The following is a 72,089-nucleotide window of genomic DNA, read 5'->3' on the forward strand; positions in this document are numbered from 1 at the left end:
AATGGACTATAGGCAGTAGAGGTGAACAAATAATGTGTAGCAAATCCGAATCCAGAATTTCAAGAGTGCAGATATGCTACTCACACGACCTCACAGCCACAGCCTACCATCTATCTCGAACATCTCCCGTATTTATTTGTTATTATTGGGAAATGTTCGGAATGCACGGTGGGATGTATCTGTGAGGTCGATGTGAGGTGCGCTACGTAAGCAGCAGATCCCAATTGTAATTTCAATAGTACCATTCCATATATATTGGTTTCCCCCTAGTACACGGGGGTCTTTCGTGATTTGCCGGGACTACTACGTCTGTCCAGCACAGCGGCGTCCGGCAACCAGTTCTCTCTCTCTCACACAAAGACATGCAGACGCAATGAGATTCATTCAACAGCGAGAAGGGTTTCGCCCCAAATAATACCGAATCCATTTGCAGCTTTGGGCGCTCAACAAAGAAAAAGACAACCATCAACGCGGTTACATTGGAGAGAGGTACCATTCCATTCCTTTCTTTCGGTTCCCTTCTTCCCTTACTCTGCACCCCTGTAAGGCTGTAACATCTTGAAAGTTTGCCCTTTGAATTTTTAATTCTTGCTTTTGATTCACCAATTGAGAAAAAAAAAACATTGTCTTTGATTCATGGCTGTATCACTAAAAATGATCTGCTTTACCCAAAAAAGGGTTTGAAGTGCTTTGCTCAAAACTAGAAATGAAAATAAGTTTCAAATTGAAACTCACGGTTCAGTTTAAAGGTTAAAGGTCTCATATATCTTTTTTCTTTTACCTGATCTCTTACCAAAAAAAAGTCTGAATATGATAATTGTACTAGTTCTAAATAAAACACCACCAAATTGATTTGGCTTTGGTGTTCTTGGAATTTTACTTAACCTGGAAAACAAGTCTGAATTCGGGTCCCTGGTGGGGGAACCCGTCTCCATTGGGGTCGGGGATGGAGGATCTGTTTTCTCATCGGCCGACGGGGATTGGGGATGGGGATGGGAGTATAGTCCTCGCCCTGTTGTTGCTATTTCTAGATCTTGTAGATGCTTGTTGGGTAAAATTATGATCCAATTTTAATGGATCTTTCACTAGAAATAGGAAAAGGGAGAATCTCAAATTTGAAAGATAAAAAAAAAGGAGAATTTGAATGAACATAACTTCCGGGTCTTTTTTTCTATTCTCTCTTAAAATCTAAATGCTAGTTTGTCTCATGCTTCTACCGATAGTGATTATAACCATGTGATCATGATCGTTAATTTCAATAGGCAGGAAAAACTTGTAATTTGATGTTTAGAATCATCTGAATGACGGGACACTTTTGCTTGTGCCCAATCCAAGATAGGGCATGACATTTTGGACGATATGGATTGATGACCACATATAGTCTATCACATGTATGTTATTCACATTGAAGAACAAGTTTATGCCTTTTCTTTGGTTTATGGTAGTTGGGACTTGGAAATTTGTTCAGTGTTTTAGGGTTCCTTGTCTGTGGACTTTTCCTCTGTTATAAATTATTTACTTTTATCTTTATGGAGTTGTCATTAGATTCTGCTAACTCTCTGTCCTGGTAAATGTCTGTCAGTGCCATCAGATATCATGGACGAAGTTGTACAGGCTGTTGAGAAGGTTAAAAAAGAGTGGGACGAGACATTTGAACGAGCCCAAAAGCATGTTAAAGCAGTTGAGGAATATGGTAAATCAGGAACTGGTAGTAACAAAGGGAATTCTCTTCCAAGACTAAATGGCCTTGCACAGGATGAGTTGGCTTTACTTAGATCTTTTCAGTTTAGACTTGATCTTCTTGCCCCACAGCTGCCCACTGAAGAAGAAATACTATCTGCTCAATCAACATTAGAATATTGGAAGATTCAATATCAGAGGTCCGTATCTTCCTCTTCTTCTGTCTTTCATGCAAGGCTCAATCTCAAGTATTGGACCTTTGAGCTGCCTGGATTTTATATTTTCAATATTCTGTTTTTTTTCTCCACCTGTTTCCAAATATTTATCTGGGAATATTTTATTATGGGTCTCTTGTGTTGAAGCTTGTTAAAGACTTGGTTTCCTTTCTCATGATGCTTGTTTTCCTGTGTGATCAGTTTGCATTTGGGCCTAAGGAATGCCAATTTGAAAGCACAGGCCAATGTAAGGAAAGCTGCTCAGGCAGAGGTAATATACTTCCTTTATCTGAATTTTTGATAGATTTGTCTATGTAGAAATGCAAGTTTATTCTTTAGGAGATTTAATTGGGTACTTCTTTACCTCATGATTTTGGGTGTTCTTTTTTCCTCTCAGCAACTTTATGCAGTGTTGATAACTTAAATTTGCCCAGAGGAAAAACCTTTCCTTTTCCTGGTTTGGGCAGATGAGTTTTCTGAGAAATAGAACTTGGCTAGGTTGTTGAAATTTAGTTTTAGGATTCCTGTAACAGATGATTTGGTGTCTTTTGTAATTTCATAACATAGATCCATGGTGCTTAGAAACCAAGTCTGTGGGTTTCTGGGTTGTAATTAGATTTTTGATGATGTTGGGCATTTCTTTCTTTTACTGTTTACCTTCTTGACTATTCCCAGTCCTGACATTTGATTTGGATGATGACAGAGGGAACTTCTTTTAGGAGGTGGAGGAGAGTCCACAATTCGCCGGCGAAATTTGCAGTATGTATTATGATCTGTTTGTGTGAGGAGATCTTTCCATAAAGATGAAATATTGGAGAACTTGAGCATGCTATACTTATACTAGGGACTTACATAGCTGATGTTTATCTCTAGTCTGATGCATATGTTCTTGTAAGAAACTTTATTGAGTGTACTATTGTACCTGTGCTGTTAAACAGAATATGTTTTTTTTTCTTCTTTTATTTATCTGCATTATACTTGTTGTATGACCCTTTCTTGCTGGATCTCTTTTAACTGGCAGGCACAGATATTAAACATCAATGATGTGGCCCATGTGGGACAAGTAGACTGATCTATGAAGAACTTATGATGTATGCCAATACTGATCCAGAAACCATATCCTGCATGGCTAGATTAGGTCAACACACCACTTGGTGACTAAATTTAATGTATGACAATCCTACATATAGACTGTAATCATTCATGGAGAGTGGGAGACGAGAGAGAGAGAAAGAGAAGGAGAGGAAGATACGATTGAGAGGAAAAGAAAAAACTATCTCTGGCTGCCGTCAGTTCATTATTTATATTAACTTAATAAAAAGAATAGAAATTACAAGTATGCCCCTGACGGCACACCCTAGAAACAAACTAATAAAAAAGAAGGAAAAATAACTAATTGACAGTATCTTAAGAGGACAACATACTAACAACAACTATAAAGTAACAATTAAATAAGCCTTACAACACTCCCCCTCAAGTTGGGCTGAATATGTCTATCATGCCCAGCTTGTCACATAACTCATTGTGCCGCGAGTATGGAAGCCCTTTTGTGAGGACATCAGCGAGTTGTTCCTTGGAATTGACATAAGGGATGCAAATTTCTCTTTTTCCAATTTTTCCCTTATGAAGTGTTTGTCCACCTCAATGTGCTTGGTCCTCTCATGTAGGACAGGGTTGCTGGCGATGTTTATGGCTGCCTTGTTGTCACAGTAAAGAGACATAGGATTATGAACAACAATTCCAAGCTCTCCTAGAAGATTTTTTAGCCAAAGGACTTAAGCCACCCCATGTGCCATAGCTCTATATTCAGCTTCAGCACTTGACCTTGCTACCACACTTTGTTTCTTGCTTTTCCAGGTCACTAGGTTTCCTCCCACAAATGTGCAATACTCACTCGTGGACTTTCTGTCATCCAAAGCACCTGCCCAATCAGCATCTGTAAAGACTTCTACATTTAGGTGATTATGTTTACTGAATAGTAGACCTGTTCTAGGATATTTTTTCAAGTATCTAAGAACTCTCTCTGTTGCCTTCATGTGGTTTCTTAGGAGAGTGCATGAATTGGCTTAGAACCCCAACTGAATAGGCAATGTCTGGACGGGTCATGGACAAATAAATCAGCTTTCCCACTAACCTTTGGAACTGTTTCACATCTTTCAGAGGTTCACCATCATAGTCACCCAACTTGTGGTCAACATCCATGGGAGTATCTGCTGGCCTTGCACCTAATTTGCCTGTGTCCTGTAATAGATCAAGGGTGTATTTCCTTTGAGAGATAAAGATACCCTTTTCTGAGCGGGCGACTTCAATTCCAAAGAAATACTTTAGGGGACCTAGATCTTTCACTTCAAATTTAGATGCAAGGAATTGTTTCAATTTTTGTATTTCTGAACTCCAACTTCCTATAATGATGATATCATCCACATACACTATCAATACAACAACCTATTCCTGACATCTCTTCACAAAGAGTGTATGATCAGACTGACATTGTTTGAAGCCCATATGCTGAACTGCCATGTGAAACTTACTGAACCAAGCTTTGGAAGATTGTTTTAAACCATAAAGAGACTTTCGCAGCTTGTACACCTTATTTTCACTTCCCTTGGCACAGAATCCAGGGGGTTGAACCATGTATACTTCCTCCTCTAAGTCACCATTCAGAAAATCATTCTTTATGTCCAGTTAATGCAATTCCCAGTCAAGATTAACAGCTAATGACAGGAGAACCCTAATTGAGTTCATCTTAGCTACTGGAGCAAAAGTCTTAACATATTCAACCCTGTACAGTTGAGTGTACCCTTTGGCTACTAATTTTGCTTTGTACCTTTCAACTGTTCCGTCTACCTTGTGTTTAACAGTAAACACCCACTTACACCCCACGGGGTCTTTCCCCTTTGGAAGATCCACCAATTCCCAAGTTTGATTTTTGTGAAGAGCATTAATCTCTTCCTTCATGGCATCTGTCCATTCGGGGCATTTTAAGGCTTCTACAACGTTTCTGGAAACAGGGATGCAATCAACTACAGATAGAAAGGCTTGGTATGAGGGGGAAATGTGATCATAGGAGACAAAATGGGTAATGGGGTGTCTGGTAGTGCATGACCTGACTCCCTTTTGTTGAGCAATAGGAATGTCAAGGTCATCCACAGTAGGAGTAGGGGTATCAATAGGTGCAACAGGGATTGGACTTGCCTCCTGGAAGTCTAATGGTGTCGGTTGCTCAATGTTTGGCTGCTCCACATCTCTATCACATTGCTGATCTCTACGATGTGAACGTTGGAAGACACGAAAGGGAGCAAGGTCCGGAATAGAAGGAAGAGAGACTTTGCGGATTTGAACCTGCTTCTCCTCTTCCACACTACTACTCTCCCCCTGAGGAGAAGTAGTGAAGAATGGCTCAGACTCAAAGAAGGACAGATCCATGACACAAAAAACTTATGACTAATGGGATCAAAGCACCGATACCCTTTTTGAGAGGAGGGATACCCCAGAAAGATACAAGGAATGGACCGAGGGTCTAACTTACCTCGAGACGGAGACAAATCATGGACAAAGGCACGACAACCAAAAACTCTCATGAGAATGGAAAATAAAGGGGACTGAGGGAACAACAACTTATGAGAGGCCATGTAGTTCAGCACTTTGGAGGGCATGCAATTGATGATATAAGCAGCTGCAAGTATAGCATTCATCCAAAACCTTTTTGGAACATTCATGTGTAACATCATCCCGCGAGCTACCTCAAGGAGGTGTCTGTTTTTTCTTTCTGCAACACCATTTTGTTGTGGTGTTCTGGCGCATGAGCTCCTATGAATAGATCCGTGGGAGACAAAGAACTCATTGAGCTCACCATGGAAGTATTCTTTTGCATTGTCGGATTGGAAGATCTGTATTTCAACATGAAACTGCGTAAATACCATCCTCTGGAAGTATTTCACAATCTTTGGAAATTCGTCTCTACTATGCATAGGGAATAACCCATGTATAGCGAGAGTAGTCATTGATCAATGTGATAAAGTACTTATATCCGCCCTCAGAGATTACATTAGTAGGCCCCCATACATCAGAATACACAACATGAAAAAGAACACTTGATCTTTTATTATTTGAGTGAAAAGTTCTACATTGTTTGCTCAATTGACACGTTTGACACTGGAACTCTGACACTGAACATGACTTAAATAAAACCGGAAACAAAGACTTTACTATTTCAAAAGAAACATGACCTAATCGACTATGCCACAAAAAAATTTGACTTATTTAACTGACTATGTGACTCTGAGGATGACACCGAGAGACCAACTTTGTTGTCGAGAATGTAGAGACCATCCACTAGGCTCCCTCTACCAATCGTCCTCCCAGAAGTTAGGTCCTGAAAAACACATGAGCTAGGAAAAAAAGGTTACACTACAGTTTAAAGAGCTTGTGATACTACTAATTGAAAGCAAATTTATAGGAAGTTGAGGGACATGCAATACACAATTCAGGTTAAGGCCATGGGGAAGAGATATTGATCCTTGGCCTGCAATGGAGGAAAATGAGCCATCTGCAAGTCTCACTTTATCCCTTCTTGACAAAAGGCTATAAGTCTATAGCCTGAAATAAGTTCGGCTTACCGGTCATGTGGTTAGAGGCCCCTGAGTCAATGATCCAAGGGGAACCTGTGGGAGTGACATGGAATGCAGAAGCCGTATTACCTGATGTAGATGCAAATGAAGTAGAGGGAGTACCAGTGACTGAGCTATCCATTTGTTGCAAAGCCCTACCATAAGACTCCAGGTGTTCTCTGAAGGAATTCATTATATCTTCCTTGGGGTCAGAATTATTAAGGTGGTCCCGGGTAGTACCGACAACCTGAGTATCTTGGGTTGCCACATGTGCTACATTCTGTGCTGTGTTCATCTTCTTCTGACCTTGACCTTTACCCTATTCTTGGTTCTTTACTGCCCACTTGGGTTTCCCGTGAATGTCCCAACATGTGTCACGTGTATGCCGTGAACGCCGACAGTGGGTACAAAACAACTTGTCTTTATTATCCACCTTCTTAGTGTCACTTTTCTTCCCCGTGGAGTTATTATTCATTGCAGCCAAAGCATCTTGTTGCTCCCCCTCAGCTATAACCATCACACTCCGCCTACTTTCTTCCGATTGAACAAGGGAGTATTCCTCGTGAACCGATGGTAACTCTTTGTTTCCTAGGATCTAAATTCTCAAAGGTTCATAGGCAGGGTTCAGTCTCAACAAGAAGGCAAACACACGCTGCTGAGAAACCAACTTCCTGTAGGCCTTAGCATCGTCATCATGCTTCCACTCTATAGCCTGATAATGATCTAATTCTTTCCATATGGAAGTAAGGGCTGAATAATAGGAAGACAAACTACAATTTCCTTGTTTACAGGTTGAAGATTCAGCTTGTAACTGGTAAACTTTGGCATAATGCCTTTGCTCAGAATAGGTAGTTTTGGCCTGTTCCCAGATCTCACTAGCGGTGTCTGCCCACATAAAGTTCTTCTTCACATCAGGTTCCATGGCTGCAAGGAGTCAAGACATCACCATACTGTTTTCTTGGTCCCACCTATCATGTTCAGCTGTCTCACTCTTGGGTTCTTTCACCCTTCCATTTATGTAACTAGCTTTTCCCCTTAACATTACATAAAGTTTTACACTTTTAGCCCACTTCAGGTAGTTTAGACCATTTAAAGGGGTAATGGGCATGAGAAACATCATGTTTTCACCTCCCATACCAGCTATGTTGCGGGTCGGTGTAACCCCCGATGAAGTTGATTTATAATAGATGCAAATCAGTCCTCAAATTTTAGGTGTAAATTTGAAGATTAGAAGAAAGGAAGAAGAGAAGTAAGAGCAGCAAGAGAAGAAGATGGCGAAAAGAGAAGGAAAGAGAAGAAGAAGTCGAAATCAGTTCTCCCTTCTCCTCTAACCCTTTTTATTAAGTATTAAAATAGAGTGATGACAAGTATGCCCTTAAGTGGGCGGCCAGCTAGGCAGTAACATAAAGAGATTAAACAAAGGGAAATAACAGGCCCATTAAGAGAGGCCCATTAGCCAACAATAAAATAAAAGATATTACAAGAGAAGATGCTAGGGTCCATTCGGCCCAGTCTCTTTACACTCCCCTTCAAGCTGAGTATAGATGTCAATCATGCCCAGCTTGCTTAAATAGTGTGTCATTTTCCCTCTTGGAACTCCCTTGGTCAATATATCAGCCAGTTGCTCTTCTGATGTGATGAATGGCAAACAAACTTCCCCTGAGGAAACTCTTTCCCTTATAAAATGTCTATCAACCTCAATGTGCTTTGTTCTGTCATGTTGAACAGGATTATGTGCAATGTTGATAGCAGCTTGGTTGTTACAATAGAGCATCATTGGCTTCTTGTAGTCCACCCCCAATTCTTCTAGAAGGGATCGTAGCCACAATAATTCTGACACACCATGTGCCATTGCCCTGTATTCTGCTTCAGCTGAGGATCTAGCAACTATAGACTGTTTCTTACTCCTCCATGACACAATGTTCCCAACAACCAGAGCACAATAACCCGAGGTGGATCTCCTATCATCAATACATCTTGCCTAATCAGCATCAGTGAAAGCTTCCAGCTTCATGTGTCCATGTTTAGCAAATAGAATACCTTTCCCTGGAGTACCTTTGAAGTAACACAGAACCCTTTCTGTAGCATCTAAATGAGTATCTCTGGGAGAATGAATAAATTGACTAATAACACTTACTGCATAGGAAATATCTGGCTGAGTCATGCAAAGGTATAACAACTTCCCAAGCGGTCTCTGAAACACCCCCTTATCAGATAAAAGCTCACCATCTGTAGCAGAAAGCTTATGATTAGGATCAATAGGAGTGGAGATTGGTTTAGCTCCAAGTTTACCAGTCTCAGCAAGGAGATCAAAGACATATTTACGCTGAGAAATGAAGATACCATCCTTAGATCTAACAACTTCAATGCCCAAAAAATATCGTAGATCTCTCAAATCCTTGATTTCAAATTCAGAGTTGAGAAATCCTTTCAGTTTACTGACCTCTTCAGTGTCATTACCCGTGACCACAATATCATCAACATAAACAATCAAGAAGGTCACCAGAGAGCCATTTCTCTTCAAAAACAAAGTATGATCAGATTGAGTTTGAGTGTAGCCAAATGAGACAAGAACAGCCCGAAACCTTTCAAACCAAGCCCGAGGAGACTGTTTAAGACCATAAATAGATTTCTGCAGTTTACACACCTTGCCTTGCATTTCCTTCCCATACACCCCTGGAGGTAGAGACATATGGACCTCTTCATGCAGGTTTCCATTCAAGAAGGCATTTTTAACATCAAACTGGTGTAGGGGCTAGTCAAAAGTAGCAGCTAGAGATAACAGAACCCTGACTGAGGTCATCTTAGCTACAGGAGCAAATGTCTCAAGATAGTCAATACCATACATTTGAGTGTAGCCCTTAGCAACCAACCGAGCCTTAAACCTCTCAATAGAGCCATCAGAGTGATATTTAATGGTAAACACCCATTTACAATCCATTGGTTCCTTCCCTTCAGGCAAGTCAATAATATCCCAGGTATGGTTCTTATGCAAAACATCCAGTTCGGCCATCATAGCATCCCTCCATTCAGCTTGAGATAAGGCTTCTGGTACAGGCCTGGGTATCACATGGGAAGAAACAGATGCAAGAAAGGAGTAGTAGGAAGGGGAGAGAAGGCTATAAGACAGGTGTTTTGAGATACAATGGGCTGTACACTTCCGCTTGCCCTTGCGGAGAGCAATAGGAAGGTCAAGGTCTAGGAAAGCCGGAGATGGGTCAATAGAAGGCTGACATGTTACCTCAGGGATGATGGGAGAAGCAAGAGGCTCTTTTGAAGGAGTGGAAACAACCTGCCCATGTTTGAATCTCTGCCTTTGGTACCACCTTTGGAGAACAGAAGGAGAAGGTATAGTAGGAGAATGAGGTGGAAGAGGAGGAGAAATATCAGAGGTAGGTCCAGTGGGAGAAGTGGACACCTTATGATAGGACTCACACGGAATGGGAATAGGAACCGTTAGAGACATAGCAAAGGGCTCTTTAGATTTCTCCCCCTCAGGAGGAATGCTAAAGAAAGGAGTCGACTCAGCAAAGGTGACATCCCGAGCTACAAAGTGAGTGCCACGAACTGGATCAAAGCAGCAATATCCCTTCTGTGTGGAAGCATATCCCAGAAAAACACATTTATGAGCCTTAGGTTCAAACTTGTGCCTTTGATGACTCTGAATATGCACATAGCAAGTGCACCCAAAAACATGGAGAGGAAGAGAAAAAGTATCCTCATCTAGGAAGAGAAGACTAAAGGGGGTTTTAAAGCCAAGGACCCGGGAGGGCATACGGTTGATAAAAAAAGTAGCAGTAAGAACAACATCTCCCCAAAATTTTATAGGAACATGGGATGCAAACAAGAGGGATTTGGCAACTTCAACCACATGTTTGTTCCTCCTTTTCGCCACCCCATTTTGTTATGGAGTGTAGGAACAAGAACTTTGATGAATAACCCCAAAAGTTTCAAAATAGGTGGAGAGGGTTCTCTCAAAATACTCATTAGCATTATCAGAACGGAATATTTTGATACGGGTGTTAAACTGAGTGATGATGAGTTCATGAAATTTTTGCACAATAGCTGGTACTTCATCCCTGGATTTCATGAGATAAATCCAAGTGTAATGCGAATAGTCATCAATAAAAAGGATAAAGAACCTATAACCCCCCTAGTTGGCATATGATATGGCCCCCACACGTCAGAGTGAACAATATGGAAAGCAGAAAGAGATCTTTTATTGCTTACTGAATAGGAATGTCTACAATGCTTTGCCAGTTCACACGATTCACAATGAAGACTCGATAAAGACACTCTCTTAAACATATTTGGATACAAATGGCTCAAATAAGAAAATGACAAATGACCAAATCGAAGGTGACAACAAAATTTTGTTAACAGACTCTGACAAAACTGACTCTAAGGCAACTCCATGAGGTGGTTCCAAAGCTCGATCCGGTGTGTCTAGCAAGTATATTCCGTTTGCCTCATGGCCACTCCTAATCATCCTCTGAAACTGCAGGTCCTGAAAAACACAATGAGTGGGAAAGAAGGTTATATTGCAATTCATGGATTTAGTTAAGCTGCTAACAGATAAAAGATTTGTGTTATGTTTAGGGACATGAAGGACAGAGGATAAATAAAGGGTGTCAGAGGGCTTTACATCTCCTTTACCAGAGATGGGAGCAAGAGACCCATCAGCAAGGGATATTTTCTCTTTTCCAGAGAGAAGGTGGTATGAGCAGAAGAGATTAGATAGGCTGGTCATATGGTTTGATGCACCGGAATCAATAATCCATGGGACTTTATGATTACTTGAAACTGAAGCAAGATTTGCAGAAGCATGAATACTTGAGTGAGCAAATGCTGATGAAGATGATGTGTTGTTGGAAGGGTGAGTTGAAGAAACCATAGCTTCCAAGTGATTTAGGAGCCTCCCATACTTTTCAAAATCCGCCTTCATTGCTGCCAACTGCTCAATGGTGGATTTCTCCTCACTCTCCTTATTTCCCTCTTCAGGTACTATAGCAGCATTAGCTGTCTTAGATTTTCCTGCCTGACTACCCTTCTTAGAGCTGTTGTTATTCTTAAACCTTTCAGGGAGAAGTCCAAGATGAAGCTTCCAGCAAGTGTCCTTTGTGTGCCTCGGTTTCTTGCAATATTCACATATCTGCTCATTTTTCTCAGTAGGGCCCTTTGGCTTTATTCCAGCATGTGCAAAATGTTTTGTAGGTGGACCCTACAACTGAACCTGTTGCCTACTCTCCTCACTAATTATCATAGCATATGCCTGTGAAAGAGTAACCTCATCTCTGGCCAAGATATTTTGCCTAATGATCTCAAACTCAAGGTCCAATGAGAAATTCAAACACCCTATTTCTCTCCACCAACTTTCTATACATTTCAACATCATTCTTACTCTCCCATACAACTGTCTCCATAACATCAATTTCCTGCCATAGGGATTTCAGTATAGAGTAGTAGATTGCTACACTCTTCTCCCCCTGTCTTAGGTTCTTCACATCACTTTTCAACTTATATACTCTGGCTACATTCAATTTCTGTGAATAGTTCTCAGTAACATTGTCCCATATCTCCTTAGCCGAAGACATTCAGAGATAGTGCTGATTTATATGAGGTTGCATAGAATTGATCAGCCATCATATAACAGTATAGTTCTCTTGCATCCATTTTTCAAATTTAGGGTTAGTCTCCTCGGGTTTCACTTTGCAACCATAAATTCTTATAGACTGTGCCCAAGCAAGATAATTTGTTCCATCTAGCTTGATTGTGGTTACACCAGTCAAAACGGAATCTACCGAGCCAAGGCCTGAAATCGGCACTTGCTTGAACTCACTTCCGTATGTCTCCATCAATCAAACGGAAATCAAAGAACCAGAAATTTTATCTGTATAAACTTACTTGAAGTCAAACCAGAACTCAGTTGCTTGAAAACTAGGGTTTTGCTCCGTCCAGCTGTTGGGGAGGAAGAGAGAAGATGCAGCCGCTCCTACTAGACCTTCCCAAACTCTTCCAAACCTAAACCGCCCTCCTTTAGAAGTCACAAGACACCTCCCAAGCACAGAGCGCCACACCTAAGCATCACCTTTACCTGGTACCTTCGAAAATCTCTAGTCGGCTAGGGTTTTGGGTAGCAATAGAACAACACTGCTTCTTGGCAATATCCAGCCAGATTTAAACTCTCCAAACCCTCTACCAACTAGGCCAGAGATCCTCTGTATTATAGAGAACCTATCTCTCCATACACCTGTCGGCTAAGGTTTTGGGTGTATGGGAAAAGAAGAAAGAAAAAAGAAAGAAATCGACCTGCTCTGATACCAAGATGCAAATCAGTCCTCAAATCTTAGGTGTAAATTTGAAGATTAGAAGAAAGGAAGAAGAGAAGTAAGAGCAGCAAGAGAAGAAGATGGCGAAAAGAGAAGGAAAGAGAAGAAGAAGTCGAAATCAGTTCTCCTTCTCCTCTAACCTTTTTTATTAAGTATTAAAATAGAGTGATGACAAGTATGCCCTTAAGTGGGCGGCCAGCTAGGCAGTAACATAAAGAGATTAAACAAAGAGAAATAACAGGCCCATTAAGAGAGGCTCATTAGCCAACAATAAAATAAAAGACATTACAAGAGAAGATGCTAGGGCCCATTCGGCCCAGTCTCTTTACAATAATTTGCCATAGAATACTACTGAAAACAATCCAAATCCCACACAACTACACAACAGCCACAAACAGAATGCCAACCCTCAAGAAATTTACTTCTAGGATGTGGAAAAGAAAACAAGAAACTGCTGAAATCAACTCTGTGATGGTTCAGTCATTAAACCAGCTCGGTAATCAGTCCAACACAACCAAGGCAGACATTACTATCAGTCCGACTACAGCCCATACAGTCTAACAATCCAACATTCAAACGAATGTATAGAACCAAGGGATAAGGCCTTCACACCATTGGCCAAAAAACAAAAACAAGAACACATACCCTGTCCAGCACCTGTACGAAGGTGCCAACCAGAAATTGACTTCACAGCATTGAATAGAGAAGAAAGGGAGTCTCTATCTGCATCACCCTTCTTCGACTAGAGTTTCCTTGATATTAACTCTGTGATGGTTCAGTCATCAAACCAGCTCGGTAATCAGTCCAACACAACCAAGGCAGACATTACTATCAGTCCGATTACAGCCTATACAGTCTAACAATCCAACATCCAAACGAATGTATAGAACCAAGGGATAAGGCCTTCACACCATTGGCCAAAAAACAAAAACAAGAACACATACCCTGTCCAGCACCTGTACGAAGGTGCCAACCAGAAATTGACTTCACAACATCGAACAGAGAAGAAAGGGAGTCTCTATCTGCATCGCCCTTCTTCGACTAGGGTTTCCTTGATATTACGACCAAGGAAGAACCCAAAGGAGGTGCCGCCAGTAGTCTGCTAGGGTTTCTCTGTCTTCCACGTCCAAGAATTTAAAGGAGGAAAGGAGGAGGAAGCAGGTTCAAAATAGGAAAGACCGAAATTCTTTTACAACTCAAAACCTTGTTCTGATACCATGTAATCATTCATGGAGAGTGGGAGACGAGAGAGAGAAAGAGGAGAGGAAGATACGATTGAGAGGAAAAGAAAAAACTATCTCTGGCTGCCACCAGTTCATTATTTATATTAACTTAATAAAAAGAATAGAAATTACAAGTATGCCCCTGGCGGCACACCCTAGAAACAAACTAATAAAAAAGAAGGAAAAATAACTAACTGACAGTATCTTAAGATGGCAACCTACTAACAACAACTATAAAGTAACAATTAAATAAGCCTTACAACATAGACTTTTCACATGCTGAATTTGCAGACTTAAATCTTTAAGAAAGCTCAAGATAAAAACCAGAGATCTTCAATTTGGTTGCTAGGTTATGAGATTCAATGACAGTGGTTCTAATAGCTTAAAACTTATAAGGAAAATGTTAACATTGGCTTGCTGGTATTAGAATCAGAAAAGGAGAACAGAGAGAAAAGAAAAGAGGCCAAATGGAAGAAAAGATTACTCTCTCAGTTGGCCAGATCTCTATTTATACGAAATCACTTAACTCTGAATCAAATTATAATAATATCCCCCCTTTAGTTATAAAGTAAAGACAAACCCACTCCTGTCTACTAAAAGAACAAGAATCAAACTAAAAAGAAAATATAAGGGTAAAATACTTGAAGTACCCCTAGGTTTTGTGAAATTGACTAACTGTACTACGGTTTGCAAAATGACTTAAAGTACCCTCAAGTTTTTTGACAGTAGGAAAGTTTGAAATGCCTATTTATCCTTTATTATCATTCAAATTTTCAATCACCACTAACTGATTGAGAACAATCGATTGTTTGCCATGAATGAGCCAAAATCCTCCTAATACATAGAACAGAACACACATAAATGATAAAACATGTTACAGAACAGATCTGTACTGGTTTCAGCCCTAGATTAGCAGAGAATACTAGCAGAAGAGAGAGAGAGAGAGAGAGAGAAGAGGAGAGAGAACTGGTTTGAACTAGAGAAGATGATTTCTCTAGTCGGCCAAATATTATTTATATGTTTCTGATTAAATACATAAAGACTCTTATGCCCCTAATTAAGTATGGGATGTAGTACTTAAACCTGAATATAATGGACATTACATCACACTATTAATATAAATTGAAATGATAAAATTACCCCTATGTAGCTGACTCTAACACTACCCCTAAAGCTGGTGAGTATATATCATATAGTCTCAGTTTGTCACAAATGTAATCCACTCTTCCTCGACTCAATCCCTTGGTGAACAAGTTTGCACGTTGGTTTCTTGTGTTTACATATGTAGTACTTATTACTCCACTGAGCACCCTCTCTCTCATGGAAAATTGGATTGGATGAAATGTGCATTGCAGCTTGGTTGTTACAAGAAATCTTTATGGGGCTATCAATTGTATATCCCATCTCTTGTAAAAGGTTCTTCAGTCATACTAGTTCACATGTAATGTGTGCCATGGCTCTATATTCAGCTTCTGCACTACTCCTTGTTACTACAGTCTACTTTTTACTCTTCCATGTCACCAAATTGCCTCCAAAAAAGGTACAATACCCTGTAGCGGACCTCCCGTCAAATATTGAACCAGCCCAATTACCATCTTTGTAGCTCTCTATTTCAAGATTTCCTCCTCCACTCTTATATAACAAACCATGACCTGGAGCTCCCTTCAAGTACCGAACAATCTTTAAAACTACATGAACCGACTTACTACACTGACCGCAAAAGATATATTTGGCCGAGTAATAGTTAGATAATTCAGCTTTCCTACTAGCCTCCAATACCTTCCTGGGTCCTTAAACCTCTCACCTACATCACTATGCAATTTGACATTTGGTTCCATGGGTGTTTCAGCTGGTTTGGCACCTAACAAATTTGTCTCCAACAAATCAAGGACATTCTTTTGTTGGCACAAATTAATACCATGCTTAGATCTCACTAGCTCTATCCCTAAGAAGTATTTTAACTTCCAAAGGTCCTTTGTTTGGAAGTGACCATGCAAAAATGTCTTCTATCTGTCAATTCTCAACCTGTTACTACCTGTAATGATAATGCTAGCTACCTATATCACCAACAAAATCTTCCTAGCAAACGAATCATAACTAAATACTAAATGATCAACCTGACATTGTGCTTGTCAGAAAAAAAAAAAAATAACTGGCACTGCCTCATGTCAAACTCTTTCACCATTTCACTGAATCTACTAAACCATGCACGCACGTAGATAATGTTTAAGTCCATAAATAGCCTTCTTGAGTGTGCACACCCTACCATCCTTCCCCTGAGCAACAAACCCTGGTGGTTGCTCCATATAAACCTCCTCAAGAAGGTCACCATGTAAAAAGGCATTCTTGATGTCAAGTTGAAATAGAGGCCAATCATACATTACAGCTAGCGAAATCAAAACATGGATTGAGCCAATCTTAGTAACAAGAGTAGTGTTTTAAAAGCGCAAGGCACAAAAAAAGCGCAAGAGCCAATTTGCGCCTGAGGCGCAAGGCAAAGCGTGTGCCTTTTTGAAGCAAGGCGTGGAATTACAAAAAAATTGGTAAAAAAGTTAGAAATTTCAAAAAAAAAGGCGTGGAATTACAAAATTTTAAAATAGATGTTTTAAAAAACCTATTGTCTAAAATTAAAATACATAAACATAACATGTAAAGCGTATTCAAATGAAAATTTAAAAATAAAAGCAAACATATAAAGCATTTTCAAGCATGTAAAACCCACAATCTTTTTTTTTCCTCAATTGCATTACTTCAAGTAGCTAATGTGATGTAAAACATATTGCATTCTTGATTCTATGAGTTGCCTTTGTACCACTACCTCTCCCCTCGAGGCATGCCGAAACAAGTCCATGTTAGGGTCTTGATTTTATGAGTCTTAAATTCTTAAAAGGATATTTTATTGGAATGAATGAATGAACAACATTAGCAAATAGGGAGTTCTCGGAGCTTGCCTTGGGGGTTCATTCTTTCATTCCAATAAAATATCTTCTTAAAAAGCAATTAAAGTTATAAAGTCATTATTTTTATGTGAGACATAAGAATTTAAGACCTTAATATGGACTTGTCTGGGCTTGCCTCGAGGGGTGTGGGCGTGAGCCCAAGGGCGGAGCTCTCGGCCCAGTTGTTAGGCTAAAAAAAAGCAAAAAAGCGCAGAATTTTAAAAAGGAACACACCTGGGCTGAAGTGCAAGGCGCATCAGGCATGCGCCTTTTGAAAGGGGTGCGACTAGGACTTGGGCGAGGTGCATACTCTAAAATGTGCCTCGCCTATGCACCTAGACATGCCTTTTAAATCACTGAATAGGAGAGAAGGTTTCTGTGTAGTCAATGCCATATAATTGTGAATACCCTTTTGCAATTAAACGAGCCTTCGACCACTCTACACTACCATCTAGTAAATACTTAACAGTATATAACCCACTTACAACCCACAACATTCTTGCTAGGAGGAAGAGTGGTGAGATCTCATGAATGATTATGAGCTAGAGTAGAGAGTTCTTCCATTGCTTGGCGCCATGCTGCCACCCTAGAGAGGTTAGGGCTTATTGGACATTCTTAGGGATAGAAACAAAAGATAGCAAAGAAACAAACTGCTGATGGGAGGCAAAAATGTGAGATATCGAAACATAATTAGAAATGGGATGAAGAGTGCAACTACATTTTTCATAAAGTAATGGGAAGGCCAAGGTCGAAGAGAGGGCGTGAAATCGGTGTTCAAAACAATTGTCGGATCTATTGACGGTGAAGAGATTGGAGGAGGAGTCGATACTTGTTGATGTGTATACCTTGCCTGATAGGTGGTCATTCAGCAGGAAGCTACACTAGAGACGACGACTGAGACACAACTAGAACAAGAGGGATGGGGTTCTCAACCAGAATTGGAAGTGAAGGTGGAAAAGGAGGAGAGACATCCAACCTTGAAAAGAATGGAACAAACTCAAAGTATGTAGCATCAACACAAACAAAAGAGCGTTGGGAACTGGGATTATAACATCTATACCTTTTCTTGGTTCTAGAATAGCCAAGAAAAACACACTTAGTATTTCGTGCATCTAACTTGTCCATTCCTGGCCCAAGATTATGAACAAAGCACACACACCCAAAAATCGTAGGAGTGAGAGGAAAAGTAGACAAAGTGGGAAACATGATGGAGAAGGGAGAATGACCTTCAAGGATAGACATGGGTGTCCGATTAATGAGGAAGTAGGATGTAAGTACGACATCACTCCAAAAGCATTTGGGTACATTCATATAGTGCAAAAGGGACCGAACTGTTTCCAAGAGGTGGCGGTTCTTTCTTTCAACTACCCTTTTTTGCTGAGGGGTGTAAGTACATGAGGTTTGATGAATAATACCATGTTGTTCCAAATATTTATGAAAATGTGCAAAAATATTCTCGACCATTATTGAATCGAAGGATCTTAATATGTACACCAAATTGAGTGCGAATTTCAGCATGAAACTTTTAAAAAATAGAAAACACTTAACTCATTTCTTTCATAAGATAAGCCATGTCATCCTTGAATAATTATCAACAAAAATTACAAAAATATTTGTAATATTGTATGATATTATTTTATTTGGACCCCAAATGTCTGTATGGACAAAAAAATAAGGATTTGACATACGACTATCAATCCTAGACTTAAAGGGAACATGATGGTGTTTTCCATACTGACATGACTCACATTCTAAAGTAGAAAGACTATCCAACGATGGAAGAAGTAACTTGAGTGCTTTAAGAGATGGATGACCAAGTCGACAATGCCACTGAAGGGGAGAAAGAGATGATTGAAGAGCTATTGACGAGCCACCACCATCAAGGTAATATAATCCACCAACTTCATACCATCTATCAATCTTCATCCCCATTTTGAGATACTAAGAAACACAAGAAGGGTAAAAAATGATGGAACAATTAAGAGACTTGGTTAATATACTAATAGGCATAAGGTTAAAAGGAAATTTGAGAACATATAAAACTAAGGACAAGGGTAAGGAATCTAGGTCAACATTACCAACACCATAGATAGAAGATGTGGAGCCATTAGCAAGGGTAACTGTGTGTGATGTAGAATACTGAGAAAGAGAAGAAAACACACATGGAGTCCCAGTTATATGATCAAAAGCTCTAGAATCGATAATCCAATGGGAGGATTTGGATGCCAGACAAGCCATACCTAAGTGGGCAAGGGTAGCAGATGCCAGACAAGCCAGACAAGCCATTCAATTCATTCTAAAGATTCCTCATGCTAGCATAGTTTTCAAGGCGTCAAGGCGAGGCTAGGTGACATGGGGGTGCCTTGTCGCTTAGTCGCCTAGGCGATTGATTTTTGTAAGTAAAAAATACATATCCTAAGTAGTTCCCTAGGTTTCATAACCATCTTTCCTTAATAACTATCCATAATTTTCATAAGAAAATTATGAACTGCATGTTTAAATCTAGAAAATCAACATATTTATGAGAAGAAAAAGAAGAAAGAAAGAAAATTCAAAAAATATGGGGATTGAACCCCTGTTTTTGTTATTGGAAAAGAAGAAAAGAAAAGGTGGAAGAAGAAGAAGAAGAAGAAGAAGAAGAAGAAGTGGAGGAAGAAATCTGTTGATTAGGACAAAACTTTAAGTTTTTCCCTTACTTATTGGTTCAGATTCTGAAGTCTTTGAGGGTTCAATACAGCAGTTAGCAATATTTGTGTTGATTAAACCCTAACAAATAAGAAAATAATAAAAAGAAATTAGTTTATAAACACAAAAATGAATATTTCTGTTTAAAAATGTCTATTTTATAATTATAATCTCAAAAAAGTAACAATATAAAAGTATTTTATAAGACAATATAAAAAATTCTTGGTGACTGGGCGAGGCAAGCCTCCAAGGGCGCCCACCTAGGCGTCGCCTTGACAACTATGCATGCTAGCATGATACTCAAAACTTTGATTATCTTGCTAAAGATTAAAATACTCTTGGTAAAGCTGATATACTCTGGTAGTGTTATTCAGTGATTTAAAAGGCGCGCATAGGCGCACAGGCGAGGTGCATTTTAGGGTATGCGCCTCGCCTAGGTCCTAGGAACAATCCTTGAAAAAGGCGCACGCCTAGTGCGCCTGATGCGCCTCAGCCCATGCGCCTTTTGAAAATTTGGTGCTTTTTTGCCTTTTTTGAACAAAATGGCTGGGCCGGGGGCTCCGCCCCCGGACCCCTGTGCCACACCCCCAATTTGGTAATGTTATTCATTCATTCTTAAAAGGAAAATAAAACTATAAAATCATTATTTTTTGTGTGAAAACTAAGAATTTAAGACCTAACGTGGGCTTGTTTGGGCTTGCCTCAAGGGCGTGGCACAAAACCGGCTCGTAGAATCAGGAATGTAATATGTTTTACATTACATTAGCTATGTGAAGTACTGCAATTGAGTGAAAAAAGAAATTAGAGGTTTTACATGCTTGAAAATGTTTTATATGTTTGAATTTATTTTTAAATTCTCATTTGAATATGCTTTACATCTTATGTTTATGTATTTTAATTTTAGACAATAGTTATTTTAAAACATTATTTTTAAATTTTAGTTTATATTTTTTATTAATGTTATGTTTAATATTTTTTTTGAAGTTTTTGGCATTTTGTTTGACTTTTTTGACTTTTTTATTTTTTAGCATTTTTTTTTATTTTTGCGCTTTACATAAAAAAGGTGCGTGCTCGCCTTGCGCATTGCGCCTCAAGTGCAAATTGACCCCTGTGCCTTTTTTGCGCCTTGTGCTTTTAAAACACTGGTGTTATCTTGTCCAAAGTATAACTTCTTTGCATGGTCCCAAATCTCTTTGGTTGTATTTAAGAACATAAAATTCACACTGATCTTAGTTTCCATTACTGTTCCACAACCATGTCTTAATCTGTGCATCTTCTAGTTCCCAATCACTGTAGCCCTGAGAATTAGTTGAGGGTTTTTTCCTCTTTCACATGCTTCACCTTCTTCTTAGCCCTAAGAAAGACTTACACAGATTTAGCGCAAGGTATTTAATTCTCACTATTCAACTTAATAGAGGTCATCTGCACACTGATATAATTAGGGGGAATCATAACACTAGATTTATCTTCACTGCTGTCTCCCATTGCAGCCATAAAACAAAAGCTCCACTCACTAGTACTTCACTTGCTAGCCACTACTGCACATATGTTTTCAACCCTAACTGTCACTGCAGTCCTACTGTTTCAGCACCATAGACACTCGAGTACACCAAAAACACATACCACCAGACCTGCAACTGAGTACTACCTAGTTCACACTGTATCATCCGTATAACCTACTTATTTAAACTTTACAAATAAGTCCTGCACTAATCTGATCACCCACCACCTGAAATAGCCCTCTTAGATCCATCAATTAGAGGGTTTCTACAAACCACATGAAACTACATTACACAACCAACTGGAGGCATGAAAACCTCTAAAAAGGAAAAATGACAACTCCTTTTCAGCCTTTCTGTGAAACTCCAAATGATCGATGAGATCTCTGCAGAGATCTAGGGCAAAGGACGAACCGGAAAATTCTGGGTTGACCTGAACTGTCTACAGTGGCTCTGATACTGTGTTACAGAACAGATCTATACTGGTTTCAGCCCTAGATTAGCAGAGAATACTAGCAGAAGAGAGAGAGAGAGATAGAACTGGTTTGAAGTAGAGAAGAAGATTTCTCTAGTCAGCCACATATTATTTATGTGTTTCTGATTAAATACATAGACTCTTATGCCCCTAATTAAGTATGGAACATAGTACTTAAAACCTGAACATAATAGACATTACATCAGACTATTAATATAAACTGAAATGACAAAACTACCCCTGTATAGTCGATTCTAACAAACACATTGACAGCCATGTTCCTAGACAATTTTTTTTCCCAGGTACCTAATTTTTTTCCTGAGCCCCATGAAGATGACAGCAATGATTAGTTTGTGTTCTGCTGATATCTCTGCCCATGATCCAATAGGAGATGATATTGCTAAAGAATATGCAATTGTACTGAGGGTTAGCTTTCTGACATGGTGATAATGTTTGATACAGTGATATCATATTACAATGTATGCAATTGTTTATTCTTAAGTTATTCTGCTACTTCTTTTTTGTTTATTGGAGATCCATGATAGTTGGATATCCCACACCACAGCTTGTGGCTCAGTTTTGTATAGAATAAGTTGCTTCTAATTCACATTTGTTTAATAGTTGCTAAAGTGCTTGAATGTAATCAGTCTTACAGAGAGTAAAAGAGGTGGCAGTACTACCCCTTTTTCCACTAAAGAGTTGTCACCACCACCATCCCTCCTCTTAACACCACCCGATCTATGATCTTCAAGCCACCCCCTCCTCCCCTCAAGCTCTGCGCCAGAGGGCACAGATAGGTACCCTTTTTGGCTTTCTATTCTCAGGGGTGTCACTAATGGACATATTAGTTTGGTCCAAATGACATCAATATGTATATTTTTGATAATCCCCTGTTTAGATCTGCCCACCTGTATCGATCCGCCTTTCTTTTTCCATCAATTTGCAAAACCAATCTTGTCAGAGTCAAACATTTATAGGGGGAACCTTTCTGATTCATCATGTTCATGAAGCAACTGAAATAATAGCTAGAAAACACACTAAAACAAATAAGCATGGTGTGTACGTTTTTGTTGTGGCCCCATCAAGTTTGTCTAAATTGCATAATTTTGAGCTCGTTAGTTAAGTAATTGAATGAGCTTTCAAATGGTATCAAGTCTATTATATTATAATGCCTTGGGATAAAGTGGAAGGATAAGCTACTTGGGAGAGAATGTGAAAATGATTCCAGTTGTATATAAATGATAGGTCAGACTTTGAAACAACAATGCAGAACAAATTTAAGTTGAAAATGGTAGAAGACATTAAATATTAAGTTTTGTAATTATTTAATGTAAGCATATGAGTCACATAGTATAAGATAAATATTATGCCTATCCTGCAAAATTTTTGAAAAATGTTAGTCTTTTCTACATAGGCCACAATCATGATCAAATATCCACTTATCAACTAAATACCTGTACAAGAGTTCTGTGTCATGTTGGATACTACAATTTTTTGTATAAATTCATATCTGATACCATATCCAGCTATGTCCTTGCTGTATCTGGGTAACATAATTTATCAAAGGAGTTGTAGTAATTGCACTTCATTCCATCTACTTTTGCTTCTGACAATCTTGGTTGTAAAAACTGTGTACTTTGCACATACTGCCTCAAGCATAATATTTTGGTCTTAGGCCTGCCACCATCTGTTGCTATGTGAACATGGTTATCCTATTTGTCATTTTTTTACAAGTATTATCCTATTTTTCATTCTTACTGAACATCTTAGAAAACAACTATAAAGTTACAATTTCCTCCTAGGACAAAAGCTGGAATGACATCTGCTGCAGAAAGCATCACAGAGAGTCTTCGCCGCACCCGTCAATTGATGGTTCAGGTTATGATTTGCTGTACTGTTTTAACACATCGACCCTTCGTAGTTGTTTATATTGCAACTCATGGGATAAGATTCTTACTGTGGATGTTAAATGTATCAGGAGGTGGAAAGAAGTGCAAACACATTAGTGACCTTTGGTATGTGGATTCTATGTTATAAAACAGCTTGTCAATTTCCACTGCTCCTGTTTACATCTATAGCTTTCCAGTGGAACAGCAATTCCTGCTCCTTTTAAAATGCTTATGTTGCTTTCCTTTATGATGATGTTCTGTTTGATACCTTTTTGTGCTTTCTGTAGAGAATGAAAAAGTTATATAGGATAAGACCAGTCACATAATTAATTTAGAAAGATCTAGAGTCCAGCAGGTAACTAATATTAGAAGATCTTGAATATAACAAATGTAGGAAGCCTGATCGGATAACAAATACAGGGAAAGATCAATGTTCAATTAAGTTAGAAAAGATTTTTGTTTTCTACTTTTATTCTAAAGGGGTTTTCTAATTTCCTTCCAATGAGTAATAATTGGTGAAAGGATGAGACGACAAATACTTCTGTCGAGAGAGACCTGGAGAGGCTTTTGAATTTTGTATAAAATTCTATACCAATTTGGTTTCATTGTTTCAGGTGTTTTCTTATGTACAAAAAATAAAAATTAAATATAAAAAAGAGTGTTTTTGTATATATTTGTTTATTTGCTTGCAAAGTTATCTTTGCATCCTTAAGAGAGATTTTCTGTAGTATATTCCACATCTCCAACTGAATGGTTAAAGAGGCTATGATTGTTGACAAGTTCAATGCTGGAATTAAAACTGATGATAAATGCAAATGTCATGAGTTGTTCAGAGGAATCAACCGGAGTATTAAAGAAAGCAGAAAGTGAGTACAAGGGACATCGCTCACTGCTTATGCGGACAAGAAACCTACTGTCCACAATGCAACGTCAGGATGTTATTGACAGGTAGAGAAAAGAAAAGCATTTATATTCATTTGTTTCACAACTGGATTTCGTGTGACTTAAAAATAGCTTACAATGAAGTTCTATGTGGACAGGGTGATACTTGTAGTTGGGTTTATCTTGTTCTCTTGCGCTGTTTTATACGTTGTTTCAAAACGTATTGGGCTGCTCAAGTTGCAGAGAAAACTTACTTCTGCTATCAAGGCAGGGATGATTGGACAGGGAGAAATGAGACCGGGGGATGCTGCTGAAGATGGCTTTAAAATTTTGCATGTTCATGACAATGTACTGCCCAACATAGATGTCCCATTGGAACATAGGCATGATGAATTTTGAATCTTTTTGTCAAATTAATGCAGTTTTTTCCGTTCCTATTATGTTATCTGTACACAAAGAGCCTAAATTGAGCCCTCTCATGACTAGCTTCCTAGTGTGTCTTAAGTTTGGCTGGTTTTCATTTCACTGGCATTCATTTTTCTCCTGCTGAAGATGAATATTCCCCTGTGGGACAATTATCAAAAAAAAAAAAAAAAACCTGTGGGACATCCATCCGGTCCAGTGTTAAAAGCCAGAGTGCTATTCTATACTTATTTTTTGACTGGTGAATAAAAGAAACTTTTCCATGGTTGAGCTCATCAACTCTGTTCAGCAGGCGGGTTTTGGACAGAAATAACCCAGAATTTGGAGACGTACCAGAGAATCTTGACTTTTCCTTAAAATTTGGAGGTCCCTTGTGAATGGCTTACCAATACTGGAGCTTCATGTACTAGAGTATTACATTGTTGTCTTGTTGGTAACTGGTGAGTAATTTTTTCACCATTTTCTTTGGCGAAGTTTTATGCCTGTAAGCCATCTTGAACTATGAAAATCATTCAAGCATAGGAATCATAAAGATCTTACTGGAGCTTCATGTACTGGAGTATTACATGGCACACTGCACTTGCAGGGTGAGACTAATATATGTTCGTAGGTCTTTGTTTTTACCTCTATGTCTGCAAACGGTAACACAGTTGATAATCCAAGTTCTAGTAATCATAAAGATCTTTCAAGTCTTTGGACTATTTACATTGCAGGCAGAAGTATAAAAGAAAAAAAAAAAAGGCAAATTTTTTAGACATTCCTTATGGTTTAATTAATTGACTAACTATATCCGTTTACATATTGTCTTAAGGTACCTCACGATTTTCTGACAATTGACATTGCTGTTAAATAGTAATGGAAAAACAAAATATCGAATTTACCCTCAATTGTTTTTCAAAATTTGAAAATAAAACTCATCTGATGAAAATTTTTAAGTCGGTGCAATGCTTAGCCTCAGCCCATTCCCACTTCCGGTGACTTTTTTGACTCACGGGTACTAGGTCTGAATGATGTCTCTTCAACAAAAAAAAGGGTTCTTAGTTGATATCTTTGATTTTCCTATCAGTTGATCTCTCTGTTTATCTTTTTTCTTCTTTTTTTTTTCCTATTTTTTCTCTTTTGGATGAAGAAGTACAAGCAAAGAGACGAGCTCAGGGACACCATGGCCACAACAAAGTATCGGTTCAAGCCCACTATCAAAGGTAACCAAGAGTTGTAAAGGTAGATCTGGCCTTGAAAGAACACGTCGTCGGCTGCGCACATTTCTGAATCTATCAAAAGAAAGGCACCACATGAACCAAACTCGAAGTCCTCTTCGGCCTCAAGAGCTTTAATTTCCCCATTTGAATTCTTCTCTCTCTTGATCCAAATCCCAAAACTGCCATGGATCATGGATGGTCAGAAGAGCTAGGCCAAGGTAATGATGACCCAGTTCCACTACTCCGTTGAGCAGGTAAGAGGGATGATCTACTATATGCTTCGTTTCTAAACAATGATGGAGTGCAAACTAATGCAACAGACTTCACGAGACAGATCTCCATCGTAGCCTACTCCTTGATGAGGAAGATGACGATCTATAGTTGTTTCCGAGCCTTTGATGCAGTGTAAAACAGGGGATCGACCCTTTTGAAACGAAAGGATTAATCCAGGTGGATACTAGGGAAAACTATCTTGGATTGTGTTTCATGCATGGGAGAGGTGACATTGTTATGAAAACTAGAGTCACCACCGTAAATTGTAGTAGGTGGTGCGTCAATGGGAGAGAAAACTGAAACAAGGGCATCATGGAAGAGTGGTGAGGGAAAATCAGAGAGAGGAGAGAGAAATGAATGATAAGAATGTGGCGAGGAGGGGAGAAACGATGGCAGGGAGTGGGAGATATGAGGGAGAATGTGAGAAACAGATGAAAACATTGCAATTGCTTGAGTTGTAGTGGCGACTGTGTATCTGTATGAGGTTAAACAAAGAAGATAAAAAAAAAAGGGAGAGAAGGTGGCCGGATGCTGGTTGAAAAGGAATGAGTGAGAGAGGATGGCGGAGAGGAGAGAGAGGTGGTGGCAATTCAGTGGTCGAATCGCTTTTGTTACAACGACAGTTTGACAAGGGAAAAGAAGGAAGATGAAAAACTAAAATAAAAAAAAAAATGAGAGAGAGAAAAGAAAAAAACCGGAGCAAGCTACCATTGTTTAAAATTTGTCTCGTTTGCCTCCTGTTCCACTACATCGGAGATGGAAGTTTCCGGAAGGCCCGAAACTGAAGACGGTAGTTGGACAACTCCTCGGAGTCGGCAACTGAGGTACCAAAACGATACGGATGGCGGAATTGAGTTGGATGACCTCAAGCATCGGAACGAAACATGAATTGTAACAATACCACCGACATTCCTCGGTGGTCTGCATGGACCACAAATCGAATAACGATGCCAATTTTCTCTAATTTTAGAGAAATGGTATTATTGCCATTTTTTTAAAAAATATATGAATGGATTGTGACAGAATCTTAACGGAAGAGGAGTAATTAGTCAATTGTCAAAAAACTTGAGAATATTTTATGATAATATATAAACAATAAAGATAGAATTAGTAAATTAACTAAACCATAAGAATAGTTTAAGAAATTTACCAAAATACATAAAAAAGCAATTGAATCGAGGAGAGGGACGACGATTAGGAGGCCCCAACTCACTAGTTTTCTGAAATCCCTGATACATCATACAAACTGCTTCAGGACCAAACAAACAAGCTATTTCTTCCCTTAACTCCAGCAAAATTGTGGTGAAAAGGGTGAGTTGGATGAAAGCCCAGATGAGCTCAATCTTTGTGTTTAGAAAGACCCATTCAGAGACAACTTGGAAAAGACAAATTGCACGAAAAGTGGCGTTCATTTATAAGCTTCAATCTGTGTAGGTGACAAAAAATTTGCATCTACTCAACGTGGTTTTTAACTCTAATTTCAGCCAAAGGTCAATTTTTATCTCGAATGAAAATGGTGTTATCATATCTAACTCTTTCTTTCTTTCTTTCTACAACTAATCATACTTAACACTAAAGAATCCCGTCCAATGTAGTTTAGCTTCAGTGGTAAACAAATGAGGGCCGATTGGTTCTCTCATATAAGATGCCCTTACATTCTCGTCTAATTCCCCCTTTAACTATGTTTTTGTTTTTGAAATTGCCGAATAAAACAGAAAATACATATTCATGAACTGCGTTTTTGCATGTATTTTGTTTTGAGAAGCAAAAGTCATTTTGATTTTATTTAAAAAAAAAAAAACAAAAAGCAATTCATGTTCTTTAAACCATCAAAATGATCATTTTAAAAGTAAATTTGAGTATGATTACGATACCAAAAAACATAATATTTGAAAAACTTGCAACCAATCAACTGGTATCATAAAAGTAGTAACCGATTGAATAGTATTTATCAAAATTCATGAAGGGTTTTTTATTGGTCAAAGCTCTTCTAGAATTGTCTTTCCGGCAGCATAGAGTTTCCTAACAAATTTTGAAGTATGGATACTGTTTTATTTATGAAAGATGATGAGTGAGCAATTAGATGAAAACATGCTCTTTAAATCAGAAATCCAAGAACTTGTGTTGGGTTCAGCTTTGGAAACAAAAAGCACATACACAGTCAATAACATGGTTTCATGCTTTTTGGTTCATTTTGGAAATAGTACAAATACAAATATGTATAGTAAAAATATATACAAAATACAAAGGATTTCAGTCTACACATTTGTATTTGTACCAAGGTTCAAATGTCGTATCAGGGGCTTCTTGATACACCCCTACAGAGGGTGTTTTAGGGTCTGAGCTGGTTCAGGGGTTAGGAGAGCCTTGTCTAAACCAGTTGCAGAAGAAAAACTAAAAAAAAAAAAAGGTGAGCCAGGATACAGGTTAATACGCCCTTACCAGCATATTGACCTGAATCGATATTTTAAACTTTGATTTGTACTTCCAAACTGAGCCTTACTATAATTGTAATGCAAATAAATTTGCACTGATGCAAAATTATTGCAGTGCAAATGATTTGAGTGTAAATTCTGACCTATTTTTGTTTTAGCTTATTTTGTTTGATTGCAATGCAAATGAAGTAAAACAAGGCATGGGGCAAAATAAAGTAAAACCCAAAAACAAATTAAATGATAATTTACATTTTTTCATTTACACTCTGATACATTTGTACTAGTACAAATAAAATTGCATTGCAATCAAACGAAGCCTCAGGTTCAATTTAGAAAGAATACAAATACAAATATGTAAAGGGCAAATACATACAAAATAATGCAAGTACAAATTTGTATTTGTATTTGTACTCAGTTTGGTAAGAATATGAATGCAAATATGTACAAGGCAAATAGATACAAAGTATAAGGTTTTGAACTCTACATATTTGCATTTGTATTCCTACCAAACTGAGCCTTAGACTCCATTTGGAAAAAGTACAAAGACAAATATGTACATTACAAAACCTTGTATTTTTTATTATTTTATATGTATTTGTACTGTACATATTTGTATTTGTACTCCTTCCAAACTGTGCCTCGAGAACTAATTTGTTTCCAAACAATATTGTTTTAATTTGTTTTTGGTACTCTCAACAAGAAAAGCAATTCACAAGGAAGTATGGAACACCACCTTAACATCTCTTAAAAAAATTATCCAGCTAATTGATAAAAGGGCAAATTTGTTAAAGTACCCCTATAGAAATTGACTAGCTCTATTCTTCCTGTTTACATATTGTATTAAACTATCCCCAAATTTATTAACAAGTACCGTCGCCAATTAAGCACTAAGGGGAAAAAAACAAAAAAATCAAATTTGCCCTTCACTGTTTATCAAATTTTTAAAATAAAATCTAACCGATGAAAAAATTTCTAGAAGATGAAGAAGCAGATCACAGCTCCAACGATGATGTTTTGGAGACCGTAAAACCTCAGAACCCCATCTCCGTCTCCGTCTTCTGGTCTGAACTTGTTATGAAGAAAATATCAAGTCGGTTTACCCGCTTTGAATCCCATCTAAGCCCGAAACATCTTGTGGATATCTTCCATGACTTTCTTCTTCCCCTTCATGAAGAAAACCCAACTTCCGCCCCATAGTCAATTGGTTGTGTTGAAGTTGAACATCAACAACCTGATCCCTGAATTTGAGCTTGTCCGGATGGATTTCCCGAAAGACTTGTGGGATCTCGATCTTGGGTGGCCTTTTTTCTCTTCAAAGAACAACAAGAAGAAACAATTGAAGAAATACCAGTAATATATGAAGAAGACGAAGAATCAAAGTGCTTGGCCCTTTTTTATGGCTGCTATGTTGTGGGTGTGATCATTTGAAAATTTTCAAAATAAAAACAAAATATCAATGCTATGTCGTGGTGGGTGGGTGTCCAAAAGATAGCACATCGTTGGATTGTCTTAGCGGTTCAACCAGTTAAACAACTATAAAGAAAACCAGACCAGGACCCCAGAACCCCGGTTCATAGGGTAACTGGTTGACCATCCGGGTTTGAAACAATTGGTTGAAAGAGGTGTGGTGTGTGAGCTCACCCTAAGAATGGAGGAAAGACTACCAGGCTGGCCAATGACAAGAATGTCAATGTTGAGCGCCCTGCTTTATCAAAGAATGGTAGCGGCCTTGTTTCTGCCTTCCATTTACACCCTCTCTAAGTGCACTCGTACTTTGGGCTGAGCAGCCTTGCATGCATTCTTCATCTCTTGAAGAAACTCAAGGTCTTTCCCACCTTCTGCATTGGATGTGCTGGTGCCAGACTGCCAGCCTGTGACGGGGTCTTCTATAGAAAGGTTGTAAGTGTATTGAGGGTGGTTGTTCCCAAGGTTTTTAAAACCGAACCAGACAGGGATTCGTTCTGGGATTGATTCTCGGGTTGAACAGTCTAACCATTCGGTCCGAATAGTCGGCTTACTTTGATAAAAGATAAAAAAAAATTAAATAACAAAAAATGATCAAAAACCATTGTTCCCAATTTTTCCAGTCCGACCATGAAAATACTGATTGTTCCACATGGATGAGGATTGGCTAATTATGTTTTAGCATGGCATGAGAAAGAACCCATTGGAATGCACCGACCGACTCATGACTTCTATTAGCAACTAGCATCAACTTCTTCGATGATGCTTTATTTTTTGGATATTTTGCTCTGACAACCCTCGTACTTTGCGAAAAATCCACTTTTGACCCTAAAGAAATTAAGATGGTCATTTTAAACCTCAAACTAAGTTAAAAAGGCAAAAAAAACGCACAACGTTAGAAACATCATTAATGGTTTTCTTAAATAATCATTAAAATAAAGGATAAATTTTTTAAATTACCCTTATGATTCAGTTAATTGACTAAGTGTATCCTTACTGTTTAAAAATTGACTACTTTCTAACAATTGACTAATACTTCCCTTACCGTTAATGTTCCGTTATAAACCATTCAAATGTATATCACGTAATTCTTATAATTTTCAAAAATACCCAATTTACCCTTATTATAACTTCCAATACCAACACCGGCTCTGATGGAATATCTCATTGTCCCCTCTGGCACCGGTTCTGATGCACCGACACTAGCATCTCTGGCGTTGGCATCTATTACTCGCGGTTGGAAATGGACGGCCAGCGTGTTCGGAGGTTTGAAACGAGCATCCACATAACGGTTGGTTTGCTGGTTCGGAACAGCTTCTCTGACACCGGCACGGGCATCGTCTGGGTTTAAAAAGAATTTTCAAAATAAAACCCAACTCCGAACCCTCTTGCTTCGTGAGATTAGTCGGAAAGTTTTTAGTGGAGAATTCAGAGCGCTCTCTCTCTTCCTGGAAAAACAAAGACGGAATTCAGTTCCTAGGAACCATCGCCACAGGATAAACCTTTGCAGTTGTGGCGGTTCCGGAGAAAAGAACAAGAGAGGCGCCATTGTTTCTTCACCCGACCTCTACATCTGGTGATTGGATTTATGGAGTTTGTCCATTTCGCCCCTTGTCCTCTTCTCCAATTTTTCATATGAAGACTCTTTTCTTTTTAGTTTCCTCCATTTCGCCCCTTGTTTCTGGTCAGCCACCCTTGCCCTCTTCAACTTCTCAAAATTTCTAAGTTGGACATACATTTTCCGAATTTGATAAAGCTTGTGAGATTGTTGGGCCATCACACTTGTTGTTGAGGAGCTCTCGCCTAGAACTATTTCATACCCATATCGGAGAGAGTCCATTCCTGAGGCTAAAAGTTGTCGAATTGGCTTCCTTGTAGTCTTCGGAGCCCACCTAGACAAGTTGTGGTTTTCCTCTATTTTTCAGTTAGGATTTTCAACCTGATTTGTTGTCCATAATAATACTCTTCTTTTGATGTTTCATGGAATCATCAACTTATTTATTTTTATTTGATCCTTTGCCTCATTTCATGGCTGCCGTTAATGAGCTTTTCAGAGATGCTATTAAGTGCTTGTAATTGAACCAAAAGGAGCTCTCAATTACATGGTAGAATTGATAATTCAGCAGAAATAAGAGAATAAACGAAAAAACCAACAAAGAGAATTATAGACCTTTAAGCGCTTGAATTTGGGTTGCTGAACGTGATTAGAAGTAATGGACAGTGAATGTTTTATTTAAGGGTAAAATAGTCTTTTTTTGTCTCTGTTAATGGACGCTAACCATAAGGGAAGTATTAGTCAATTGTTAGAAACAGTAAGGGTGCACTTAGTCAATTAGCTAAACCATAAGAGTAGTTTAAGAAATTTACCCTAGATAAAATAAATGTTGAGTTGGTGTGTTGAATCAGCAAATTCTATTGATAGGTTGGTCCCACTAAAAAATTCATTAATAAGTGGGCCCCGCACAAAATACATGTCACCACCCCAGCCCCCAAAATGAAAACAAAAGAAATAAAACCCCTTCAATCATCTTCTTCATCCCCGACTCCAATGGAAGAACCTTAAATCCAATTCTTTATTAGAGAGTTGAACTACACAATGGAGGAAGAAATGGAAGGGTCTTCCTCATCGATTTCGAGTCATCAATCTCGAGTTTTGATTATGAAGGACCACCTGTATTCTATTGTTGTCAGATGAAAGCTCCTAGGTTGGTAGCTTGGATAGAGGAAAATCCTAGAAGGAGATTCTATGGGTCTCCACAATACAAGTTCAGTTTTTAACAAATTATTATTTTTTGGTTAGTTGATGTATATTTGATTTCTTGTAGTTGATATGAATTGGATTCTGAAAATAGGCGAATGGGTGTGATTTCTTTAATTGGCACCATACTAAGAAGTTCTCACACAAGGAAATTGATGTGATTTTGGAACTTGTTTGGAAGTTGAGGTCATTGACTAAGGAAATTGAAGAATTGAAAATCAAGTGTACAACCATTCCTTAGAGATCCGATGTGGAATGGTGGATGGCTTTGTTATGAATTGAGGAGAGAAGTCTAAGCCATTAAAAAGTTGTATGTAGAGACAAGAAAGATTCCATCAAATGTAGGTTAACTTAAGTGCGATTTGGCAAGTCATTTTAGGAAGATCTTAGAACAGCCTAGATGGCCAAAAGACACGAGGAGCTTTTGGGGTATTGTCTTTAAATATCTAGACCATTTGGTAAATATCCTATTTTATCATGGTCTACTTAGTTGTCAAATGAAAGATTTTAGGCAAAATAGATTTTTGGCCATTTTGGGCTTCCATGAGCTTTTTAGAGCATAGGGCTTTTCATCTTTCCATCTTTCATTGCCAAATAGAGAAAGAGCAAACTTTGATCTTCTAAGCTTTGAAAAGTCCAAAGGCTACATAAAAAGGCTTGCTAAATGCCCCTTTGTCTTTTTTGCCTTGTAATTAGAAGAGGAATATGATATGTTTGAAATATTTTTAAATTTTTCTTTGATGTTTTTTTTTAGTTTTCCGTTGTTATAGCTAGTGGAAGGGTGGCAACAATTTGATGCATATGACTGAAATGGTGTGCAATGGGATTTATGATGAAGGAAACCCAAATCATTTTGGTTCCAAGTCAATTTCATTACATAAGAACAACAACCCTATTGGTTGTGAAATACATCCAAAATAAAAAACAAAACGAACAAAATCCATCATACAATCCCTTGGGCTAGTTCTATTGAATTAATCACTTAGTTGGTCACCACCCAAATGTTGCTCTACAAATTTCCTTCATGAAATGTAGAAAATTTACAACCAACAACAACTCTAGTTGTGAAGAAAAAACCAAGAAGAAGATTCAGATCATCACATATGTTCTCTAAAACTAAGAAGATTCAATTCATCAAAACAACCACTGTGATTGTCAATTACATTCAAAATTAAAAACAAGGGCAAATTTATTAAAGTACCCTTATGGTTTAGCTAATTGATTAATTCTACCCTTATTGTTTACATATTGTCTTAAAGTACCTCTAAGTTTTCTAGCAATTGACATCGTCGTTAAGTACTAATGGAAAAAACAAAATATCGAATTTGTCATTCACTATTCCTCAAAATTTCAAAATAAAACCCAACTGATGAAAATTTACAAGAAGATGAAGAAGCTAATCACTGCTCTGTCTCCGTCTCCATCTCCATCTTTGTAACCTCAGCAAATGATTATTCTTACTAATGCAACTTGATCCATGTTCTAAGGCATAATGAGTGGTCACTAAGAAAGTTTGAATTGTGTAGCCATAGCTAATTTAGTTTCAGGGGAACCTGCGCCAATTCTCTTTGTGGTGAGCTTACAAGGAAAAGTAATAAAGATGAAGGGAAAATATTCACACCATCAACATACTGAAATGCATGATAATAATTAAATTGGTTAAGACTTGAAGATTCTTTGTAACCAGTTCCTAACCATTGAAAATTTGGTCTATGCACACCATTCAACTTGGACGGCTCTTAGAAAACAAGGTGAATTTCTTTATCAACATTCTAAGAGATTATATGGTTTAAATCCATAGAGAATGGCATTGCTAATAGGTAAGTAAGGTCTGAGCACACCATCTTAATCTAACATTGGTTATATATCTATTTCAATCAAAGAAAAAAATGTACATCCTGACAAAAAACAAGATATTTTCCCCATTTTTTCAACAGGGAATCAACTGTTGAGAGAAAGAGAGAAAGAGAGAGAAAACACCTTCAAGTAAGAAAGCAAGAAGAGGTTGCAATATCTACCATTTTCAGCCATTGTTGCACATTGTTCTCACACTTCCCTAAATTGTCCAGTGTTTTTTCAGCATTCCCAACTATTATAAGAATCACACCATTGACAACACCAATCTTTTTTAACATAGTTTCAGATTTTGAGAGCTCATAAAGTAGAGACACAACACCTATCTTTTCTGACGATCTGATAGTGATGAAAACCTAGTAAAGCATGAATGCTCATTTAAAAAGGAATCTAATGAACCCAAATCACCTTTGAACTATTTAAGGGAAGACACATCGTAGCTCAAAGGGTCGTCATCTTTCATGGGCAATGAGAAGAGGTAATGGAGTGCGTCAAGTTTCACCACTGGCTTATATGTTTTGTTAGAGACCATTGGAATTCATCACCAACTTTTACAATTATTGTGAGAGAGAGGCCATCCTCTATGAGCTTGACAAATCTGAAAACTCCTTTTGCAAGTTCCAACACCTCTCCTCCTTCCATCAGGTGAATTGTGCAACCTAGGATCTCTAACAACATTTTCTCTTTAGCTCTTTTGGACCTTAGCAAAAGTTTCGTGCTTAGTGACCGTTCATTATATGCCTTAGCACATGGGTGTCATAACCTTACTAACCTCAACATTAGTGGTTTTCAGCCTTAAGTGATCCTACTCTTGTATATCTGATAGGATTTTTAGGAACTTAAAATACTTGAATCTTTGTGGATGTGTAAGAACAGCAACTGATAGAGCCTTGCAAGTATGAGAATGTATCTAAGGGTTACGAATTTATCCTCTTCAAGCACCATAGTGGAGCCCCTGGACTCTAAGCAAGATAAAGCCTTGTATATCTACTAGAAGGCATTCTCCTCTGTTTTCTCCACCGAATTGCAAGCCCCTGGACTTGAAGGAAAGGAGGAGATGTTGAAGCGGGGCAATGTGGGTGTGACTAGAATGATGCTAGAGACGGAGACAAAGATGGAGATGTAGATGGAGTGAATTTAGACAATTAGTTAAAAGGTTATTTTAGGTATTTTTAGAAAATATATCGATCACATGATGTCATATGTGATAGAGTGTGACAGAAAGTTAACAGTAGGGGAAGCTTTAGACAATTCTCAAAAAGCGTAGGGGTACATTAAGACAACATGTAAACATAGTAGAGTTAGTCAATTAGCTAAACCATAAGGGTATTTTAAGAAATTCCCCTTAAAATCTAAGATTCTCCATCCACATTCATTATTGAAGCCTATTAGATGGTTCAGTAAATGTCACAGTAGATGCTCTATTTCTTTTACCCCTTCCCACTAATTCTTGAAGAAGATTTTCCCTCTTTCCTCAATGGTTTAGTATATGTGGCAACAAGTGCTTTGTGTCTCTTCCCATTTTCACCAACTCTTAATGCAGGTTATCTTTCTTTCATCTTTCTTGTTCTTCTAGTTTTAGCTTTGGTAGTAGCTTATGCAAGTTCATATCTTGATCTCTCAACTCCTACTCAATCAACAAATATTGTTCCCTACACATGCCTTACTCCCTAAGTTCATGCTCTCTCAACAGTTCCTACTACACATGGAATTCTCCAAAACCATCTATAACCTTGTCCTACACAAGAGGTTTGACAATGAATATAATTGACATTTGCAAAAAAAAAATCAAATATTTAAGTACTTAATCAAGCATTGAGTATAGTCCCATACCCAGCCCCAGAACCAGATCCCAACCCTAGTCCTAGCCCCAAATCCTAGCCCTAACCTTAGCCCCATACCTAGACTCAAACTTTAACCTTGTACACAATCCATACCTTGTTCAGACCTTGTCATAGCCCCATGACCCTAACCTTATGCTCAGCCCCAATCCAACCACTTCAAACCAGCCCCATACCCATACCTAGACTCAAAATCTGACATTGTACACAACCCATACCATGTTTAGACCAGTCCAACCCTTGTCCTAGAGCCTATCGCAATCACCAAACCATGTATAGAACACTAGTTCCAACCCAAAACACTATACATAGAACCAACTCTAGTCCCATACCTTGTATACAACACTTGCCCCATACTCAATCCCTAACCTTGACCATGTACACAACCCAAACCCTACATAGACGAGCCTAGCCCTTATCCCAGACCCTGTCACAACCCCATGACCCTGACCCTATGCCCAACCCCAACACAAACCACTTCAAAATAGTCTCATACCTAGTGCTATACCCAAATTCAGTCCATGACCACAACTTACATAGACTTAGCCCCCATCACCTGTCCTAGCCAGACTAGTCCCACACTTAGGCTTTCCCCCATATACCTAACCTAAACATTGCCCCTGCTAAGTCTAATCAAGCCTAGCTTAGACTCATCTTGACCTATATAGACTTAACCCAATCACATGTCATAGTCCCGTCATAGTCCCAACCTAGACTCTAGCCTAGACTAGTCCAAGACTTAGGCCCCCTAGCCCCATCACAACCCCTAATATTGACCTTGTGTTCAACTCCACTATCACTCAAACCAAGACCCAACCCTTGATCCCTAAACACAGGCCCGACCCAACCCATTTCAGACTAAACCAAACCCAATCCTAGACCATGACCCTTGAACATTGACCCAACCCAACCCCTAACCTAGCCCCCAACGTTGACCCTATACCCAACCCCATGCATAGTAACATACCCAGCCTTAGCCCTAGCCACATATACCAAGTCTCTACCCATCTCCTACCACTAACCCCTAAACATAGGCCTAACCCAATACCCAATTGAGACTAGATCAAGCTTTGTCCTAAACCCTATCACAACCCTATGACCCTTACCCTATACCTAATCCTATCGTAGACCACATTAGACTAGCCCCATACCCATCCCCACACCTAGTCCTTGACCCTGACCCTGTACACAACCCCAACCCCATATCCAACACCTGACCTTGACCATATACACAACCCATACCTACATAAACCAACCCAACCTATGTCCTAGACCCTATCACAACCCCATGACCCTAACCATGTATCCAACCCCAACCCAAACCACTTCAAAATAATCCCATACCTAGCTTCATACCCAAACTCTACCCATGAACCAAACCTATATAGAGTCCACCCCATCACCTATCCCAGAATAGTCCTACACTTAGGCTCTCCCCTACATACCCAACCCAAACACAACCCTAAGTCTAATCAAGCCTAGCCTAGACCCAGTGTAACCTACATAGACTGAACCCCATAATCTATCATAGCCCCATCACAGTCCTAACCTCATTGTCACTCAAAACTAGACCCAACTCCTAACCTTAACCCTTGAACACAGACCCAACCCAACTTAATTCAGATCCTAGCCCTTAACCCTGTACTCAGCCCCAACTCCAACCACATACCCCTAAACATAGAGCTAACCCAATCCAATTCAGAATTAGCTCTTGACCATGACCCCTGAACTTAGGCCTAACCAAATCCATTTTAGACCAACCCTAACCCAACTCTACTATCACTCAAACCCAAATCCATCCTTCGACCCTGTGCATAGCCCCAATCCAGACCAATTCAGACGAGACTAGGCCCAAGCCCTTACATTGACCCTATACCTAGCCCTAGCCTAGACCTAACCTAGTCCTTGTTCTAGCCCCAACCTAGGCCACTCCAAGCCAAACTAGACTAGACCTAGCCGCTGACCCTAACCCTATACCCATCACCAACCAAGCCTCACTATCACTTAGACAAAACCTAGCCCCTGACCCTAACCCTATACACAACACTAACCCAGCCCAATTCAGACTAAACTAGACTTAGTTCCAGATCCTTACCCCAGCCTAAACATAGACCCAACCCAATCCAATTCAGAGCAGTCATAATTTAGAACTGTCTAGCCCATCATAGAGAACTAAGATCTACTTGTTTGAATCCAAGCCAAGACTTAGATTTGTCATCACCAACCCAATTCAGACCGACCAAAACTCTATACATAGGCCTTGCAAGTAGAGTTAGGTTTAAAAAATTTTACACTATTTAGAAATAGAAAATTTTTAAAGTAGAGTTATGTTTAAAACCTTATCCTCATCTCTTCTCTTCATAGGGAAACATCATTGATTATGGCCATGTTTGAAACAGTACTAGCAAGTCATTTTTCTGCCTTTTCTTCCAAGTTTTGTGCCTTGAAGAGCCTTCCATTCTTCCAAAATCCTTTTCTTCCTTGGCCTTCCCCTCTGTTTCTTTACCAAAGGTGGCTCAAGTGGTTCACATGTGGATTTCGGGCAAAATTTCTTCCCATTCACTGGTTGCATTGCATATTGGTATGATTTCATGAATGCATTATTCTTGTACTAGTGTGAGACATAATCCTTAATCTCCTCTTTTTCTAAAAAAAGAAAACATTACACAAGCACCATGAGGATAGGGTATTCTAATCAAATCCCACTTTCTAAAAGTGCAAGTTAGCTTGCTAATGTCCACAACATATCTATCTACACCTTGTTTCACCTCATATCCTGATTCCCCACTCCATATCACTCTTATTTGAGCACTTTCCTCTTTGTTTTCTTCAATCTTCTCCTAGATCTTGGGCCCAAACCCTCCCTTAAATCTACTAACAAACTTTGTTCTTTCCGCTATTCTTGTCATTTTTATTAGTAAAATAGTATTTATGAATTTAGTATGATCATTAAGGAATTTCCCTATGCCACATTACATTATACTATAATAGTGGCTTCTCAACTGCTTGTTTTTCTAATACACATGCCATTCCATTGGCCATCCTTCTTACCTAGTTGAAAGTGGAATTAAACCTCTTTACTAGGGTACTTATTTCTCTGAAGGCATTCTGTATTTCCAAGGGGCTGAACTGATTTTCTTGGTCCAATTGATGACTATTTGTGAGTTTCCTTCAATTTCCAATTCCCTAATTTCAACTTGCACCACTGTGAGGATTGGAAAATGTCTCACTTGAGTTGATTTGGAATTGCCACCCATCAATAAAGTGAAATGGAGGTGATGGAACCTCTGGGAATTACATCAAAAATCATTTTCATTTAATAGTAACTCCAAACCCAAGGCATTGGTTGAGCCAACTAGAGTAAGACTCGGATAGGAGAGGGAGGGGGTTAGGCACCCCTCTCTCGGGTCCAATAGGTGTAGCCACATGATGATCTCAAAGAAGCACAATCACAAATACACAATAATTTAATCAATCAAGAGCATACTATTAAGAAAGAAAACAAACTACAAGAACATGCCAACATAAAAGAGAGTCCTCCCTATCAAATTATATATATTTTTATATATTTTTATATATTTTTATTTTCTCTTTTTTAATTTTATCAATTATTATTTTTTGTTATTTTCTTATGGAACCATATTTATATATTTACTTTATTGGATTAGTCATTGTTTTATTCTATTTTTATTTAATTTTTTATCAAATTTTTAATTAATTGTTGTTTTTTAAATTATTCCTTTTTGATTAACTATTTTCCTCACTTACCACCTAAATATAGCCACATCTATAGAACTAGCCTCTTCATTTCACCCCTTTGCCCAATTTATTTATTATTTTATTCATTCCTTTATTATTTTTGTTTTCCATTTTTTATTCTTTTTTACGATTAGGATAATTTGTCCCCCCCGACCAATCATCCTTCTCATTATGATTCTGCACATAGTGAGATCACCCTAGTTCATTCCTAACCTTTTTAAGACCATTTTCCCTTTTTTTATTTGATTTGATTTATATGCATATGTATCTTATTCATGATGGAATGAGCTATGGTGAACTAAAATCCCAAAAGCATCATTGAGATCATAGTTCATTAGCAATCAACAACTTAATTGTCCCCCTAATCGAAAGATAACTAAATATTGAATCTAAACAAATCAACAACAAACAAGAAATAAGAAAAGTAAGAAAAAAGGAACGCCGAATCAAGTGAAAATCAACATTATCAAGCGTAACAATGACAAAATTGAAAGTGAGTAATGATCAGTCATCCTTCATAGAACTTTAGACACATGCATTTTTTTAGAATATAACAAACAACACCAAAGGAGTCCAAGCCAAGCCAAGCCTTGGGGATGGTAACATAACTATAATGGGTGAATGTCCATGATTTTATAAATATTGGTTCGGCAGAAGCTTCATCACTAGCTCTAATGATCACCCGAATATCGGTTACCCCATAGCAAGATATAAAGAAGTAAGAAAGAAATAAATAAAAAGAATAGAGGGAGGGATGGTGAATGTAATACTTACCTGTGTCGGAATTTGGCATGAGTTTGAACGATGCAATGAAGGAATTGATATGTTGCTCCTAATTTCCTTTCTTCAAATGACAATGATGATTGATGATTACAAGTAGGAGCTTAGAGAGAAGATATAATCTTTTGGGTGCTAGTTTTATCGGGGATTGGGAAGAGAATGGATCCAAGTAGTGGTTGTTACTATGGTTTACTCTAACCAGTGAAGACTAAGAACAGGGGAACTGTTAGGAGGTTGGGGCAGATGAAAGTGGAGGAATGAGGGAGGGTGCTCCCATCGCCCTTACTCCTCTATTCTTGTCAAGAAGATGATGAATAGTTGTTTGGGATCGTGTTTTAGCTTGGTAGAAGATAGAGATAGATGATAGAGATGAGGAAGAGAGAAGGAGAGAAAAGAAATGAAAGAAGAGAGCTTGGGGAAGAAGTTTCACCACTGCTCTGCCACTGTGTTGAGAGGTAGGGGACAATGAACAGTGCCTCTTCGAAAATTAGGTTTAATACAAAACTTGGGTTGGGTTTTATAATAGGGTATAAGGGTAGTTTTGTAACTTTGAAGGTTTTGGGGGTTTAAGGGTATAAGGGTATAAGCATTTTGATAATTTTGGGTTTAAGAGGGTCAAACTGAAATTCTGATTTAATGGTGGGGATTTTGTGGTCAAAGTGTGAAGGGTAGAGATGGAACTGAGTGTATATAGTGGTTTTGCGTGTGCATGCCAATGAGATTAATGGAAATGAAATATTTTTAGATGGAGGGGTAAAGGAGGGCATTTTAGGGTGTTTGGGACCTGATGATAATGTCTGATTGGTTCAACAGTGTCAAGATCATTAGGATTTGGGGTTAAAATTTGGGTTTTTTTTTCAGCCAATCCTTACAAAAGAGCCAATGTTTTCAGCCTGAATTGAGTCTCCAAAGCCAATTGGTCTCAAGTACAATGCCACTACCTCTCATTGGTTGCTGCTGCCATCAAAATTTGATTTCAATTTTGTACATGTCTATCTGTTTTATGTCACTTAAGTCCAAGCCCTTATTACATCATTGGTTGAAAACTCATGGAAGAGGTACAAGGTCTTTACCCAGTGTGTTGTCTTAACTGTTATGTCTTCAACCAGCTCATCCTTAGTTTTACTCTATACCACTGTTACTCTTACTGTGAGCAAAGTTTAGCTTAACACTTTAGTTGTTCAACGGGCTGTGGAAAATATGATAAGGTTCCATGTCAGTATTAAATACATGGGGCCCACATATTTTATAGTGGGGTCATGAATGTAATACTGGCGTGGAACCTCATCATTCATTCCACAGCTTGTTGAACAGCTAAAACGTTCAGTTAATCCGAATTCTTCTTACCCTCCACATAATTCTTCATCTCTTTTTCTATTTCCTAAAGAAATTGGTGTTGAATAAATCTATTACATTTTATGGGGAGACCTATCTACAACCAAAAAAAGAGCAAAAGTATTCCCAAATAAAAGACATAAAGGAACAGGATACTAATAAATCAAGAAGAGTCTCACCACTATCCTTGCAAAGGAAACACATGTGAGAAGATAGGCATTTATTTGGCCTTCTTTTCTATAGCATGTCACAAGTATTGATCTTTCCAAGTAGGGTTGTTCATAAAATAGAAAAAACCGACCAAATTGATTAAACTGAACCAATTCAACCCAAAGTGGTCGGTTTTAACATGAAGTTGGTCAGCTCTGATTTGATAAAATGTTAAAAACTGATGAGTCGGTTCGATTATGGGTTATATCCCTATAAACCAGATTGAAACCAAACTAAAGTAATAACTAATATTGAGATTAAAACATGATGGCATGGGTCAATAATGTCTCTCTTTACACTCACTAATGGTACAATTGACCAATCAGTCATTCATCCTCTCTCTTTTTATGTTTCCCGACACGTCTCTCCAACATGACTGATGCATCCTCTCTCTCTCTATCTCTCTCTCTCTTCTCTCGTGTTTTTTACATTAGCCAACTATACAATCCAACATCTCTTTTATTATTAATGTCTTGTGCTTGAATTCAATAATACCTCCATTAAAAGTCTTAGATATATTGTTGCCAACACAACCACATTTTGAGAAAGTCTAAAAATAAGCCTTTGACCACTGAACTAAAATATACTTTAAGTATATCTTCCTCGGCACTAGGCTTCAATTTTTCTAGATTGGCCAATTTAATCTGGAAGTCAAGAATAGTTGTGGCTTTTGCATATATTCAGAATTGTCTTTGTAATTCTTTACCTTAGTTGTTTTGTTTAATTTCTACTAGTAAATGTGCACGTGCTTTGCACGTGGCGGATTCAAATGATAACAACAACAACAATAATTGTATATATATATGGGTGATTTTTTGCCTTTCAGCTTAAAGACTTGAATCAAATCTTCTTACTTTATAGCTTATATCTATATTTTCAATTTCTTGTGCTAATTGAACCATTACTTACCTAGAGACCGATCAGATTAATTGAATAGTTACTTAAAAGGAATTTTATGTTCATTTTCTACCAAATTTCTTATTTGTAAAAAAGCATTGACTTGACCAACAACATGGTGACCTAGCTAATCAAACCATTGAATCATTAGATTTGTTTAGAAGGGTGATGGAATAGACATTAATTTTCTTTTTTTTTTATAATTTTTGTATTCCATTTCCATCATTTAACAAACATGATAGCAGTTTCATTGCTAAGGAAATTTTAATTTTTGTATTCCATTTCTTTTATTCATAAAAATTTTTCTTATTTATCATACCTAAAAACCGGTTTTCTTTCCAAGTTGATTTTGCATACGTAAGTTTTTATGACGAGAAATAAAAATATATTAAACATGTGATTCCATGAGGGAGAATGAAAGTTAACTTTAAATATGAGACCTAATGAGAGAGAATAGAATGAAATGAAAAATAATATTCAATTTACAATTTATATCTTCATAATAGGGAGGGAGAGGGGTATTTTAAGTCAAGAAAAAGTCCAAAAGCCTTAAAGATCTATTGCCACTTCTTATAGATTCCAATTAATTTATAATTCATCTACAAATCAACATGTAGCTCCAAGTATATAGAGTAATTAAATTTGTCCAGCTAAATACTCCATGTGATTTCAACTACAACTCATTAAGTTCTGTAATTTATTGATATCTATTTAGGCACATTGTGAGTTATAAAAAAAAAATCAGACATGTTGTATGGTTATTTAAGAAGCATAAAAGAATCCCATTTTTATCCTCTTATATAATTCAACAAGAAATTAACAATGAAAGACTCAATTTGTTCTATTTCTCATTTTAAATAATCAATAAAATACTTGATTTGCCCTCAAATTCAAATACAAAAGCATTGACACAAAGGGGAAAAATACTTCTTATAGATTTCCTAGAAACTCTTGGGCTTTTTAGTGATTATCCCAAAAATAAAAATCGTTAATTTGCAAAGCCTTTTTTAACTTGTCTTATAATTGCTCCCTTGCCTTCTCTTGGGTCTTAAAAGAATTGAGTTTGAATTTTATCAGTCTTTTTGGGGGTATTTTCATTTGAACATCATTTGAGATTGAGGAATTACATTTTTTTTTTCTTTTTTTTTTGCTCCATGGGGCTACACATCGGGGGTGGCCCATTCTCCAAACCTATAACCCCCAACCTAGGTGTAGGTGGGATTTGATCCAAGAGACCTTACCCACTGGCTAGTTGGCACCTTGTAAATAGAAGAACCACATTCAAAAATTATTTGATAAGGATTGCTCTTTTATCTTTAAAAACAATTTTCAATTTCCAACCCTAAATTTTCTTCTTAATTTTAATTGTGATGTTCAAAGATTTCTTATCAATTATGCATTGAATAATTGGGGCACCCATGTATTTTTCTTTGTTTGTTGATACTGAGATGCTCATAATCTTAGAAATCAATTTTTAAAACCTATCTGTAATTTTTTTAGAAAAAAAAAATGACTTTTTGAAATGGATATTTCGGATGAGTATCTCTCAAACATTTTAAAATCATTAAATAGTGACAATTGAACCTACTTTTAAAGATGACCAAATAACAATGATTTTGTTCAATATTAATTAAGAGAGAATAAGAGATACATCTAGCTAAACACTTAATGAAATTTCAGTTATAATTCATTATTAATTAAAAGAGAGAGAAATACATCTAGCTAGACACTCCATGAAATTTTAGTTACAATTCATCTAAGTAACTCATTTAAAACAATCAACAAAATATCAAATTTGTCCTCAAATTCAAATATGAAAGCATTAATACAAAGGGGCAAAAATTGTCCAACTAAAATTCCAGAAATTTTTAGGGGCTATTCGTACTTTTTAAAGTAGTATAAATTAACTTTATTTTTAAGTAAAACTTGTATTATTAAGAAATCATTAAAATATTTTTCATTAATTCATATTACTTTTTACCTATAATTTTTATTACATTATTAACTTAATTAATTAACTAATTTATTATGATTAATTAATAAATTTATTTTTGAAAATAATAACTATTATTGAAATTATTGCTGAAAATAAATTTATTACTTTCGACATTATAACTATTTGAAAATAATTTTTGTAAGTAAATAATTTACTATAATTATGGTAAACAATTTTTTTATTGAAACAAATATTTAAAACAAAACAATTATTGTAAATAACCGTAAAAATGGGTCAGATATGAGCCAAGCAACACAAAGATCTGATCCATTTGAATCATGACTGTTACCCTCATTGCATCTAAAGCGATCATTCGAATTGGTGACCACAGTAGATGCAACACAACTAACACAGATGCATGGATTTGTAGTTATTTCCAAGTGAAGAAGCGATGATTTCTAGTGATTTCCAGTGATTTCAAACTAATACAATGCGGTGGAGGTATGTTGGCAGTTCAAATCCGAGGATGGTTGAACTACAACAGGAGAAGATGATGCATTAGAAACAGAGTGGGGCGGAGCCCCTGTTTCAATGCTTACAAGGAGAAAGACAAAGGCCTTGATTTGATGACAAATTTTGCCTTACATATGGGAATCTTTCAGTACAATGGAGTGGACTTTGTAGCACCACTATTCTACCTTCAAATCTGAGGACAATTGAAAGACAAATCCCCTGTTTTGATGACAAATTTTGTCTTACCTATGGGAATCTTTCAGCACAATGGGGTGGACTTTGTAGCACCACTAGTCTACCTTCAAATCTGAGGATGGTTGAATTGCAATGGGAGAAGATTGAAGAAAGGACTATTGCCTTACCTGTAGGATGGGTTCTCTCTGAGATGATTGAATGATCAAATGAATTGTAAGAGGAGAAGATGCTGGTGTTTCACTTGGAAGAGAAAGACTGGGATGGGTTAGGAAAGTAGGGGTCCTGTTTTGGGTTTAAGGAAAATCACAATTTAGAATTGTGACTGATTCGAACTCTACCTCTCTCTTTCTCTATATACATTCAGAGAAAATCATGATGCCTTCATTAATACTTGCCTTTCTCAACCTTGCCACATGGCCCAATGAGAAAGGTGGGTAAAGAAGTGTGAAACGCAAATCGGCAGAACAAGATTGGTGAAAAGGGAAAGGGTGAGAGAATTAAGGAGAATGGAGGAAGAGGGTTTTGGAGTAAGGAGAGGCTATGTGACTTGGACAACCTTGCTTTTAAATAGTATAGATACATAGATTATAAGTGTATATACTTAAATATATGAATTGTATATTGTATACTAATTTAAGGGCATGTGCAATACACGGAATACAAGGAATTTGTCAAGGAAAAGTGAAATAACAAAAATTGATAACTATTATAAGGAAGGAATGCAATGTTGTTTAAAATAATTAATCTTTATTTTAGTAATTTGTTATAAAAATAATTAGTAATTTATTAATTTGGGTTAGTTATATTAATATTTTTTTTGCAAAAATAATAAATTACTACTATTGATTTGATTCATGTTCCTGTGGTGTGTTTCTGTGTAATACCTTTAAACTTGATACTTAATGAGACTCGTGTTAGTTTAGAATGTTCACAGCTAATGGGTCGGTCTGGGGAGACCTATCCTGATAAGGCTGACACTGATGTGCCACCAAGTCGGTTGGGGTGGCCTGTCTCAGCCGCAAGGGTGAGACCCTAGGCACATGCAATGTAGGATTAATTGAATCTTTGAAACGGACCAGATTTCCAGTCTTGCCCTAGACCTTGGAGATTGATGGGCAAAACTAGAAAGTTACACCCGACCCCTAGACTCGATTATGATACTATACTAGGTGTCAGATTGGGCTGTCTTTGATGTACCAATTAGTGAGATCCTTAGCAGGGGTCAAAACCTGGGTATGTTGGGACAGTCTGAGAATTCATCTGAGTGGGTGATCATAGTGACAGGATCAGCCCCTTTGTCGGACAAAGGTAATGATTGGGGATGCACTCTCTCTGATGGAAACCAAGACTGCCAGCAGCCGGTTTCAATCGTTGAGATTTGTTTTGCAAAATATATTTTATATGAGATATAAAAGTATATATATTACAGTTTCCAAAAATGTTTGCAAAAGGTTTTAATTCCCGGGATTCATATAAGCAGAGAGTGCAACAATTTTCCTTGTAGCCGAGAGAGAGGTCCTGTCTTGTCGGGTAGTGTTTGATCATTATGGGCTGAGAGGTTAAGTGTAAGACCATTGAGGGTAATACCTGATGGGCTAATCTTGCATTGCCCACAGTCCCTAGGTGTTACAAGGTGGTTTGGCCCAGGGACCACTTAGGGTAAGTGTTGGGCCTATAGAGCCCATGCGATGGGTTTCAGGGGTGCATTGTCCATAACAATGTATTCGGCCAGGCCTTGTAACAAAGGCTGGGCCGAACCCATGTGGTTGATGTATAGATCAATGTTTGGGTCCCACGCCATACAAGGAAGCCCAACTGGGCAGCAGTTAGGAAGGCTAAGTGAGCACATAACCTTAATGGGCCTAAAGCCCATTTCGAACTAGGCTAATTTAATTAGTTAAATAAGGGGCGAATTTTGGGAATGGATTAGCAGATAGGATAGGGTCTTAATCCTATCCACTAAGAGAGTCCAGATCTAAATGTGATTCAGATCTGGAAACCTCCTAATGAGATTAGGAGAAGGCTGATCTAATCTGCAAATAAGATAAGGATTTTCCCTTATCACCTAAAGGGATGTCTGATCCAAATATGATTTGGATCAGCAACTCCTAATAGGATTAGGAGCTGATCATTTAAGGTTACAAAAGAAGGAGGGGGCGGGAGCCTTTAGAAGACACATATTCACATCCTCTTCAGAGCTGAAATCACAGAAGGAAGAATTAAGCATCCCTGCGAAATTCTTTCTTGCCGCCTCCTTCCTGCTACCGCCTCACTTGCCAGTTCGACCTCCAGTTCAGTGGGAAAAATCAAGATTTGATCTTGACATCAGTTCTTTGTAAAGGGACTGAAAGGAAGCTGTGCTCACGTGCCATCCTACTAATTCTTGCGAAGGATTAGGTTCTTGGATAGAACACTGCTGATTCTGCTCCCTCCTGCATTGCGCCATCTTCAGTGGGAGCAGTCTTTGGATCCTTCATTGGGCGTGAACACCTTCGTTGGGAGATATTATTTTTTCGTATCAGGTGTAATCCTCTCCTACTGCTTTTGTTCAGATCTGGTTCGAATTATGGTTCAAGATTGATCATTGAAAATATGATTTTCTAAAATAGGGAATGTGATTCCCAGTTGAAGGGAGAGAAATTTTTTAAATTCGCCCACCTTATTCCGCAAGATTTGGGCGTCCATACGTTGGATCTCTCATCCCTTCATATATTGTATACTAATTTAAGGGCATGTGCCACGGAATACACGAAATTTGTCAAGGAAAAGTGAAACAACAGAAATTGATAACTATTATAAGGAAGGAATGCAATGTTGTTTAAAATAATCAATCTTTATTTTAGTAATTTGTTACAAAAATAATTAGTAATTTAGTAATTTGGGTTAGTTATATTAATATTTTTTTTGGCAAAAATAATAAATTACTACTAATTACTTAATAGAATAATTATTTTTCCATATTATCCTTTAGTGTTCTATTTTATTTATTTTACTTTATTAATGATTAAATGTTATATTTTTTTGTAAATGTTACTTAAATATTAATAAATATATAAAGTTAGTTTGTAGTCATAATTACTTTAATCTAAGCCTAAGCTCAAGGTTTAAGACTTCGGGTTGGGCTTTAGTTGATCCTCAACTTGACCCAACCCCCAAAAGTACACACCCCTAAGAGCAATATGACATTTAAAATTGGACTGAACCAAACCGTGAGCACAACCCATGCATGCATTATTTTTGGGTTTTTAACTATTTTTAAATAAAAATTATTAATATTGAACCTTAAGGAGATATGGGGGATGAGTTACTTGCGTTGTTTACCCTGCATTGGTATCCAAATTTCAAAACATGCCAATCTAGTACCTGAACTCCCAAAACGTTTCAATTTGATCCAAAATCATTAACCATCATTAATTGGTATTTAAAAATACATAAATGCCAGTGTCATCTAATTTTCTTTATCAACCATCCAAATTCCCAAATCTCTTTGAATTGGTTGTGGATTTGGGGTTGTTCACCTTGCTTTGGTTTAATCTTGATTATTAAGAAAGAAGATGATGAACAATGTCTTATTTCGAAGGGTTACTTTGACACTTTCAAAAGTTTTGAATCGCACATATCATCACATGGTACAGATAACTGATGGACTACTAACAGTAGGGAACTAAACTAGGACATTTTGGGAGTTCATGTATTGGATTGGCACGTTTTGAAATTCAGGTACCAAAGTGAGAGTAGGCCCAAAGTATGAGGTGCTAATCTGTAATTTACCCTAATATTTGTCTAGGCTTTGGATAGGGATAGGCTTTCCAGTGTTAATTATAAAACTATGATTTTTTATAAATTAAAATTTTTATTTAATTTTGTTTATAATAAAAATATATAAAAACTTGTTTTATGATACTATATAAAAAATTCTATCTACAAATTAATACAAATTTTGCAATAGCCATATATATATATATATATATATCTATTGTTAGGACTATTAATGGACTCTAGAAATCCAATAGCCAATTTGACTCCAAATCTCATTATTATGGATTTGGAGTTAGAACTTGTGCCCAATTAATAATTGGATTAGATGCGAATTTAACCCCATGCTATCAAACTAAAATTTGAGTCTAACAAAAGTTATTATTTTATGTATAGATGTAATATAATTATGTATACATGTATATTATGTATAATTATATAAAGTTTATAATTGATAAATTTAATATTTTATATGTATATACATTTATTATACATATATATACTTTAAAAACAATGGTTTTATTAAACTTTCTTAATTTTTTGGTCATGTTAAACACAATAAAATGGTTGCTGATTAAATCCAAAGATGATCCAAAACCCAACATAATAATCAAATGTGAATGTAGATCTAAATATTTCATAATTGAATGTGGATGCAGATTTAATTGGTTCTGATATGAATCCAATTTGTTTAAAGCCCTATTGTTTACATTATGTGTGGGGTTGGTGTAGATTTGAACTAGACCTAGCTTAGAAGAAAATAGTTGCTTGAGCCAAAAAATTGATAGGTTTAATTGAGTTTGGGCAAAGTTATAAATGATCATCCCTAAGTAGGAGTCTTATGACATTTATAATTATGCCATTATTAGTTTTATTATTTTAATTAATTTCTATAATGTTATATGGAATGAAAGTGATTTATTTTCTTATTTTTAATAATTTTGTTTACTTTCTATTATTATTTTAATTATCCTATTGATATTAGTTATTTTTAAATAGAATTAAATGTATTTTAACTTTTAATTTATGAATTGCTAATTTTATTAATTTCTTAATTTTTAATACTTTCTAGATAAAAACTTGATAAAATTTAATATTTTTATTAATTTTAGTTGTTAGGTTTCAAATTATAATTAGTCAATTAATAGGATTTGAATATGAAATTGGGATGGTAATGCTTCCCATTCCATCAATTACTAAACTTCTCCAACTAATGGGTTTAGGGATGGAGATTGCATTGGTGGGGATGGGATTGATAGTAAAATACCCAACCAAGGATGGGGATGAAGATGGAGTAGTGAATTCCTTGCCCTGTCGGACCCTGATTATATATATATCTATACATATTAAATAAATAAATAAATATAAAATTATTCATTTATCAAAAAATATAACATTATTTGTATCAAAATATATTTAAAATACTTTATATTTTAAAATTTTCCCTTATTTTAAGTAAACCTATTTTTAAAAATATTTTTAATTTATTTGGGGATTTAGGTTCTCCAACAAGGAACCCATCTCCATTAGGAATTGAGGATGAAGGGTCATTTTTATCCCTAGTGGGATTGGGGTCAAGGACAAGGATTTGTTTCAAAGTCGAGATCATGGATAGATTTCCATTCATTCATTATTCCTATTCTTGACTCAAATACCCTTATTTATGAATTTGGTCCCTTTCTAATTATGGGGTCACAACATGTAATTGAACTATTATGTTTTCACCACATTCAATTCCCTCTCATTAAGTTTTATATTTAGGGTATTAATTCCATTATTTCATTCAATCCTATCTTAATTAACCGTATTAAATAAAATTAAGTGTGACAAAGAATAATTGATTTTATTGATGATAAGAATAAAATATAAATTTAAAACCAATCCAAAAATGTAGTTATTTTTCTGTTTGATAGCGAGTTAACTATTCAACATTTTTATTAAATAATAATAAAAATAAAAATATTAAAACACAAAAATGTATAAAAAATACAAAAAAATGTAGAAAAATATTTAGGCACATCTCCAATATTGAATATTCATCATGTTAATTAAAACTAAGTATGGAAAATAAGAGTAACTTTGATAATCATAGAAATATAAAAAATTAGAGAAATGTTTAGAAATATATTATTTACCATCATCCTCATCAAAAGTTATAACATGCAAAGCACGTACACACTTACTAGTAATGGAAAATGCCTATAGAAATATGCTAAAAAAGGTTAATGATGGAAGGGGTGGGACCTATGTCTTAGAATTCTCTCTCTCTCTCTCATTATTTTTAGGTGATTTAACTATTTATGAAATTTTTATTAACTATTTTTTAAACTGTTATTTTTTTATGGGTTGGTTGTGCTTATTTAGCCTTTAAATTTATGGGCCTGATGTAGACCCAGGCCAAATCTGGATTGAAATGATCACCCCTATGAAAATTGCTTTTAGTTTATTAGATTAATAAGGAGAGGAGAGATAAAAAATGAAAAAGAAAAAATAAAAAAAAAACAAAAAGAGTAAATAAATTTTAAGCAATTTATTGGAGTATTGAGAGGAGAAAGAAATAGTGGAGTGAGTTATTAGGAGGGAGAGCGAGTGGAATAATTGATGAGGAGAGATAATCAAATGAGTTAATGAAAAAGAGAAGAGAGAAATAATAGTGAATGGACCTATTCATGGGCTAGGTAGCCTGACGGGGCCGGCCTGACCTGACCCATTCTACGTCAGGTTTGGACATGACTTTAGGTCTGCAGGCTTGGGCTCGAGCCTAAAACACCAGGTTTGACCTTTTTTCGGGCCAAGCTCAGGCTTTCTTAAAAATGCTTGGCTTGAGCCTAAGCCCGACTTGATAATATATATTATATAATAAAAATATATTTTATTTAATAAAAATATATATACAATATTTTTTCTTTGTTCCTCTTATCTTTTTTCAATTAATAGTGAGATTTTTTATTATTCTTGGGTTTTGAGGGCTTTTAATATAAATAAAACACTTTTTTTATTGAACAAAAAAAGAAAAAAATATGTTTTTAAATTTCTAGTCAAGCTCAGGCTTTGGGCTTTATATGAAGATCAGGCTCGAGCTCAAGACATAGGTCCGATGATCAGGTTAGGCTCGGGCTTGAATATATTCTGTTGATACAGTTTTCAGCCCAAACCTGAGCCAACCCATGAATAAGTCTAATGGTGAGTTAACGAGGGATGGAAGTCTTAAAGACTTAAAATCGATTAGTTAATTGAGTAATTTTTAATTTCAAAAATAAAAATTAAAAAACCAAAAAATAGATAAATAATAGGGGAGGAAGTAAAACCATGTTGACATATATTGTTTTATTATATATGATTAGAACTTTAATCAAAGGAAGGATATGATACAAAAACAAAGGCTTTGACCAATCAAAGGCCACTATAGAGTCAAACCCATATGTGTATGTGAAAAAATTTAAATAAAAAGATAATTCGGATATGGAAAGTCATAGAACATAAGATAAATACAAAATAACATTTTTCTACTTTGACATCATAGTCAAACCCATATGTGTGTATGTGCAAAAAATTAATTTAAAAGATAATTTGGATATGTTATAGAACATGAGATAAATACAAAAGAACATTTTACCACTTTGACATAATAGTCAAACCCATATGTGTGTATGTGCAAAAAATTAAATAAAATAATTTGGATATAAAAGGTTATAGGACATAAGATAAATACAAAATAACATTTTAAAATCCCAGGATTCAAATTAAAAAATATATGTATAAAATGAAAGCATATAAATTTGCTATGAAACAAATAAATTAATTTTGAAATTCTATTAATATATAAGCATATAAATCATTGGGAGAATGACCAATCAGCCTAGATCAGAATTTTATAATTCCATAGTACAGGGGAATACATCTTCACCGTGATGCTAAATTCACCAGCAAGGATGTGATTTATAGGGGAAGAGGGCTAGTAGTAAGGGAGGTTGGAATTCAGAATTCCGCATCAGGTGTTTCCGTACTTCTCCCTAAATTATTTTATTTCTTAAAGAAAAAAAATCTATGTATAAGCAAGCTTACAGGCTTGCGCCTCGTCTCTCGTACGCGTTGTACACGCCTTTATTTGTAGAGGATCCCGATGCAAATAATGTGCCCGAGTCCCTCTTTCTCTCATTGGTCATAAAACCCGAAAACGTGGAGACGAAAATTCATTGGAAAACACCCACGAAAATACCTGAAAATAAGAAAAGGTGGACGTAGGCAGAACAAAAGCCGCAAAAGCTGTGGAGAAAGACAGCGGCAGCAATGGCGGAGACTTCTCATCTAACGCGAGTCGGCGGTTGTGCTCTCAGCTCCCCTCGCAGTATTTCTCCTTCTCTCGCGAGGCCATCTCTTTCTTCTCTTTCCTTCCGAAGTTCTACTAGCAGAGGCAACAGAAGCAGAGGTTTCAGCATTCATGGCAGAAGGAACGGCGGGGCTGCCGTGGTTCGATCCATGGCGGCTTCATTTGGGTCGCGGTTGGAGGAGAGCATTAAGAAGACGGTGTCGGAGAATCCCGTTGTTGTCTACTCCAAAACCTGGTGCTCGTGAGTTCGAATCAGACCTAACTGTTCTACTTTTTCTCTGTGTTTTTTCCGGTTTATTCAATATTTGATTGATTTTATTGCAATTTTAGTGAATACTTGATATCCTTGATTTCCTCTTTCCTTCTCTTTGGGATAACTTTGATTTTAATTCCGTCGTTTGTTTTTGGAAGGTATTCTTCGGAGGTGAAGGCATTATTCAAGCGACTTGGCGTGGAGCCGCTTGTTATTGAATTGGACGAAATGGGTACTTGTTTTCTTCATTCTTCTTAGTAATTTTACTGTAGTTTCAATTCGGTTGCCTTCCGTAACTCGGGGAGATTCTGGGCTAATAATTTTAATATTTTGTATTTTCTTTCACATCAGCGAATTACCATCACCGTTGTTTTCCCCCTTCTTCTTCTTTCTTTCCTCATCGGAATACCTTTGACTGTTATTGTTCGAAAGTCGAAACAAGGGTTCAATTCAGCTAAAACAACTTTGATGTTAAAAATTCAGAAATTTAACTCCAGAAACAACCTTAAAAAATTGCGAAGGTTGGAGGTATGACTAACGCTTTCTAAAGATTTTCAAAATTTATAAATCTTTCTTCTAGATTTTAACCAAGTTTGGATCTTCTACTTTGTACGACTTTTCTATTAGTTGTATTTCTTTACATTTACAGGTTATATGATAATGTTTCTGGATTCCCAAAATGATTCAGTCAAAGTGAAGAAACATCTAGCATTTTTTTTTTTTTTTTTAATTTCATAGTTTATATTCTTAAGGAGTTCCAAATGCCTCAGACTAGCTTCGATTTGATCCAGTTATCTCACAGCTTTTGAGATTCCAAAGAATCTATCTGTTTTAGAAACACAAATCATGAAGAGGTTAGTATGTCTGAATAAGACTGGTGAGCCTGTTATCCAAGCTGATTAAATAATAAAGGGATACTAGGCTAGGGCTAAGGTTATAGAAGATAGAACAGCAATAAGTAACACATAGTGCTTCTACTTTGTAGAAGATATAAGAGAGAAGGATTGAATAGAGGAAGAGAAGGGAAAAATAGCTCTTATTGAAGTGTCCAACACCCCAGTCCTTTATTTTGAAATGGCATGGCATTGGCACAAACTTTAGACCATGAATTGCACCAACAGTATCACAAATATCTGTGATATTTAAACCATCAAATGTATTATTGTGTCCATTAAGGACTACATGATTTGGTATTCTTATCTCTAAAAAAAATGCTACATTTGAATTTGTGCTCTTAGTGATGTGGGAAATGGTACTTCAATCTGATGATCACTACTCTATCTCAGAAAATTGGGTGGGGATTCTTACTTTATATTGTGCCTGATCTTGCTTTAAATATGATTGCACGCCAAAATTATAGAACTATACAAGTACTTAGAAATGACACTTATCTTAAAAAGCTAAAATGCTAAATATGAAAGCATGGTATCAGCATGTTAAATGGACTACCTCTATCTTCTAGATCTCAAGAAACACACTTGTGTCCAGGGGCAGTGCCAATGAGAGCCATGGCTCCCAAAGTTTTGTCTACACCCTTTATGGTGATAGGTGAGGGTCACTATCCTAATAGAGTGTTTCATCCACCTATTTTTAAAGGTTTATATAATGCCCCCACCGCCATCCCCATCCCCCCAAATAAAAGAACCCCCTGGCTGTGCCCCTGGTTGTATCACTATCTTTTGTGTTCATGTCCTCTGCATTTGGACATCCTAGCAGGAAAATATGTTTTCCTTTTCTCCCAAAGAAAGTTCCATCCAATTGATACTGAATGTATTGGGGCTTTGAAAAGAAGATGAACTGTTGATCAAGATTAATCAATCATAACCATTCAAGAATGAAAAGCATTCCTACTGAGAACCAAGAGAATTTGTATTTGGGTTGTTGCATCCTGGAGAAGCCTGCTTGCCTACAGGGGTCTCCCTAACCTTTGGTTGGTCCTTTTTTATGGTTTCCTTGGTTCCACAACAGACCTCCCATCTTGTTATCTTTTTGGTTTGATTACCATCACCTGGTATATGTTACCATGGTTCACAATTTTGACATTGGTGGACATTGTGCCATAGAGAGATGGGGGAATTTCAAGGATATTTCTCTAATTTCGCTAAGATATTTGGAAAATCCAAAGAAATCAGGAAAAGTTAAACACATGGAATTTGTTAGTAGGAGTATATTTGAACATTTAGGATAAAACCATAGCAAAAACTATTTATTATCAACTAATTGAAGATTAAGAAACTTGGATAGGTATGTCTTTCCATCTCTCCTTCAGTCTTTTAGCCATCTTCTATTCTATATGTTTGTCATTCACTTGTCATTTTGACTTTTGTATTCCTGTAACCATATGTTTTGGTTAGATTGAGAATCCTCTTTTGTATTTGTGTTTTCTTTCTTTTTCTTCCTTTCTTCATTTTGAATTATAGTGACTTAGAAAGTCAATCATTTTCTGAATAGCAAGCCAATCATTCAATCATAGAATCCCTGTTTTTCTTCCATGATTTTTTTAATGATTTTAATGGAATATCAGAAAGTTTAGATGATTTTCCAGAACTTTAAATCATAGATGTATAATTTATCAATGAAATTTGAAATACTGCTAATTTATTTGCAATATGTCAGAGATATAAGAGGAAAAAGATTCTTGTAACATTTCATACTGACCCTAGTGAAATAGGTAGGTTTCAAGGAAATTTTGCCAAATCTTGCTTACATTACAAACCATGGTTGTGAGGGAATTTGTCTAGATAAGAAGATGGTATGTTTCTGAGAGGTGAAAAAACCTCTCTAATGCACCTGTTTTTTTTTTTTTAATTTATAAAATGGAGTTTCCTTATGAGTTTGGTGTATATATTCATTGATTAATGTTGTCAAACAACAGGAAAGAAGAATAATAAACCAAGAAGAAAATAGAAAAAAAGGAGAGGAAGAGAGGGAAAACATCCACTATGAGAACAATAGATACATGACTGACCTCTCACTGACAACAAAATATCCACACTCACTCAACCCTAATCCCACATAACCACTGGCTTAAATAAGCACAAGACCAAATTATATCAGAATTACACATAAGCCCCTCTTTCTGCCATAAATACATATGTGCCCCCATAATTTATCAATATTACAAATATATCCCTGTAACCTCCAACATTCTCCCTGAAAGAAAACCCAAATATAACCAACTACAATTTATCTCTCAACACACCCCCTCACACTCAAGGTGGGAAAACCAGCTTGCGTTTGCAAGTAAGGATGTTGAAGCAATCTCCATGAAAATAAGTGTACTATTGAAGCAACAACCATGAACCTTGAGATGTTGAAGGGGCTTCTTAGAGACCAAAGTTCAACGCTAGAAAGCTGAATGAACTTGTATTGGAAACCTATAGTAGAGCCAAGTGATGATCTAATAATCACCAACCTGAAGCAACATTTCACCAATACACCACAAATTATCATGTCACTACACTTCTCTCAAACACCAAGGGAGCTTCACACATTTGCCAACAATCCACCAATACACCACAAACTACCACATCACTACACTGTTTTCGAATACCAAGGGAATTTCACACGCTCACCAACAAAGTTATCATCACACCACAAACCATCAATAATCACTACACATTGAGTATTAACCACAATACCAATCATGACATCACAAAGCTGTCCTTCTTTGAATTGTCAAGAAGAGGGACCTTAGAAACACACCACCAACTCACAAACAACTACAACTTGAGGCATCAAAGCCTCTTTTCCAACTCACAAATCTCTGCAACCTGAGGCATTAAAGCCTCTTTTCCAACTCACAAAAGACAATTACCAACAGTAGTTGGCTGTTAATAGCAGTCGACTGTTAACTGTAACAGTCAAATGTTAACAACAACAATCAACTGTTTTAATGAGCAGTCGGCTGTCTTAACATGCTCTTGCCACCTAATACAGTGTCAAACAGCAGGAAGGAAGAATAGTAAGCCATGAAGGAAATAGAAAGGAGAGGAAGCACCAAGATTTAACGTGGTTTGGCTTGGTATCCACAAAAAGAGAGGGAAAACATCCACTATGAGAACAAGAGATACATGACTAACCCCTCACTGACAACAAAATATCCACTCTCACTCAATCCTAATCCCACACAACCACTGCTTAAATAAGCAAAAGATCAAGTCCCCAAAATTTATCAATATTGCAAATATATCCCTGTAACCTCCAACACTCTCCCTGAAAGAAAACCGAAATTCAACCAAATACAATACATCTGTCGACAAGTATAATTAATATAATTTTCTACTTGTAAAAGGGGGTTCATTTCTTATGGGTCTGATGTGCTTGAAACAAATTTAATCTCTTCATTTTGGTTAGGGTTACTGTCCAATAATGAATGAGCAATGATTTAATTTTGTACAAAGTAATTCTACTAAAATAATTTGGATCATGCATATGATCAAGGACCTCTGTTCTCTTTCAGGTCCCCAAGGACCACAGTTGCAGAAGATGCTGGAAAGGCTCACTGGACAATATACTGTCCCAAATGTTTTTATTGGTAAGTAGAACTTTTGGGGTGCTTGGTATTTATAATTACATATGGTTTGTTCTCACAACAAAATACTAACAAAACATTTATTCTCATTGTGCATCATAAAATATCTTCTCTTTGAAGATGTAGGTTACTGGTCATTGGTATATGCTGTGTAATTTGTTTACTAAAATCCTTGTTTCCAAAATTTTATTAGTTTTTCTAATAAAGGATCTGTTCCTTTCTGGCAAACATGCTCAAAGTACTTTCAATTGAAATCGTCCTGTATAATCTATTATTCTAAACACTTCTTATTCCATTGTTTGATCATTTCCCTCCACTTATTATTGGTTCAGTCTAGTCCCACATCTATTAGTATTAGATCAGTTGGTCCCACATCACATGGTTATCAAGGTGGCAAGGTAAGATTTGATATTGTTACTACCTTGTTTCCTTAGCATTTATGTAGGCACTTGGGTGCCATATAGGCAATAGATTTTGACAAGTAATACCTATAATATAACAAATCGAGAAAAATAATACCTATAATATATGAGGAATGCTAGTAAACAAGTTTATGTATTCTCGGATTTCTTCACCTATAAACAAGGTGGACCCATAGAAAGGCATGCTCAATTTTGTCGTGTTAATTTATATGCCCCACCATTTTTGTTGGGTGATGTTTCCAAGAGTTTCATAAATTCATTAGTAGAGTTCTACATGATCTGTTGGAAATGGTCCTTGTTGACGTGTGCCTTATTTTCAATTTTTATTATTTTATTATAAAAGGCACTGAACAGGATGGAATGGCGAAATAGGATTCATGTAGCCAATCCCATATAGTTGGGACATGGCTTAGATTATTATTATAATTATTAAATAATTATAATAATAATAATAATTATTATTATTATTAAATACTAAAATAAATTTTGCATATCGAGAAACATACATCATTAATTTTATAAATCCATATCATTTTCAATAATAAATTTCAATATTCCATACACAATGACAATGTAATCAATTTCATTCAGCAAAGCAGTAAGACATTTAAAATCATGAAATTTCATGGCAAGAACCCAAACAAATAAGCAAAGAAATAAACTTACAGTATAGTGATCCAAGCAAATAATATAAAATTTTATCTTTATTCTTCAAAAAAAAATCCAAGCAAATAAGATAACTTACTATCTCCTTCCCTTTTGTATACAGCATATGGAGGTTTTTCTTCTCTTTGTTTAGCTGTAGGTTGACCCCCCCCGGGAGAGGTTGGCAGCCTTTTTAGAACTTTTCTCCACTGAAGAGAGGCAAAATTCTATAGGGATGTACTAGGGTTGAAGTTCTTTGAGCATTTGGGAAGAAAGGAATGCTAAAATCTTTAAAGAGAAGTCTTGGAGTTTTCAGGAATAATCATGATTAGATTATGATCATTTTTTAGGACCTATTGCCCAAGGGGACTTAACAAGATTGAAAGTACTAGCAATTCTCCAAGGATTAAGATGGTTATTTATGGGGATCTATTGACCTATTGGCTGTGGAGATTCAACTAGAGTTGAGCTGCATGCAGTGCTTCAAGGGCTTAGGTTGGGGAAATCCCTAAACTATAGAAAGATAGTTGAAGGGGATTCAAGTGTAGTAGTCAGTTGGTTTACAAATAAAAGTTTGGAACATGGCAATTAAGACAAATCCTGAGGGAAATGAGAAGTCTAGATAGGGAACTGAATACATCCTTGGATCCAGAGATTGGAAAATTATATGGCAGATATATTAGATAGGACCAGAAATTAGTTGTATTGGAAGGTTACCTATACTTGCTCTTTGTAATTATGTTCATAACTTTTTCACATATTAATAAAGCTATGCAGTTAAAAGTAAAAAAAATAAAAGAAAAGATTAGGAAGTCAACTCAACTACAGAGACATAGTAGCCAGATGGGGGGGGCGGCTCTAGATTAGTTATTGGCTGCCCAAAGATAATAGTCTTGGAACTTGGTAGATGGTAGAGTGAGATGTTTGGCTAGGGGCTGTTTTTATATCTTAGTGGAAACATTATAATTAATCTGTTGGGGGCAAGTGAGTTAAAGGGGCTGTTTTTGTATCTTGTAAGGTGGTCAGCCGAGGCTAGCTATCCTCAATTGGGATATCCGATAAGGATGTAATCTCTCTTAAATGACAATTCAATAAAATACATTTCTGTTTTTCATAAAAAACATTATAACTTTTCTGATCTAGGCTTGATGTTTATTGTAACCCATTTTACCTTAAATCTCATATTGCTAGTTAACCACTTTATTTTTTTGATGAGATCTTTGTAGCCCCAAATGGTAGTATCCGGGTTTAGAAGCCACCTTGTTACCACCTGAGAGTCCCCTTCAACTAGGAGATGCTCCAACCCAAGCTGGTTAGCGATCTGAATTCCTTGTACTGCAGCAAGGATTTCTGCCCTTGTGGAGTCCCCCACTCTCACCGGTCCTGAGAATAAGGAAATTATATTGCTGTCCTTTTCCTCAGAACACCCCCTATACCTGAAGGCCCAGGGTTACCTTGGCTGCTTCCATCAAAATTCAACTTGATGACACCTTCTAAAGGCGGAACCCATTCTGACAAACTTCTATTCTTCGTTGTTGAAGTGTTAGCTATTACTAACCAATTCCTCTACAAGTCATCAAAGGAGAAATCATCAAATATATCCAAGGTTTTCAGCCAATGGATTGCTCTTGTTAGGATGCAGTCCTTCACTTCATCTAATCTTCTTTCCTTCTCTAAGAAGACTCTTGCATTCCTTTCCTCCCAAAGAGTCCATAAGATGGCTGCCCTGACACATTTCCACATGACCTTGCCTCTTCTAGAGTGCCAAACAAAAAAAGACGGGTTACATAACGAGCTTAAATCAGAAGGCAAAGACCACCTACCTCCAAATAAACAAAGGCTCCAACTCCATAAAGCTGTAGCAAAGGAACAAGAGATCAGCAAATGGAAACAATCCTCATTCTGGGCCTTACACAAGGAACACCAATTTGGGGAGAGACAAAGAGAGGGTATCTTTTTCTGTAAGTTTTCCAAAATATTGATTTTCCCATAGTAGACTTCCCAGCAGAATACAACAATTTTTGGGGGAATAGGTCACGCCCAGACTTCTTTGAAAGGGAACCCTTGGGAATTGGGGTTAGAACTGAGGGATTTTAGAAAGGAAGAACAAGTAAATGTACCTTTTGGAAGAGGAGGCCAAACTCTTTAATTAGAAGAAGTGGGGTCCAAATAAACGAATTCTAATAATTGAGTTGGCTCAACAACACAACTCGACTCACCATCCCTTAACCCTCTACGAAAGTCGAAGTCCCAATTTAAAGACAAGGGAGTTAACGGGTTTGAGAAAAAAATTGCAATTGGCTCATTTTTGTGAAGGGAAAGGGAATAGAGCGAGGGGAAACGATCTTTGAGGGGTTGAGTACCCACCCAAATATCCTCCTAGAACAAAATAGCATTACCAGAACAAGCATCATACCTGATGAAACTAAGGAACGAGGGAGAATACCATGTATAGCCTTCCAAGGTGTAGTAAGGGTAGCTCAACGAGATATCCTAGAATCCCAACAATTTCCTGAGCAGCCATGAATGCTTGCCACCACCTCATTTTTTTTGCCACCACAAAAAATGAATATTTTTCTTTAATAATGTCTATTTTATAATTATAATCTCAAAAAAATAACAATATAAAAGTATTTTATTACACAGTATGCAAAATTGCTTGGCGACTGGGCGAGGCGAGCCTCAAAGGCCCAAGGGCACCTTGTTGCCTAGGCGCTTGCCTAGGCTTCGCCTTGACAACTATGGTTTTTGTTTCCAAAAGAGTTTTTTGACTGTTTAAGTGGGATCGATCTGATCGAGGAGGTATTTCTTTGCCTTTTAGTATTGAGTTGTTTGAGATAGTATGAGGGGCAGTGGTGTTGAATAGAAATTGATCAAAACCAAAATGTGGCCAAAGCTTATTAGTTAAGAAATTAGATAATTAATACAAGGCAATGAGATAGACCTCTTGCAATATAATTCTCTACCTTAAAAACTCTTTGGTAGGAGATAAATCACTTGGAGACTTTGAAGGAGACAATAGGAAATATTCATGTCACTCAGAGGTGGTAGGAAGTATTCATGGTCACTCATAGAACGGATGGGATGCTGGAGTATCTCAATGGGCAACATTGCCAATACCTTGGAAGGCAATCCATAGCATTCTCCCTCGATATCGTAACGTTTAGGTATGCTGTGTGTGATGGTAATTCGGTCCCTTTTTTAGAGGATACTTAGGTTGGAGAGGCTCCCTTAAAGGACCTCTTTCTGTGCTTGTTCACTGTCTCTTGATATAAAAAAGAGCCTGTGTCAAAATTCCTTTCCCCTTTGGAAACTCCCATGGCATCAATTTGGGATTTTGGGTTCCATGAGGATTAAGGAATGAGGAGATTGAAAGTCTAACCCAATTATGGAGTCTTCTTGATAAAGTTTGTTTGGACCCCCTTGTACCAGACAAAAGGATTTGGACTTCTCGTCCCTCCGGTATTTTCTCATGTGCTTCCTTTTTAAATCCCTTTGCTATTCTTCTTTTCAATAGGGTTTTCTCTTTAAGGAGGCTTGGTATAGGCCTATTCCCCCTAAGGTTTTGGCATTCTATTGGGAAGTGTACTATGGGAAAGTAAACACCTTGGACAATCTACAAAAGAGAAAAACCAATTTAGACAAGAGTTGCATAGCAGGGATTAATATGGAGGAGAATACCTTAAGTGTGGTAGTGGGTTGCTTAGAGTGTCCTATCACCGCATGGCCTTTGACCTACTTGGGTCTTCCTTTAGGTGCCAACCCTAAGGAGAGTAGATTCTAGAACCTAGTTGTAGAAAGGTGTGAAAGGAGATTGGTTGCTTGGAAGAGAAACTATATTTCTTTAGGAGGGAGGATTACCCCGATAAGATCAGCTTTGGCTAACCTCCCAATCTACTCCTCTGTATTTAGAATTACACCAAGGGGAGAAAAGAAATTAGAAAAAATCGCGAGGGGTTTCCTTTGGGAACCGGGTGAGTCTAGAAGAGACCACCTAATCAAATGGGAGATCATGTGTAGAAGTAAAAAAGAAGGTGGTTTAGGTATTGGGAATGTGAAAAAGAAGAATATGGCTCTCTTAGGGAAGTTGTTATGAAGATGGCCATTAGAGAGGAGGTGGGAAATATTCATGGTAGGTTGGAGAATGGCTGGGATGCTGGTGTATCACATCAGACTACTTTGGCATCACCTTGGAAAGCAATCCATAGATTTCATCATCAGTTCCTCAGGTTTATTAGTTATGGTGTTTGTTGAAGGAATCTAATTTGGTTTTGGAAGACTTGTGGGTTGGTGCCGGCCTTTAAGGGACTTATTTCTTTTTTCTGTATTTCCTTTCCTTGTACAAAAATGAGGTGATTTTGAAGTTTTTAATCCCTCCTTTCTTGCCTTTGGATCATAATTAGGATTTTGGGTTTCAAAGCAGATTAAGGGATGAGGAAGTTACTTGCTTCTCATAGCTCTTACTTCTTCTTGATAAAGTTTGTCTAGGTCCTTCTAAACTGGATATGAGAGTTTGGTGCCCAAGTTCTAAAGGTTTCTTTTCCTTTGTCTCTTTTTTATGCTCTTTGCTAGCCCCTATTCCTCTTTTTTTTTCCTATTATGGAAATTTGGTGTCAGTTAATTCCCCCTAAAATTAGGGCTTTTTGTTGGGAAGTGGTTTATGGGAAAATTAGCACTCTAGACTACAAGCAAAAGAAGAGGCTTTTCTTGTGTATTTCCCTGAATTTGTGTACTCTTTGCAAACCCAATGGTGAATCTTGTTACCGTTTACTAATTTCCTATTCATTTGTTGTAGACATTTGGAATTGGTTTTTCTCTTTGTTTGGGTGTAGGTGGAACATGCCAATGGAGATTAAGATGTTGTGACACTTCTACTTTTGCTTGGCCAAAGAGAAGGAGAAGAATAATGCGGAGGTACACTAGAGCAACAATGATTTGGACCTCATGGGAAGAAAGAAATGCAAGAATCTTCTAAGAGGAGAGAAGCAAACAACAGATTTTGGATTGTGTAGTGACCAGGGTTATACATTGGCTACTAATCCTGGATATATTTAGATCGCTCTCCTTTGATGATTTTTGGAGGGATTGGTTTTCAATGGCATCTAGTTCAGTGCAAAAGATTAAAACAAGGTCGATGTGGACACCTCTTGAAGGTTTTCTGAAATTAAACTTTGATGGAAGTAGTTAAGGCAACCTAGGTCCTTCAAGAATTGGAGGAGTCATAAGAAATAAGGAAGGGATCACAATAGCACTTTTTTCAAGACCTGTGGAGATTGGAGACTCTTTAAAGGCTAAACTGTTTGTAGATTTACAAGGTGTTCAAATTACAAAAGAGATGAACTTGGAGAACCTGGTGATTGAAGGGGACTCCAAGGTGGTGGTAGGCTGGATAAAAGAATCCAGAATTAGTGATTTGGTGTTATAGAGATGAAATGAAGAAGTTCCAGTGGTTAACACAACATGTGAATCTAAGTATACAATGGGTAGGGAGGGAAGCTAATGAATTGGTTGGTTCATTAGCTAAGTAACTTTCCTTCTGAGTCATTGTGTTTTGTAGGATCTAGAGACTAGAAAGATGTTGTGAAGTGAATGGAGTCTACCTTCTTGATGCGCTTCCAAGTTACCAAAGTCATCATGTCAATACCAAGAGTAATGGGTCAGAGTCAATTTGTTAGATTATGTTTTGGCATAAACAATTAGAGCATTTATCCTTTGGTTATTTCCGTTTTTTTTTTGTTTCCAAAGTTGTTTGAGTCTATTAAGTTATCTAGTATAGAGTGTGAAAGTTGTCAACTTAGAAAACATTGTAGACATTCTTTTCAATCTAGTAACAGAAGAAGTTCATCACTTTTGATATTATTCACACAGATGTTTGGGGGGCATATCACATTTTATCCACGGGTGGCTATTGTTACTTCCTGTTGTTTGTGGATGACTACTCATGATACTCTTGGATATATTTGCTGAGGTCTTGTGATGAGGTACCCCCTTTGATATGATAGTTTCATCAGATAGTTCTCGTACAGTTTGGGGTGAGGACTAAGGCTTTCAAATTAGACAATGTTAGGGAATATTTTGAAATGAACCTAGAATCTTATTTATTGGAGCATGGGATAATTCATCAGAACAATTGTGCATAATCACCATAGTAGAATGGAGTAGAAAAAAAGGAAAAACAAACATATTGTGGAGGTGGAAGAAGTCCTATGGTGTGTGCTTTAGTTCCTATTTGGTTTTGGGGTGATGTTGTCCTTATAGATGTCTATTTGATTAAACGTGTACCTTCTCATATCATTTTGTTTAAGGTATTATATAATCATTTTTTTTTCTCTTAAGAGGGAGATGTTTCACGTACCTTTGAGAGTCTTTGGGTGTATTTGTTTTGTTTATATTCTTAGTCTTCACCATAGTAAGTTGGATCCTAAGGCCAAGAAATTTGTCTTTCATGGGTATGCTCAAAACCAAAAGGGATATTATTGCTACGATCCTATGTTAGGGAGTCAGTTTATCACTATGGATGTCACCTTTTTTGAGTTTGTATCTTTCTTTTTTAGTGGTTCTCTTTAGGGGGTGTTTTGGGGAGGAAAGTGAGCATTCTATTCCTCTTCTTGTCTTTACACTTGCTCCTTTACTTACAGTAGTTGCTCCTGCTCCATTGTGGCCTGCTTCATAGTTCTTCACACACTAGCATAGGAGGGTTGATTCTACACATGCTCCAACAGGGGAATCCCCACCACTTCCCATTGGCTTATTTGAGATTCTAGGTTCAGCTGATGCAGATCCAGGTATTTCTCTTGTTCCTACTCATATTTTTGTTCTTATTTATGATATTCCTATGCCTAACACCTCTGATGCAGATGAGTTTGATCTTCCCATTGCTCTCTGCAAGGGGAAGAGAAAGTGCACAACTCATTGTATCTCACACCATCTTTCTTATAGTAATTTATCTCCCTCCTACAATGCCTTCCTTTCCCTTAATTTTGTGTCTAAACCTTGGAATGAGTGAGGCTCTCTAAACCTAAGTGGAGGACAACCGTGTAGGAGGAAATGGAAGCTTTGATAAAAAATCAGACATGGGAGATTGTTGATCTACCTATTATTAAGGAGATAGATGTAGGTGGGTTTTACTATAATGTATAGGGTTGATGGCAGTATAGAGAGGTATAAGGCAAGGTTGGTTGCAGAAGGGTATATATATATATATTTATAAAAAAAGGGTATACATAGACCTATTGGATAGATTATTTGTAGACCTTTGTCCTTATGTCTAAAATGAGTTCATTTCGGGTTCTCTTGCCATTGGCAACTACTTATTCATGACTGCTCTTCTAACATGATGTTTAAAATGCCTTCCTCAATGGTGATTTGTAGGAGGTGTATATGGATCTTCAAGTCAGGTTTTATGATGATGTGGATGGAGGAAAGGTGTGTAGATTAAATAAGTCCTTATGTAGCTTGAAGAAATCACCCAGAATATGGTTTGACAGGTTTATGGGAGCATTGATTCGCTTTAGATACACTGACTCAATGGAATCATATGCTCTTAGTGAAGAGGAGAGGATCACTTGTATCAGTATTGATTCTATATGTTGATATTGTAATTATAGGAAACGATTGAGTGAGATTGATGCCCTAAAGAAGTAATTCCAATAGGAATTTGAAATCAAGGATTTGGGTGGACTGTTTCTAGGTATTGAGGTTGCAAGATTCAAATAAGGGATCTTCATCTCCCAGAGGAAGTATGTGTTGGATTTGCTATAGAAGACTAGGAAGCTTGGAGTCAAACTAGCTAATGCTCTTATTGATTAGAACCACAGGATTAATGCCTCATATGGTGAGTTAGTGAAGGATGTAAGGAGGTATTAGAGGTTGGTGTGCTGCATGTTGTTTTTGTGCACGACACATCTAGATATCTCTTATGCTATTAGTGTTGTGAACTAGTACATGCATGTTCCTTGGGTTCAGCATTGGCAGCCATTGATAGGATTTTTGCCTACCTAAAGAAACTTCTCAGTAGAGGAATATTGTTTGCTGATCATGGGCACTTGAAATTAGAGGTCTATACGGATGTAGACTGGGCAAGGTGCTTAGATGACAGGAGATCTACATCAGGGGTTTGCACCTTTGTAGGAGGCAATATGGTCTCATGGAAGAGTAAAAAAAACTAGTTGTGATTAGGTCAAGTGCAAAAGTAGAATATAGATATATGGCTCATGGTGTCTCAAAACTTCTTTGGATCAGGTCCTTGTTAGGTGAGCTTGGATTGTTATTGAGGAACCTATAATGTTGTATTATGATAATCAAGCCGCAATCAACATCACCCATAATCCAGTTCAGTATGATTGAACGAAGCATATTGAGGTTGATAGACACTTCATAAGAGAGAGGGTAACATTGGGAGAAGTTTGCCTACCATATGTTTCTTTTGACTCATAGTCAGCTGATGTCTTTACCAAGGGAGTTACAATTTACAAACAGCAAGCTGGAATATGACCTACACAAGTTGGAAATGTGTGACATTTGCTCCTAATTTGAGGGGGAGTGTTGAGGAATCACTATTATTTGTTTATTTTATTTAGTTAGCACTGTTGAGCCCAAGGCCCATTAATTTAGTAGTTCTTTAAGTTGTTGACAGTAGCTTCCCTATTAAGGGCATATTGGACATTGTATACTTCTTATTTTCTTAAGTATAAAAGCTAATGGGAGAGGCAGCCATCACTTGATTGGATTCTCTCATCTCTCTTCTTCCTCTCTCAAAAATCTCTTTCCTCTTTCTCTTCTTTCTTTACTATTATATTTGCTGTTTTCTACTGATTGGATCCAATTAAAATTCCAAGTCTGATAATATTAGTATGTATGTGCATATGTATATATGCAATTTTCATTCACAAAATTGGTCAAATATCATATTTTCATTTGGGTTCATAAATTAAAGCCTTGTGGAAGTTATTTTTAATTCCTTTGATAATAATATATAATGTCTAAGTCTTTATCAGAAGAAATTTTTGCCCTTCAGCAAGGATTAAAGATTGTAAGGAATCTGAACTTGAGACGATTAGAATCATCAAAAAAAAAAAAAAGAGACAGTTAGAGGTGGAAAGTGACTATTCTGGTCATTGATGGATGGTTAACAACAGTGATGGGCCATGGATTTTCAGACAAGATTTAAGGGAAATAAGGAGATTAACAGGTGAGGTCAAGGCTACTTTTAAATGGATTGACAGATCAGAAAATGCATTGGCAGATACACTAGCAAAGCAAGGGTGCATAGGGATCTATCAAGTTTTTGTGCTAATTTATACTCATACTTGTGGGTTAACTTGGATTGGGATCCTTGCACTTCAATTTTTCTTAATTAATTCAAGTTTCTGGTTATCTATCAATATATGTATGTATATGTAACTTTTTATTTTAACTAATTAATGATATGGGAAAATCTATGATGCAGAAAATATATGGTATGGAAAGAGTTTTGACCAATCAAAACCCACCCATGAATTTTGATAAATAACACCTGATTGGCTACCACGTTATGACTCCAATTGACTGGTCAGAAAATTTTCAAATATCATATCTTTTCCATATCATAGTCGAACCCTAATGATATATACTATCGAAACTGGTTTTTGAATCTTGATGGATATAGATTGGTCTGAATCTGAATAGGATCAATTCAAATTTTGGTAAATATAATCTGAATTCAATCTGTTTACATCTCTAGATCTAATGATACATCATTCATGAAACTTCCCTCTAGAAGCAGTTCTTTTGTGTTTCTGTTTCCTGCTTTATGTCAGGTGACTAGGCTTTTGTTCTTCATTTGCTAAAAAATAACCAAGAAATCAATACTTTTTCCATATATTCCTTAATTCTTATTTATCATTTCTATTGAATGAATTGAGTTCATAAGTGGATTATGGAGGTCATTGCTTTGTTTAATGGTATAATCTCAGTCATACAAAGCGTGAGAACATGGGTTTGAGTGTGAGACTGGTCACTTTGTGCAAAAATACCAAAAATTGGTCTATATCTAGTTTTAGTTCACCCCTTCCAAAGCCCCTGATAGCCAGGAGCAACATTGGATAGTGTCCTTTTTATCAGTAACCATAGTCCATGATGATACTAGTTAGAAGGTTTGAGTGAATTGCTGGAAATAAAATTCATGAGGAGATGCTGGCAAGGTTTTTGATTACAATAAACTTGTGGGGCCATTGCTTGGTTTGATGGTAATTCTCAGGCTGGCTAGTGAGTCCACAGTTCAAGTCCAAGAGTAGCCACTTCATGCTAAAAATTCCTAAGGCTAGGTCTGCATCCTGTCCACCCCTCCCAAGCTCCTGGATAGCTGGGACAAGCAATTGTTTCTAAAGATACAAAGTTTTGCATGAACTATGATGTCTATTCTAATGGTTAAATGATGAGAAACACTTGAACAGAAAGAAAATGTAGCTTCTTATATGCCTTTTGGAGGTTGACTATTGATGCTCAAATAAGCCTTGTCCAAGTTCCCTGCTATGGTGTTACCTTTTTGGAAGTGGATAACATATGCTATTTTTGTCTTAAATTCAATTCTTACTTTTATCTCTTTGATTTTCCTTTTGAGTAATCTCTCAGGTTTTTGGTTTCATTCTGAACAGGTGGCAAGCACATAGGTGGTTGTACAGGTGCGTCTTTTTCAAATATAATAAAAAGAAAGGAAAATGACAACGTTGTGAGTTTTCTTATAGGTTGCTTAAATAACTTGGATTGGGACTTGAAACAAAGTCTACTTGGGCAAAACAAAAGGGCTAATATCTATCAAAAAAATAAAATAAAATAAAATAAAAGGGCTAGTAAGAATGTCTAGAACTCAAATGAAAAAGAGATAAACAGCTTCCCGTTCTTTTGGACTTCAATTTCAGAACTACATTTGATTTTTCATGTTTTCTTTATTCTGCACAGATACTGTAAAATTATACCGGAAAGGTGAACTTGAAGCTTTACTGTCTGAGGCTAATGCCATAAGCACTCAGAGCTAGTCACGTTGGAACAATGTTGCCAGGAATATTGGTTCCCATTGCCACTACGGCCTTTGTAACATGATATGTTGTTTATGCTCCATAAAACCAAGTTTCTTGATTAATATTAATTTGATGCCATGTTGCAGAGCTGATGGTTATATATATTGAATCCATTTGATTAAGCCATTGTGAATTGATCCTTTCATGGATCCATGTCTTTTAATCATGATCTCAGCAGCAACCTGAAAACTTGCTGCTAATTTCTCTACTTCTGAAAACCTTGTTACTTGCAACAGGGGGCATATTTGTGAAGCTAGTTTTTTTTTTTTTTTTTTGGCATCTGCCATTTTCTTTTTCATTTTTATTATTTGTCATATATGCTAATTATGCAAGGCTTAACTACATTCCATTTCAAGCATTTCTGACATTGCATTAAAAGAACTTAGTTATGTAATTTCGCTTCTGTTAGTGTCATTTAGCCAGTTATATACTGTTAACCTTGGCAAGATACTTGAAGTTGCCAACTTTTCATTTCCCTCATGTTCCTTGGAAGTGAATCATATATTGGACACTGGAACATTGTTTTGGTTTGAACTTTAGATGGGTCCATCCATCAGTCCAGGTGGTCTAACACATTGTCTGAGATGTATTAGAAAAGGAGTCATTTGAAAGAACCTAGAAGGCTAGGAGTAGCTCTTGTAGGTGATAAAATGAAAGAAGGTGGACTAAGATGGTTTAGTGATGGACATTGAAGACCATCCACAACACAACACAACACTGATAAGAAGCATTCTGTTTCTAGTTCAAGGGCCTAGAACTAGAGGTGTAAATCGGATCGGGCTGCCCGGGGCTTA

The 72,089-nt window shown here is 37.0% G+C and overlaps 2 protein-coding genes and 1 pseudogene across 3 annotated transcripts; 2 read left to right on the forward strand and 1 right to left on the reverse strand.

The window, feature by feature from the left end:
- Positions 1-268: 268 nt before the first annotated feature.
- Positions 269-25,399, forward strand: ATSEC20 (Sec20 family protein). Its single transcript, XM_010265681.3, has 8 exons — positions 269-489; positions 1,583-1,880; positions 2,097-2,166; positions 2,599-2,654; positions 23,458-23,533; positions 23,634-23,670; positions 24,378-24,492; positions 24,585-25,399. Exons 2-8 carry the CDS (start codon positions 1,597-1,599, stop codon positions 24,823-24,825), a joined length of 879 nt encoding a protein of 292 aa, XP_010263983.1. The 5' UTR covers positions 269-489; positions 1,583-1,596; the 3' UTR covers positions 24,826-25,399.
- A 5,067-nt stretch (positions 25,400-30,466) lies between these two features.
- On the reverse strand, positions 30,467-31,917 carry LOC148801238 (uncharacterized; annotated as a pseudogene).
- Positions 31,918-54,196: 22,279 nt separating this feature from the next.
- On the forward strand, positions 54,197-71,503 carry LOC104602113 (monothiol glutaredoxin-S10). 2 transcript variants are annotated; one of them, XM_088902071.1, is made up of 5 exons: positions 54,197-54,625; positions 54,796-54,869; positions 59,100-59,174; positions 70,850-70,899; positions 71,177-71,503. In XM_088902071.1, the coding sequence occupies exons 1-4, from the start codon at positions 54,345-54,347 to the stop codon at positions 70,885-70,887; spliced, it is 468 nt and encodes a 155-aa protein (XP_088758197.1). In that variant the 5' UTR covers positions 54,197-54,344; the 3' UTR covers positions 70,888-70,899; positions 71,177-71,503. The 2 variants fall into 2 exon arrangements, with proteins under 2 accessions (XP_088758197.1, XP_010263985.1); XM_010265683.2 differs by having other exon boundaries at positions 54,199-54,625; positions 70,873-70,899.
- The last annotated feature ends 586 nt before the right edge of the window (positions 71,504-72,089 follow it).

Source organism: Nelumbo nucifera, chromosome 3 (genome assembly GCF_055504915.1).
Source record: "Nelumbo nucifera cultivar China Antique chromosome 3, China Antique-T2T, whole genome shotgun sequence".
Taxonomy (NCBI): Eukaryota; Viridiplantae; Streptophyta; class Magnoliopsida; order Proteales; family Nelumbonaceae; genus Nelumbo; species Nelumbo nucifera.

Bases quoted from the DNA above. Each gene is read 5' to 3' on its own strand.
- LOC104602113 (XM_010265683.2), top strand. From the start codon at position 54,345: ATGGCGGAGACTTCTCATCTAACGCGAGTCGGCGGTTGTGCTCTCAGC. The intron at 54,870-59,099 runs GTACTTGTTTTC...GTTCTCTTTCAG, and splicing joins TATTGAATTGGACGAAATGG to GTCCCCAAGGACCACAGTTG. The intron at 59,175-70,872 runs GTAAGTAGAACT...CATTCTGAACAG, and splicing joins TGTCCCAAATGTTTTTATTG to GTGGCAAGCACATAGGTGGT.
- ATSEC20 (XM_010265681.3), top strand. From the start codon at position 1,597: ATGGACGAAGTTGTACAGGCTGTTGAGAAGGTTAAAAAAGAGTGGGAC. The intron at 2,167-2,598 runs GTAATATACTTC...GGATGATGACAG, and splicing joins GGAAAGCTGCTCAGGCAGAG to AGGGAACTTCTTTTAGGAGG. The intron at 23,534-23,633 runs GTTATGATTTGC...TAAATGTATCAG, and splicing joins CCCGTCAATTGATGGTTCAG to GAGGTGGAAAGAAGTGCAAA.